At 32.2% G+C, this 72,089-nt stretch overlaps 4 protein-coding genes, 1 long non-coding RNA gene and 1 pseudogene across 6 annotated transcripts; 1 reads left to right on the top strand and 5 right to left on the bottom strand.

Annotated features, from left to right (window-relative positions):
• Positions 1–7,550: 7,550 nt before the first annotated feature.
• LOC131617991 (methyl jasmonate esterase 1-like) lies at positions 7,551–9,283 on the bottom strand. The gene is made up of 3 exons (XM_058889263.1): positions 8,817–9,283; positions 8,024–8,167; positions 7,551–7,939 (listed from the first exon to the last, which is right to left on the bottom strand). Exons 1-3 carry the CDS (start codon positions 9,174–9,176, stop codon positions 7,652–7,654), a joined length of 792 nt encoding a protein of 263 aa, XP_058745246.1. The 5' UTR covers positions 9,177–9,283; the 3' UTR covers positions 7,551–7,651.
• Positions 9,284–9,910: 627 nt separating this feature from the next.
• Positions 9,911–18,247, bottom strand: LOC131616117 (eukaryotic translation initiation factor 4G-like). Of its 2 annotated transcripts, XM_058887366.1 has the most exons (11): positions 18,008–18,247; positions 17,623–17,891; positions 16,865–17,001; positions 16,535–16,669; positions 16,288–16,355; positions 16,138–16,194; positions 14,511–15,908; positions 14,243–14,423; positions 11,597–14,027; positions 10,566–10,760; positions 9,911–10,481 (listed from the first exon to the last, which is right to left on the bottom strand). In XM_058887366.1, exons 2-11 carry the CDS (start codon positions 17,781–17,783, stop codon positions 10,148–10,150), a joined length of 5,097 nt encoding a protein of 1,698 aa, XP_058743349.1. In that variant the 5' UTR covers positions 17,784–17,891; positions 18,008–18,247; the 3' UTR covers positions 9,911–10,147. The 2 variants fall into 2 exon arrangements, with proteins under 2 accessions (XP_058743349.1, XP_058743350.1); XM_058887367.1 differs by lacking the exon at positions 16,535–16,669.
• Positions 18,248–25,471: 7,224 nt separating this feature from the next.
• LOC131619814 (uncharacterized) lies at positions 25,472–26,365 on the top strand. Its single transcript, XM_058890869.1, has one exon. The coding sequence runs from the start codon at positions 25,472–25,474 to the stop codon at positions 26,363–26,365; it is 894 nt and encodes a 297-aa protein (XP_058746852.1).
• Positions 26,366–33,406: 7,041 nt separating this feature from the next.
• LOC131617992 (uncharacterized) lies at positions 33,407–35,027 on the bottom strand. Its single transcript, XR_009288713.1, has 3 exons — positions 34,898–35,027; positions 33,756–33,893; positions 33,407–33,629 (listed from the first exon to the last, which is right to left on the bottom strand). It is a non-coding gene; the product is annotated as an uncharacterized LOC131617992 (long non-coding RNA).
• Positions 35,028–37,026: 1,999 nt separating this feature from the next.
• Positions 37,027–52,929, bottom strand: LOC131619815 (histone acetyltransferase HAC5-like; annotated as a pseudogene).
• Positions 52,930–56,419: 3,490 nt separating this feature from the next.
• On the bottom strand, positions 56,420–60,101 carry LOC131619816 (histone acetyltransferase HAC12-like). Its single transcript, XM_058890870.1, has 11 exons — positions 59,856–60,101; positions 59,367–59,651; positions 58,861–59,142; positions 58,575–58,703; positions 58,300–58,500; positions 58,056–58,198; positions 57,651–57,954; positions 57,116–57,255; positions 56,935–56,992; positions 56,661–56,845; positions 56,420–56,525 (listed from the first exon to the last, which is right to left on the bottom strand). Exons 1-11 carry the CDS (start codon positions 60,099–60,101, stop codon positions 56,420–56,422), a joined length of 2,079 nt encoding a protein of 692 aa, XP_058746853.1.
• Positions 60,102–72,089: the final 11,988 nt, after the last annotated feature.

Below are 72,089 nucleotides of genomic sequence, written 5' to 3' on the forward strand. Positions count from 1 at the left end.
TATACTTTGTGAATAGTTGTATTTTCATATACTTTTATACCATTTGATAGTTTTTCCTTTGTTTTTATAGGTATTCATGCATATTGGAGCCTTGAGGAATAAAGTGACAAAGGCACGGCTTCGATTTCGCAGTTTTGGTGCAAGCCCGCTTAGCCACCATCAAGCGGACTTCCAAAGACTCAAAATAAGGATGATAAAAATCATCATTTTGGTTTCCATTCATTCATTATTGGATAGAGCATTGAATAAGCTTTCCAACGCTTCGAACCGGGCGCAATTCGGAGTTACGGTTCTCGAGTTATGGCGAAAACAAAATCTGATTTTTAGCAGACTCCGCTAAGCGGAGGGGGGTCCGCTGAGCGGAGCTCCAGCGGAGAAAATCAGCGTCTGGAAGCAATTTTGATTCCGCTGAGCGGAGGGGGTCCGCTAAGCGGACCTGCTAAGACAGCAGCTCGTTAAAAGGGGCCAAAATCACATTTTTAGGTCATGGGTTGGGTGTTTTTGAGTCCCAACACCATCAACTTCATTCTTAGAGTAGAATTGGTTTAGAAAACATCTTCGGAGGTTGCATTTGGATGATCAGGGGTGGATTGAGCGTCAAATGGAGCTGACAAACCGGGAGATTTTCGGTTCATTTCTCTTCTTCTTTGTGTGTTTCTCTTTGGTTGGGTTTGTTTGTATATTTACTTGAATCTTATGTATATTTACCGATTATAATGTTATATTTAACTTGCTTTACGAATCTGTGTTGATGTTATCCTGGATTTTTGCTCTATGCTGGGGATTTGGGGTGCTTTAGAGATAAACTCCTCGAATCTTTATCTAGGATGATTATCTGTTGGTTCTAAACTCTAGAGATAGATTTAGAGCTAACATTCACTGTTTGTATCCGTACTTAATGCTTTCGTGTTTGAGCGGCGCGCGAGAGATCGCCGACGCGAGAATACGGATGTTCTCGTGACTTCGCGTTAGAGATAACCTTAGTTGTGAGATGATCTCGTTTGTGCTCCAGAGATGGACGCTTATGTGAGAGATACGTGATAACATAGATGAGTATCGTAGGTTGAGCATAATGGGTTGGTAAGTGTATGTTTGTGAAGAGTGGGTATATTTACATTCCTGATAAGTTATTTCTCTTCTAAGAATGTGTTTATTCTTTTCCTGTCTATATCTTTGTTTACTTTTTGCTCATTCAAACCAAAGTTCGAAACCGTAGAAACTGTTGAATGGCATCTCTCCATCTCTGTGGACGATAATTCCCGGATCAATATTTCCAAATCTTTCTTTTGTTGCTTGCCCTATACTGCATTCAACAAAATGGCGCCGTTGCCGGGGATGGTTGTGGATTGCATCGCAATAGTTTTCGTGGTTTTGAGCTTTGTATATAACGTATATATTGTATAGTTTCAAGTGTATATACTTACTTGTACATGTTTACTTGTTTATGTTCACCATATAAGTTTACTGGTATATGTTACATATAAGTATACTTTTATTGGTGAATGAATGTTGGTGAAACATGTTGATCTCGGATGAGCTCTTTAATAGCAAATCTTCACTTTTCAACTTGTGAATCCAACATTCACCAATTTTCTCTTTTTGTATGATAATAATAATTGTATTTGTTCCATACTTGTATATATGTGTTTGTTTGTGTATATAGTTGTATACTTTGGTTTTTATGTTCGTTTAATCATTGTATATATTTGTACCTGTAATGTTTGTTGAGTGCTTTGGTTAGGACACTTTCTTTAGGCTTGTGCGGTGAGACGTCACCATGGCATGATTGAAGGAAGCTACTTTCCAAACACAGAAACAATAAAGGCGTCGAGCTAACGACGTAAAACAAGCGCTTGTTGGGAGGCACCCCAACGGTTGTAAATTTTGTTTATTTTTATGTTTAAGAGGTATTTAGGTGAAGTGGAAGAAAATTAGAACATCTGTTGCTGTTATGATTTTTCTGGTTTTTCTGTCATCCGCTAAGCGAGCCTAGCTCCGCTAAGCGATGACAGTAAAATTTTGTTTTCTTGCTCTGTACCAGTGGGGTTCCCATTTCACTTGGTTTACTCATTTTTCCCACTTTCACCAAGGCTATTTAGGAGTAGATATTAGTTTTATTTTTCTAATTCTTTTATTGGTTGTTTGTACTCAAATTTTGTTCGGTGATTCGAAGATTTTTGAGGTGATTTTCCAAAGCTTGAGTGTTTCAACTTGCGGATGTATGGTAGAATATTGTTTTTGAAGTTATATCATTCAAGGTACTCATTTATCGCTTTCTATAGCATGACATGTTTAGGAAACTTTTCATTTGTACAATTACCATACAATTCATTCTTTTTCATTACTTGCTTGTTGATTGAATCACTTTAGTTCCCAAACCATAAATGTGAGGAAGCTTTCCATTGTTTACATATATGCTGGAGGCCACAATCTTTGTTTTAACTGGATTTTATTATGCTTCATCTTTTGTTTATGTTGATTTTATGAAAGCATGAAAAGGATCAAGGCATTTTGTTTCATTTTGAGCACAACTACCAAAACCAAATAGTCAATTCACCTTGTGAGTGTGTGATCATTTGTTACCCCTTTTGAGCCTTTTTGTCAATGTCCATGTTGTTTTTGCTAAATGCTTATCTTTGAGTGTTTAGTTCTCATTTTTGCATGGATGATTGATTCTTTGTTTTCTTGAACCCTCAACCATGATTTTTGGTATGATTTTTTACCTTGCCTTAGAAAGTAGGGAGTATTCATATGATGGTGTGGTTGAATTCAAGTTGGGGAGAGAAATGATTGCTACTTATGTGGTTGTTGCTATGAAGTTGAAAAGAAAGAAAAAAAAAGTGAAAAAAAAATGTGAAAAGAAAAGAAAAGAAAAAGGAAAAAAAAAGGAGAAAAAGTTTTGAAAAAGAAAAAGAAAAGAGAAGCGAAGCGAATAATTGTGCTAATAAGTATTGTGATTGGTTTGAGATACTTGTGGTTATGGAAGAAGTTTGATCGAGATTTTGTTTTTTGAATCTTTGGTGGATTGATCACTCCCTTAGGTTTAGGCAAGTTTTTGTTTCGATTAGCCTTAGGATATATCCCTTGTTTGTTAACCAAGCCACATTACAACCTTGAAAAGTCCTTGTGATTCTTGCTTTTGTATCTTCAATGTGATTTTTGGATGAATGCATAATTTAATCTTTTGTTTGCAAGATTGTTGGATGAGTGTTAAAAGTCCCTCACCTCTGTGTGTTCTTCATCCATTGATGAATTTTTGCTAGGTGTGATTCATGATGTGAGCATGTATTGCTTTAGAATGTTTAGTATGCTTTTTGCACTTAGGATTCGTTTCGTTTATATGTTGTCGTTGTAGGATAGTGGTAAGTATTTACTTTGTTTATACGTTTTTGTATTGAGCCATACATTTGTTTTTGGTTTTCAAAACTTGTTGATTCACAATTCTTTGGTTTATTACTTTCAATTCTTTGATTTATTTGACATTGTTTGAGGACAAACAAAGTTTCAAGTTGGGGAGAGTTTGATAAGTGCCAAAATGTACTTATTTTGTGTATGTAAATAGTGGCACTTATCGATACTTTTGTTAATACCGTTTGAATAATTCCTCGTTTTGTGTATAAATACGTATACTTTGTGAATAGTTGTATTTTCATATACTTTTATACCATTTGATAGTTTTTCCTTTGTTTTTATAGGTATTCATGCATATTGGAGCCTTGAGGAATAAAGTGACAAAGGCACGGCTTCGATTTCGCAGTTTTGGTGCAAGCCCGCTTAGCCACCATCAAGCGGACTTCCAAAGACTCAAAATAAGGATGATAAAAATCATCATTTTGGTTTCCATTCATTCATTATTGGATAGAGCATTGAATAAGCTTTCCAACGCTTCGAACCGGGCGCAATTCGGAGTTACGGTTCTCGAGTTATGGCGAAAACAAAATCTGATTTTTAGCAGACTCCGCTAAGCGGAGGGGGGTCCGCTGAGCGGAGCTCCAGCGGAGAAAATCAGCGTCTGGAAGCAATTTTGATTCTGCTGAGCGGAGGGGGTCCGCTAAGCGGACCTGCTAAGACAGCAGCTCGTTAAAAGGGGCCAAAATCACATTTTTAGGTCATGGGTTGGGTGTTTTTGAGTCCCAACACCATCAACTTCATTCTTAGAGTAGAATTGGTTTAGAAAACATCTTCGGAGGTTGCATTTGGATGATCAGGGGTGGATTGAGCGTCAAATGGAGCTGACAAACCGGGAGATTTTCGGTTCATTTCTCTTCTTCTTTGTGTGTTTCTCTTTGGTTGGGTTTGTTTGTATATTTACTTGAATCTTATGTATATTTACCGATTATAATGTTATATTTAACTTGCTTTACGAATCTGTGTTGATGTTATCCTGGATTTTTGCTCTATGCTGGGGATTTGGGGTGCTTTAGAGATAAACTCCTCGAATCTTTATCTAGGATGATTATCTGTTGGTTCTAAACTCTAGAGATAGATTTAGAGCTAACATTCACTGTTTGTATCCGTACTTAATGCTTTTGTGTTTGAGCGGCGCGCGAGAGATCGCCGACGCGAGAATACGGATGTTCTCGTGACTTCGCGTTAGAGATAACCTTAGTTGTGAGATGATCTCGTTTGTGCTCCAGAGATGGACGCTTATGTGAGAGATACGTGATAACATAGATGAGTATCGTAGGTTGAGCATAATGGGTTGGTAAGTGTATGTTTGTGAAGAGTGGGTATATTTACATTCCTGATAAGTTATTTCTCTTCTAAGAATGTGTTTATTCTTTTCCTGTCTATATCTTTGTTTACTTTTTGCTCATTCAAACCAAAGTTCGAAACCGTAGAAACTGTTGAATGGCATCTCTCCATCTCTGTGGACGATAATTCCCGGATCAATATTTCCAAATCTTTCTTTTGTTGCTTGCCCTATACTGCATTCAACAGCGACGCATGAAGAAAATCTTGCACACAAAGAAGGTGTCGATCAAAGAATTGAAGAAGAAGAAGAAGACATGGAATAACTCTGCCACACAATTCTGCAGTTCCATTATGCTGTGAAGTGTAGGGTGGCACCACCTCATGAACAACCCCTTCCTTCTCACATAGCATGTCGAAGTCTTTCAAAACATATTCTCCACCACCATCAATCCTCGGAACCTTGGGCTTTCCTCCACTTTGTCTTTCGACCATAGATTTGAACTTGGAAAATACCTCGATCACTTCACTTTTCTTCTTGTTCAAGTAAGTCCAGAGTTTTCGAATGAAATCATCTATGAATGTAACAAAGTATTTGTTACCTCTGTTCGAATCCACATGGATTAGACCATATACATCAGAGTATATGACTTTAAGGATTGCCTTCGACTTACTTTCTGTATCCTTCCTGAAGTTGTTCTTGTGCTGCTTCATCTGCACATATTCCTCACACATTTCTCTTGGAATGCCAATCTCGGGTAACCCTGAAACCATTTTCTTCTTTTCAATTCTTTGATGTCATTGAAGTTGAGATGGTCTGTTCGATAGTTCCATAACCATTCGTATCTGCTAGCTTCAGTTGCAAGTCACTTATGCTCTATCACATTTAGTTCAATCTTGAAGGTTGTAATCTGGGACATATGAGCCTTCAATATTAGCCTCCAACTTACATCGACAACTCTCATTATCTTGTATTTGATCGACACCTTGTAGTTCTTTTCAACTAATTGCCCAATGATGAGCAAATTGCTCTTCATGCTTGGTATGTACAACACATTGGAAATTACTGACCTCTTGCCATCTTTCCTCATAATCAAAACATCTCTAATACCTTCAGCTGCTAAAGTATTGTCATTTGCGAATTTTTACCATGTTCTTCATTGAGGACTTTATGTTAACAAATCAATCTTTCCTTCCAGACATGTGTGATGAGCATTCTGAGTCCAAGTACGATTAGTCCTTGAATTTATCTTCATCTCTTGTTGTGACCATCAACAACATCTCTTCTTCTTCATGTTTTGCAAACTTTGCATCACTTTCTTGATTCTTATGCTTTTCTGGACAACCACTAGTGACCATACTTGTGACAATTGAAACATTGTATGTGATTTTTGTCAGGCTATCGACCACCATCTTTTTCTCTACCTGCACCACCACCTCTTCGGTTGCCTTGGTATGAGGGATTTCTCTGATTCGACCAGCTTTCTTCTTGCTGATTTCGACCAGTCGAATTGTTGTAGTCACCTTTACCTTTATTTTCATTCTAACTTCCTTTTCTTTTCTTTTCTTTTGTTGACTAAGCCTACAAAGTCACATTGCTCTTCCACTTTCCTGCACCTCTTTCAGTCATTCTTTGTTCATGAGATTCAACCGTCCTTTGAAGCTCTTTTTTTTGTCAATTTCGACAAATATTTTGATTCTTCTATGGCTACCACTATGTGGTCGAACTTAGGAACCAATGACCTCAAGATCTTTGCAACAACTGATCTTGATGTCACAACTTCTCCACATATCTTGATTTGATTCCCTAAATTCGTAACCCTAGTGAAGAAATCAGTTATGTTTTCACTTTCTTCCATCTGAAGTCATTCATACGTTCTTTTGTGAGTTTGTAACCTCACCTCTTTCACCTTTTATGCACCTCCAAAAGACTTTTCAAGAATCTCCCAAGATTTTTTTTGTAGATTCTACATCACTATCCTTTTCAAAATTATCTGGACTCAGACATTGATGAATTATAAAGAGAGATTTATAATTCTTCTTCTTCAATCATTTATGTGCAGCCTTTTATTCATCTGTCGCGTCTTCTGCAGGCGGTTCTATCCCTTCTTTGACAAGATCCCAAAGATCTTGACAACATAACACAACATTCATCTATTTGCACCAATTCTCATAGTTATCTCCTTTCAGTATTGTAAGATTTGCTGGAAAATATCCATTTGAATGATTCATTAACATTGTCATTCTCTTCTCTAGCCTTGATTCGTTTAACCGGAGCTCTAGATACCAGATGTTGAAATTAAACTCAAACCTTGAGTAATTCTTATCACTTACACAATGACAATGAAAGAAAGGGAGTTTGGGGAGAAAAGTGAATTAGGGTTTGCGAAAAATAAAAGAAAGAAGATGATTTATGTAGAGTTTCTCTTTGCCCACAAACTGTGGAAATTTCTTATTCACTTGCAACTGCAAATTCTGTGAATACAAGTTGTTATTCAAAATAAGGGTTACTCCCTCTATTTATAGTTTTAAGTTTGCTTTCTCCCTAAGTCAAAAACCCAAAACATAAGAGTCCAAAATACATATTTTAGACCCAAGTCGAAATAATGTGTGAAGCTAACCACTTCGATAGCTAACATACAATTCGAGAGACTAACTAACTTTTCGACACGTCTTGTGTCAAGCAACATCCTGCTTCGACACAAGGAATTACAATTTAACAATTCTTACCAAACAATTTAATGTGCTCAAGCTTCTGAAGTTTTTTTTTAGAATCAATTTCATCAATGTTCAACCAAAAAATTTTCCTATGTGATTGTAATCGCAATTCTATCACCTTCTACACAAGATTTTAAGAGTTGGTTCAAATAGAATATTGCAAATTTGAACTCCCATTTATGGATGATAATATTATCTTTTTCGAATAAAAAAGTTAAAACTACACACAAAAATATAAAAATTAATATTTGTCTGCAATCTGTTGTAACAGAGAGCTAAGTTCTTTTGGTTTGGAAAACATGGCCATATGATCCGAATCATTTATCACACTCACTTCAACATATGGACCACTTCTCTCAATCATCCACATTTGTAAATCATCTATCAATGATATGTCTTCTTTGGTGATAATGAACACTTTAGCCACACTTCCATTTTTGTCCTTGCTAACTTTTGATTCTTTCGCAAATAATTCTTCATTGTTGAAGAGAGGAAAAGGTCTTACCAACGATAATGAAAGCGTCAAATCCTACATGTTAGTTGAATTTTTTAACTATGTTTGGTAAAATATAATATTTTCAAACAACTAAAATTCAATTGAAATTGGTTTTACCTCAAGTGGTGATAATTGGAACATTTGAGATTCCATATATTTGGGTCCAAATAGTAAAGCTGTTGGAGGGTTATTATTTCCATTAAAGAACAAACGTTTTGTGTCCATCGACCAATCCTTTTTTCCATCTCTTCTTCTCACAAGCTGCATATAGAGGACCATAAATTCATTTTAAATGAATCCATACTATTAAAAAAACTTAAAATTAACCAATTTAGTTGGTAACTGTAAAGACATTCGAATACAATTACAACGGATAACTCGTGACATCTCACTTATTTATTTTAACAAAAATAAAATTATACCCTCATTATTAAGAATGGTAAAATGGATCCGGTCCATCAGACATGTCTGTTTTATCTGCATTTTTTGGGAATAGATCAAAGTTTTAGACTCATACATTCAATTTTGTCTACTCCGCACAACTCCGATTTTCTTCAGGTTTTTACAGATACAAACATTTAGATGAACTTTACAATTTTTATGCTTTAGAGGACTGGTCGGACTTGCCTTATCCCTCCCTCATTTACTATGCCCATTCCGTCCCACCTCATATGCGGGCTTTTCCGAGGCTAAGGTTAAACGGGCCAACATACATTTTGTCACTTTTACTCTTAATTTCTTATTATAAGTCAATTTTGATTTTTAGGATTCAGTATATACATAAATTATTCAAACAACTTTAAAAATTATAATAAAAAACAGAGGAATTAATCCAACTAAACCAAAAAAAACTTAAAATAGCAAAGAAAATAAAACATGAGAAAAAGGGAAATAAAAGAAAATAAAGTACCTCTTGAACAATATGGGGGTAAGTGAGATCTTCACTTATAACAAAAGCAGCAACAAAAACTGCAACAGAGATTTTGTGAGGGAACCTTTCCATGGCCATGGAAATGTTGATTCCACCAAAACTGTGACCAACAAGAATCACTTTTTCATCTGAAGGAAGAGACTCCATGAATGTCATCAAAGGTTCATTGTAATCCAATATTGAAGAAATATCTTGGACTTGCTTTGTGTTGATGCCAGAAGCAGCCAAGTCCAAAGATGTAACATCATGACCAACTGATTTTAGAAGAGTTGAAACTTTGTACCAACACCATGCACCATAGCCAGCTCCATGAATCAACACAAAGTGATTCTTCACCATATCTAAATTTTGGAGTTTTATCTTTCCGTTGTTTGAGAAATTGGAATTTTACCAATTTTTGTATAAATGATTTTGCATAGAACTTTGGCTATATCATTCTAGGCTGGCTTTTAACATATATGTTTATTCTAAGATTATTATATAAAAAGAAACGCACACGGCTCTTATTATAGTAAGTTGACTTTTAGTATTTATTCCATTCAATCTTTAATACAATACTTTAAAAAAGGGGTTGAAAATCAACAAGTTGAAATATTGTTTTTGACTAATATATTGCAACACACAATAACATCATCATCTAATAAAAAAATATGATATTAATTTAAGGAAAAAAAATGACACTTTTTTTGACCAAAATGTTCAAATCTTACTGATTTTTCTCTTCCTCTTTTATATAGTCATAAAACTATGAAGGGAGAAAATTTCAAGAGATGGGAGTATAAACTTGATACATTTATCTTCTATAAAGAAAATTAAATACAGAATATGATTGGTATAAAATTCATTTGAAATATTTGTTTTAGGAATATATATTCGTTAAAATACCGACATTTGTAATATTGGTTTACTTTGTTTGAAGACTATCAAGAAAGACACAATGTCACATAATTTTTAATAATACAAATAGAACCGTTTTTTCACTCGAGGTCCTATTCAAAAGCATTGCAACATATTCATAAAATTTCTCTTCAAAAATATTTATGGAAAAATAAATATAAGGCTATAACCAAATAGATTTAGTAACTTCAGCCTTAAAATTCAGATGATCAATTAAACCTTTTACAATTGCAATGAAGATGTAGGAGAAATAAGATTAAGTCAAAAGAAATCCCATAATATATAACATTCCATCCCACTCAAATCTCAATGAGAAAATCATCTCAGCAAGTTGAGTAACCCACAAAAGCACTGGACAAAATCATTTCCCACTGTATGTATGTAACAAACATACATTGAGCAATCACTAATTTCTAAATAAATTTCTCCAACTTCCTTGATGTACTAGAATTATTAGGTGGTCGGAAAGACTCCAACTGCAAATTTGATTTTGTTTGAATCTCGCTTAGAACAACGTCCCCTTTCTCGTGTTTTATAGCCTCCAATGTGCTTCCAAGAACATCAGCTGCAAGTCCAAATTTTAAGAGACTGCCTGGCTCCTCTCCACCATCATGTATTAACTTCCCAATCTCATTCAAACCGACTAAACTCTCTGTTATAAGTTCTGCAAAAATACGCCCTAGAAACTCTGGCGCCTTGGGGGCATCATTAACGGCATCCTCCAAGTTACTGAGAACCGTCTCGAACCTAGCCAAACATAGCATGGAAAAAATATCATGAGAGGCGGAATATTCTCTCTACTACTCAATATATGGTGAAAAAAAAGCTTACCCTTCGATAAACTGAGTTTGAGTCAAAAGGCCATCCTGAGATTTCCCAAGTTTGACAAGCAGTTTGGCCAAAAGATCTCTTTCAGTGTTCTTTCTCTCAAACGAGTCTATCACCCAGAGAGAAACCATGGAAGGATGAAAGTTTGGAGAGTTCAAATCTTTGATACATTGAGCAACCTCATTTACATCTCTAGCACTGAAAATTGTATAAATTTCAGTCAAATCTTTGATACATACAAGGTAAATGGAAGATAAGTTCCCCATGCAAAAGTACATAAATAAAAAACAAAAGAACCTAAAAATTTAACAAAGAAACAGACCCTTATGTACGAATCAGCATAATATGGAACTATACTCAGTTCTCATCAATAACCAGTTTCATGAAGCACAGTGTATGTCTATTTCTTGGGGTATCAGAGTGTCAAACAGTTTTCCAATTCCAATACCATCAGCATCAGACTTGTGTTAGACATTATTAGACACTTCACATCAGGAGTTATACTACAACTATTTTTTATTGGCATGGACATACACTAGACAGGTTTGGGCACTTATTTTGTGACAAATTCCAAGCATCTACAGTACACAACATCCCAACAACAACAAAACTGAATTCAATCTAGCAAAGCAAACAATTCCATGTATATCTCCATTCTCTTTTCAAAATGTGTGTAGGACACTTTGCGGCGGCCAACCAACCATTACAGACTATTACAAAAAGAAATAAGGTGGCAAATTTGTTCTCCCCTTAAATCAAACAACTAATTAAAACTTGTAGTTCAAAAACACAAGCGAGTAAAAGAAAATATTGATAAAAGAATGAAACATTATAATTGGCACCAGTACATTTACTGATGAGACAGTATAAATAAAGTTATATCAACATAGTGATAGAAACCTAATCCTAAATGAAATAAAATAGATAGCTAAACTGTAATAAACATTTGTATGTTTTAACTTTCATAAGATAAACTGAGATAAACAAAAGCTGTAACCGAAACGATATTAACATCACAAAGACAAAAACAGTACCTGTAGTATTCTCTGATTGCTGACAAGGACATGTCCCGTAGTTGTTCCTCGGACAAAACCTTCTCTGAGGAAGCATTTTGGGAGACAATCGGCCCTTGCAACTGAGGATGAGGTGAAGTTGCAACAGGTCTGCCAAGATTCCGATCATCATTCCTTAAGTCTCTGTTACCATAGTTTATATTATGTTCTGGAGCATTTGAATGATCATATCCAGCTAGACTTGAAGATCTGTCTGAAATATATCTTGATGAAGGATCCTCCCTTGAGCCATATGGCATGCGCTCAGATGAATTGTTATAACCATTAATACCGCTCTGCATTCTGTGAGAATCACCATGGCCAGAATGCACATCTGGCATTGACAAATTTGAAACTGCTGTTGATCCTCTGCTGGACATTCCCCTAGCAAGACCACCTTGGGGTCCCAATGTTATAGATTCATTGCCCAAAGGTCTTTGAGGTAAATTAACTGCCAAAGTCCTAGGCTCATAAGATTGCCTTTCTTCATAACGAGCATCCTGTAAACCACCATATCCACGGGCTGGAGAAGAGAGCCCACGCGGTCCACCCATCTGAGCAGGAGGAGACAACATAGATGATCCTCTAGGACCAAAATCCATAGGGTTCCTTCTTGCAGATTGATTGTTTCCCATACCACGACCCATCCTGCCAGCTTGAGCTTGAGCCTGCCTCTCTTGCACGGCATCTCTGTGTACTTCTTCAATCTTCTTTGGACCATCAACTTTCCTCCTTTGTTGCCATCTATTCCTTCTCAAATCAATTACATCCTTCAACATAAACCTCACCCTAGAAGACAAATTCATGTTGTTTGATAAGATTTTCAACCTTTCAAAATATACATCCATATGTTCCTTGGCTTTGGGATGGTCAATCATCTCCCCAATAGTACTCATCAGCTTGCACAAAGCTTCAACATCTTCCTCATCAGGATCCTGACACTGACCAAGTAACTTTTTGATACACTCGTGCATTATCCTCTCTGTCAACATTTTCTTCTTATATAGTTCTCCAATCAATCTGATATTTCCTAACATGCGTCTTCTTGCCTTTGTTCTTCTCTGCTCCCTTTCTTCATTTGACAGTTTGACCTCCCCCTCATCAACCTTATTTGCCTCTTCTTGTTCTCTTTCACCCCTCTCAAATTCCTCTTGGCATTTGTTTAATAATAACCTTTTAAAAGTTATCTTTTCATTGTCCTCGCTCAAATCAGGCAATTCAGAAGCCAGATGTGAGCAGAAGTTGGCATACATTTCACAGAAGGTAGGCTCCATCAGAGCCTTCTCGAAGATTTGAGAGATGACACCAGTGAGAGTGACTGCATTGTCAATATTAACTGCTTTAACTTGTTCAAAAAGTCTATCGAAATTCTGAGGAGTTAGCTTGTTCAAGATAGCCTTCAGTTGTCTCTGCTTTGCCTCTTCCTCATCTGAGACTTTACCTACTTCATACTTCTTCTCGGCCCTGTGCATCATCTGTAAGGGAGACTGAGGAGAAGGAATTAAGCCCCTCTGCTGGAAGCTAGGAGAACGCTGCCACCTCTCCCCATCAGGGCTATTTCTTCCACCCTGATTTCCCATAGATTGCATTGGTCCAGAAAGGATTCCCCCGGCGGCATATTGGAGGGGTGCCGGTCCATGAGGATTCCTTAAAACACCATAATTACCTCCTTGGCCATGTCGAGGTCTGCCATTACTACCATTGCCATCCATAGCACGCCCAGAATGAAAAGAATTGGATCCTTTATTCCATCTGTCTTCCTCAGCCACGACATTACCACGGCGTTCCATCCTTGACCTGTCTCCAGTTCTTCCAGGACTAGGATGTGAATCACGAGAATTACTAATATTCGCACTAATCAAAGAATCAGATATGTCTGCCGTAATTTCAAAACCTTCAGGAAGACTAATGCAATGCTCTGCAAATTTCAAAAGAAAATCACGTGAATACTTTTTCGCTGTACTTCCACTTCCATCAATAACCTGTTGAGATTTATCATCAACTTCAATTTTTGTAGACATGTCAGCTGCATCCTCCCAGTCATCAGGTTCGACTTTAGAGTGACCACTTTTGTCACTTATGGTAGCATCTAACTGAGCAGAATCTGCAGATAACTGCTTTAACCCTTCAGATGCAGATTCATTTTCTGTGCTCTCTGAAATTGAAACAGCTTCTTTCTTTTCCTCAGGTCCTTTGTATGCATTATAAAGATCAGAAGTTGACCCGGCAGCATCTGCTTTCTGGAGAATCTCTTTTAGTTTCTTCTTCCCTTTAGATGTAGTTTTCACCTTATTTGTTTCTAAATTTGGTGTATCCTTGGTACCCAAAACTGACATTGTGTCGCTGCAAGCATTCTCAGCACCATCATTGATTTCCTTTGCTGCTGTTTCAGGCGAATCAGCAGACTGCAGATCTGATTCAAAATTTCAATAAAAATATCCATTAGAAACTATACTATCATTTCTACCTAAAGAGACGTCACGTTACGTCACTCTGTATTGTTTAAGAGGTTAAGACCTCGGTGCTTAAATTTGCAGCATATTTTCAGTTTTTTTAAATTTTTAGTCACATTTAATGTTTTTTTGGAATTTATCCAGAGGAAGTTCATCATTTTATAATAATTCTCACCTTCAGATGATTCATCTATCAGATCATGCTTATGATTACTCAAACTATCAGCCACTTGAACAGTAACTGCAGGAGAATGGTTTGTTTCACTTCCTACGGGTGTGGAAACCCCAGATTCAGATATATCACTGTCAACAGCTCGAGACGGTGTAATAGCCACAGTAGGAGATTGCAAAGAAACCTGCAAGGAAAAGTTGAAAAGTACATACACTATATATTCAGTTATACCAAGACCCAAATAATGTGTGAAAATATATCAACTGTATACCTGATCTTTAGATGATTGGCCTTTTTTCCCAGGTTTCTTCTGGCTATCCTTCAAAGAGTTGGACCGACTAATAGGTTCCCTCGTGCTGGCTTCATTATTTGTCACAACAGAAACAGAATCCTCAGCCACAGCTGAGGTAGGTAGCACAGTAACCTTATCAGCAGTGACAACAACAGATGCAGCAGATTGTTTAGGCAAAATTTCCTCAATAGATTTAGATTGTTGCGTAGAGATTTCTGAGAAAGTTTCAGACCCTTTTTTGGGTAAAGCAGAACTAGTATCGCAAGATGCTGCTGAACTACGAGCCTCGGGATTTTGAACACCGCAAATACTAGAATCGATCAACGACGAGTCCTTAACAGCAGACACGCCATTTGGTTTAATAGTCACAGAAGCAACCCCTGTTGAAGCTGATGCCGTCACATTAGGCACCTGACGAGAACGTTCCACAATGGGGGGTTCAGCAATGCTAGGAATAGGAGGGCTAATTTGATTAACAGGCAGAGAACTAAGAGACGGTGAATTCATGAAAGCCACATTTTGTGGACCATTAGGCACAGGATAATTAAATATTGGGGGCTGAGCATTGGGAGTTATCTGGCTACTTGTTAATGGAAGAGAGCTAGAAGGTTGATAATAGGGAGGACTGGAACTATAAGGATGATGATTTGTAGGCTGAGAAACGGCAACGGATTTAACAGGTTGGGATTGGGAAGGTACATTAGGATGTGACCTAGCACCAGATGACCCACCATCTGAATACCCACCTGCCCTTTTATCAAGCCTGAGCTCTTCGTGCGTTTCAGGATGAGTTATCTTGACGGCAGTAGTTTTCCGAGGAGGAGCAGCATATTTTCCACCCTGATGCTGGGGATATTGAGGGCTGATGCCAATGCCCATGTTGCCCATTTGATGGGGCAACTGATGATGGCCCATTTGATGAGTGAAACCTAAGTTATGGCCTGGATGCATGATCCCGTGAGGGTGCATTGGATGAGGCTGAAGACCAGGAACAAAAACCGGCTGTTGCACTTGTGGAACATTCCCAACTTGCATAGGCATTGGTATAGGAAGATGGAGGGGTGTTGAGGACATCCCCTGAGATTGAATCTGTGGATTAGGACCACCAAATTGTAAAGACATCTGAGACTGATGAAATGGTGTTGACATTGAAATCCCAGTTACAGGAGCAACAGAAGGCTTCAGCATCTGGCTTGCCGGGATCAAAGCTGGAACTTGAGGTTCCTTTTTAGCCTTAGCCCCCAGATTAGTCTCTCTGGCATTAGATTTCTCAGCTACACCTGAATCATTCCTAGGTGGTGGTGGTTGTTGCTGCTGCTGCTTCGGAACAGGAGGTATTGGCACTGAAGGCACAGATCTAACTGAGTCATGATGAGCCTGAAAGTTTAAGAAAATATAATCAGGCAAAAACTTGCTATGAAAAGTGTAAACACATTAAGCAAGCTAACTTCGTGTAGACAACTTGCTATGAGCTCCTCTTTCAGATTCATTTCCAAAAACAGTATATATTCATATCTTTCCTTTAGGCAATTGGGAAGTGGCACTAACTCCACCCAAAGCTATATAAAAGTATGGACATAAGGGAGAAAATGATAAAAGTGAATACCTGATCACGCTTCTGCTCATCTAAATTAGGAGGAGCTGAGCTTGTACGAGCGGGAATCTGCATATTATAATAACATGATCAGCTACTCACCCTAAAATTTAATTGAACACATATAAACCAAACATTTAACAATAATATAGCAGAACTTACAGCCACTCCATTCATAAAGCCAGGAACAATTGATCCAAACTGAAAAGGGAATGCCTTTGATGGATCTCCTGGAAAAGACAAATATTCATATTACTTAAAAATTACAACCAAAGCAAACATAAAACAACTAACGACAAACAAATCAAACTGCCAGCAAACATCCAAGTGATCCAATCTACAAGTAACAAACAACAGGATTTAATCCACATCTGATGTACCACAACATCAACCTACAAGACTAACATACCCTTAGCAGGGCCTGCAGGAGCGATTGTATTAGAGCTCGCGGGGGGTGGTTGAGAAGTTGGATTTGGAACAACTCTAGGGCTCCTCTGTGCAGCGGTTGATTCAGATGCCTTTGCAACCGGCCCATCAGATGCTCCTATCCTACCACGTAAACTAATGAATTACATATACAAACACAACCATAATTTACCAAACACAAACAAAAACATTATTTGCATATTCTTCTGCTGCAGTAACCTTTTACTGAACACCATAACCAGACACCAAATACCAATGACAAGAAGAATGAGACATTTTTAAAAAATTAATAAAAACTCATGGTAAAGCTTACCATGCAATTGTGGTGGTACATGAGTACCATTAGGTACGGTTCGAGCAGCAGAAGCATTGTTTGACTCTGTTGAATTCACCTGGGAAGGGTTCACCCTATATTGCCCACCTTGTGCATTATTAGACTTCTTGTTAAAACTGAAACACGCAACACAAATAATCAATAAAATAGGAACAGAGTGGAGATATGCCACACTCCTCAGTATGAGGTGAATAAAAAATAACTGTTAAAACAGATTAAAAAATCATCAAATTACATGGAACAAAATAAGGATCTTTATAACTTTGTTAAAAAAGCAAAATCAAAATAGTAAGCTTACACAAATTAATATTGTTATATAGTAAGTTGTCTTAGGGAAATGCTAGCATGTGTCCTAAGGAAGCTTGACAGATGCTAATAAACTAAATATAGAAACGTCTTATTGAAAAATGTTTATTCAGTATATTGAAAAGTAAAAAAAAAAATGTTTTTTTTCAAGATATAATTTATATTTGTTGATTCCTTAACATGTACCCTGTTAGCATGACCCTTTGTACTAATATGGATGGTGAACTTCATCTGATTCCATAAACAAAAGAAAGACTAAAAAAGTGATTTTTTTACCCTAAAAACCACATACAAATTCTAAAAAACAACCCCAGTTTCCCAATCCACACCAACCAACACTATTCCATAAATAAAAACCACCCAAATAATGGCAAATTAATTAAAAACAACCAAAAACACAAAAAAAGGAAAATCAGTAAACCCTAACTGACCTCCTATTAGAGGAGAGTGGCGTAGATGGCGCGGGACCGCCGCTGCCGCTGCCCCTTCCATATGCGGCTGAAGGACCTCTCTGCTGATTGAAGCTAGACGATCGCCCGGACTTTCGATAAGCGGCGTCGTTCTTTTCCGGTTTTGATTGATTGAAGGACATATATACCAATTCTATAATCCCTCAAAACACTATTTTTCCCAAATACAACAACTCGAAAGAAGAAAAATTATAAAAAATTCTTCCTCTTCAAACTTTCCTCAAACTTTCCTGCAAATCAAAATACAACACAGATCCACAAAACCGTTAAAAACATAAAATCAAAAACAACAACAACGTTAATTGAAAAACCGAAGATGAATTAGAGAATAGAGTGAAGTACGTACCTGAAGAGTGAAATTAGGGTTTTGATGAAAGCAGTGTGATGTGAAGGAAGAGAGAGATAGAGGAAGAAGGGGGAGGGAGAAGAAGAGAAGAATGGGAGCGAGAGTGAAAGAGAGAGACCAGAATAGGGAGATTGTGGAGGAGAGAGAAAATTGAAGAGAGAGAAAGTAGAAGAGAAGAGAGTGAGATGAGAGAGAGGTTAATGTGAAGAGGTTAAAGGTTAAGGTTGGTCAAAACAGAAAAGAAGGAGTAGGTTTTTGTGGAGAACTTGCGGTTTTTGTGACACCTATTCACTTCACACTCAACACATACTCCTAATTTTTATTATCTTTTACCATGCTAATTTTTTAAAAATTATTGTTATTGTTGTTACTTTATTTATTTGTTAAAAAACTTATAAAAATATGTTGAAAACAATTTTAAAATATATTTAAAATATTTTCGTTTTTTTTTTCAAACAGTTACGTACCCAAATTTGTGTCTTTTGTTTAGATATTCAGTTCATTAAATCTAGCAAAAATAAGTTTCACTAAGTAATAATGTTTGGGTATACTATCATATGTCAGTTTACTAAGTTTTTTTTTTTTTAAATAAGATTAGATTAATGAAAAAGAAACAGAACAACAAAGAGGGGGACCAAACCAAAACCCTCACAATTAAGAAAAGAACCTAAAGAAAGGCAGACCAAGCCTATTCTTTACAAAATTTGCCCTCAAGAATAAAGGAATAGAGCTATAATGAGCCGAGTCAGTGATAGTAAGACCTAAGTTAGCAAGGGAGTCTGCACAGCTATTCCCTTCTTTATAAATGTGCGAAACTACAAAAGACATATTTCTAGTAATATGGACACAGTTAAGCCACCTATTACGAATAATCCAGGGCACCGCAAAAGGTGGATTGAAAGCAAGGGCCACCGCCATAGAATCTGTTTCCAACCAGAGATGGTGCCAACCCTTCTCATTGGCGAACTCAATTGCACACATAGCACCTGTAAGTTCGGCAATGAGAGAATTTGATAAACCCAAAAAATTAAGCGAAAGCGCCCAAAAAATTACCCTCGTGATTATATTGTCTTTTTTGTCTTACTTAAGTTATTTTGTTTTGTCTTTTTTTTTAAAAATTTTAACACTTTAATTTTAGTAAAAAAATTATGAATTCTTAGATTTTTAATTTATCTTAACATTTAAAAATGGATTTTGATAATTTGATGTTCAACCATAAAGTAGATAAAATTTGGCCAAAAATTATTGAATAAGGGTTTGAATTTGGAAATCTCTTATCTCATTTCATGGATCTCTTATACATCATACGTTGTTAAAAATGTTTTTTTTATTTGTGTTGATATATTTCTGGAAACACCATTTTTTTTAAAAATTTGGCTTTTTTTTGGATATGCATCTACGGAAACATTAAAAACATAGTGAATCTTTTGAAAATTCAAATTAATTCATTTCATGAAATCTTTCGTAGCTACTTTTATATAAGGTATTGAAAATAGAGTGTTTCGTAGATGTACCTCAAAAACTTAATTTTTATAACAAAAATGAAACATCAAATTATAGTAAATCAAAACACTCTATTTTCATTACCTTATGTAAAAGTAGCTACGGAAGATTTTATTAACTGAATTAATTTCAATTTTTTAAAGGTTCACTATGTTTATAACGATTTCGTAGATGCACCTCCGAAAAAAACCTAATTTAAAAAAATAATATTTCTGGAATACATCTACGAAAGCAGGAGGCAAAAATAAAATTTTGTTAGATGACTAAGAGATTGAAGGAGTAAATTGAAATGTTCTCTTGAATTTAATTCAATATTTATTGAATACATAAGTACAATTAATCAATTTTGAAAATATTTTTTAATTTATATTATATTATAATTATATTATCCTCACACTTTAATCTGACACTCCACGTATTTTTATAATATTCATATTATTTTTATTAAAATTTTGTCAAAAATATCCGAACAAAAATTTTGATAGAATAAGTAAAAAATTTGGTATAAATTGATAATTTTTGTAACGAATTTAAATAAAATTGGGTATTTTTTTTAAAATTCAATATTTATTTTAAAAATTCAAAAATATTTAATAAAGACATAAAGGTAAAAATACATCCTCATATGAGGGAGTCAGGTCAAACTGTGAGGGTTGTAGAATAAATTCTCTTATGACAGGTATAATGAAGGGTAACAATGTGTGTATGTGATATCAATTGACCCCAATGTGTTAAACTTAGTAGCAGGATACTTCAGATAACTCTTTACCGCATGTTCGTATAACAAAATTCATAGTTGAATTGAAAGTAATTATCATATAGATTATGTCTATAAAATTTAGCATCAATCAGGAATCATTTAAGATATCAATGAGATGCATGCAGTTTAATCTCTTACAAAACTTCATGAAAACCGTTAATTTTGATTTTTCTCTTTAACATATCAAATTATTTTTTATTAATGTTAAATTTTATAGACATGATCTATATGATAATGGTTATGTTTGACAAAAAATAGTGGTTGTCTGATAAGTTAGTCGATAGATTATACTTTATGACATATGGCTGATGATTGATAGCTTATAGTTTATAGTTGATGTTTGATGACTTATAACTGATAAGCTAATTGAATTGTTTATTAAAATTAGCAACTCAATTAATTGATCAATTAAAATAGCATAAAAGATATTTAATATATAATTATTTTATTTTAAATTAAAATAAATCATGAAGGATAGTAATGGATTTTAATTAAAATAATAAAGGTATAAATGAAACAAAAGATGATAAGCTATAAGTTAAAATGCTATTTGAAATAGCATCTGGAAAATAAGTTAAAAGCTAGTAAAATAAGTTTTAAGCTCGTTATGAAAAGACTGTTACCAAATAGGTCTTTTATTGTCATATGAGCTTATAAGTTATAAGATATAAACTATAAGCTCAATTCAACGGTTTATTATGTTATACAAAGAAGCCGTAAAGAGTTATCAGATGGGTCATGTTACTAAGTTTGATACCTTGAAGATCAAATGATACCAATTTGTCAAACTTAGTAACATGACACCTCCAGTGACTTTTTACCGCATATCGATATAACAAAATAAATTGTTGGATTATAAGCTATTATTGTATAGATCATGTCTATAAAAATTACCATTAATCGGAAACCATTTGACTTGTTAATGACATGCATAAAAGTTAACGTCTTACAAAAGTTCATCAAAACGGCTAACTTTGATCCATCTCTCTAATCAAATGATTTCCGTTTAATGTTAAATTTTATAGATATGATTTATATAGCTTTTAATGCAACAGTTGATTTTATGATACAGACAAACCAACACATAGCAGAGAATGAAAACTAATTTGAAGAAAATGGGAAAACTCTAAAGTAGCAAAATAAATGTGTGAGATAGAAGTGTATGATATTCTTTAATACATATTTTGGACTGATAGTATTATACTATCATGTATGGTAATAGGTCAATACTTTTTTGTTGGTCTTAGTTGGATGAATATTTTTATTACTTAACCATATTACAAAAACAGGTTAGTAATACTTTATCACATAACATTAAGCATATGTAGAAATTTTCTCTTTGATAATAATTTCCCTTTTCAATCCTCTGAAATACAAAAGTTCAAACTTTGTTGGAACCCTTGCAATGGTTATTACCAAAGTATGATTATTACAAATAAGCTCATAAACAAATACCTCAAATATAAATATTAGAGAGAGTATACTCACTGCCAATTTCAAGGATTTGTTTTCCATACAACAATAAAGAAGAAAACATGTTTATGTTAAACCTGATTTTGATTTTCTTTTATATCAGAAGCCTTGACTTAAGGCAAATGAATATATCCATTTAAGTAACTATTTATTTCTGCAGGTAAATGGATATCTCCATGATGCATCCTTAAAAACAAAGATTGATAAATTGATAAGTATTATTTCCATCTTAGGCCATTGTATCAAGTTCACATGTCGATAAATCTCAATTCATGACATTAGCTGGTAAAATATTTTACATTAATTCATATTCTAATGAGCACCACATGAGGTTTGGAAATAAATTTCTACCAATGTTTAGAAATTGAGATTTTTAACAATAGGTTCAACCCTAACCCAAAATAGCTGCATCAAATTCTGAGAAAAGAGTGGGTCTATGTTTACAAGACACTCAACATGATATTCCAAGTGTTCGATGATTGGCTGAATGATTTTGTTTGGTAACATTCCAATAAAGATGAACATAAAAACAAATTGCGTGTAAAAGAAAACAAATGTGAGGTAATAGAAAGGATTTACTGACCTCATTCACAACCAGATCTCTATCTTAATATTTGCTTGAAATCGAAACCACAACCCATCAATCGAAACCCTCTATATTTGTGAACTTAAAATTACAACTCAAGACGGTTATCAATTATCCGCTTTTGTAATACAAAGATAAAGCAAAGAGAATCCAAACAAAATACAAAGAGTAATAGAAAGAGAAAGAAAAATAGAAAAGTGAATAACAACAAAATTGAGCAACTATATCTTAACAACTTAGAAGTCAAAGTTAAGGCAAATGAAATGAACATTTAAAAAATATTTTGGGGGATGTCAAAGAACCATAATAACTCAGATGAAATGGCAAGAAGCTGGATTTGGAAGAAGGAAATGGTGTTGTAGTTGGAGCTTGAGAAGCTGATGGGAGAGATGTTGAACGAAATAGAAGAGGGGGAGAAGTAATATATGTTGGAGTAAGCCCTAATAGCCAATCATTATTGGCTTAATATGTTATTGTATCATGACATTGTATATATTGTTTGTTAATATGTATACTTATTAGGCATTATATTTATCATGTTATTTGTATATGACATAATAAAGTCCTTAAAATGATTAGTCTATTACTGACCTATTAAATGTGACTTAATCGTGAGACCTCATTAAACGTAATGACGTTATTCTTAAAGTATTCTTAGTCAAACTTTATTGTCAAATAGGACAACAATAATGCATAGAGACTATTATGTGAGTAGATCACTAATGACCGTATCTCACGGCTCATGGATATGAGATATCAAGTCTTCACATAGGTATAAATATTAGGAGTAATATTTATACTGGATTGACCCACCATGAGAATACTACATAGTTTGTCATGTAAGTGTCATAAGTTATTCTCATAGTGATAGTGGTACATACCACCCTTCGACCTGAAACCTCTATGAACCCTAAATGTGGAGTCAAGTACTTTATTGCCAATCATACGTTGTGCATAACAGGATAACCATAAAGATGGTTGATAGGTACTTTACAAATCATGACGAGAGACACAAGTACGCTATATGAGATTTGCCCATCCTACATATACGGGAGTAATATATCTGTGACCACCTTGATAGAGTATGACTGAAAAATGCATGGTCGTGCTCAAATAAGTCGATATCAGATATTGGGCTTATTTGTTGTTATCAAGTATACTCGGGGATCAAGAAATAAAATATTGGACTATACAAGGGTGACACACTATATGCCTTGTGTTCAATATAGATATAAGGGCAAAAGGGTAATCATACACATGATCATTATCATAGAAAAGTTATGTCAAATCACAGGACATTCTCGTCACTTGGGTAGCAATGATGTGATGCTAGATACCGCTCACTGTTTATAATATTAAATATATTAAATATTATTGTCAATGTTACGAGAACCTAAAAGGTCATACGCATAGGGTGCTTATAGTGAAATAGATGATTAAATTAAATATGATTTGATATAATTATGTGTTCATAGTATTTAAATTATTCAATATATTAACACATATAATTTAATTAAGTATAATTTAATTAAATAAATGGGAATTGACATGTGATTAAATTAAATATGATTTAATTTAATTAATATTTATTTTATTTAATTAAAATAGTTTTGATTAAATATAAATAATATTTATTTAATTAAATAATTTAATTAACTTAGATTGGACTTATTTTTGGAAAAGTCCAAAATAAGGGCATTATGGTTTTGAAAGCTCTCTATAAATAGAGTAGCTCTTTCTCCTACTAAAGTTAATTGTCAATTTTCTCAGAGCAAGAACGGCTAGCACCACCTTCCATTTTGCATTTGCGTGGACTACGTAGAGACGCTGGTATCTTCCGCCGTTCGTGATCAAAAAATAAAGCATGTTTCAAGAGGTAATTCTTGAATTCTTATTTGGTTTGTGATTAATAGTTTAATTAAGATCCGTTCATCCGATTAGATCCGTTCATCTAGTGGCGGAACCAGGCTATAAAGTTTGAGGTAGCCACCAAATTAAACTATAATTTATAAATAAAATATTCATATACCATAACGTATATAAAATATCTAAATTGTAATAAACACAAAGTTAAACATGAAATAGTTAAAGAGTTACATAAAAACACCTTAAAGTAATGCTCTATGATTTTTGAGTAGTTTGAAATCATCAATAATAGTCTTAGAGTCAATACTTGCAGCAATTTCTCTTTCAATTTTTTAGTAGCTTGAAATCATCAATAATAGTCTCAGAATCAACAATACTCTAAATTTACAATACAATATTGCACAACTTATTAAGTTAGTAATAAAACAAATCAAATCAATATGAGTTTATCACAAATCATAAGACACACCTAGATGATAAATTTATTTTTTTTCAAAAACATAACAAACAAATAAATTAATCTTACTCAATCAAGTGGTAGCAAGTTGTTAGATGAAGAAGAGCTATTATTGAAGCAAATAGTGGAATGAAAAAAGGTAGGTGGTGGTTGGATGAGTTCACCGTAAAAAAACTTGAAAAAGGAGAGTATTTTGATTGTTGGGAAAATATTAGGGTTGTTGGTAAGTAAAGAGTAAAAGGATTTGATGGCAAAGTTGTTAATATTTATTTTAAATAGGGGTAGTTTAGTATTTTCACATTATAAAAAAAATTATAAAAAAAAGCTTGGGGTGGTCGGGGCACCCCCTAGTCCCAACTATGTTCGCTTGGGGTGGTCGTGGCACCCAACTTGAAAAAGGCTATTAGTGTAAATTAATAAGGAATTAAAGGGTAATATGAGGTGTTAATGGGCATGTTCCATTATTAGTTAGGTAGTTGATAAATAGTTAATATCATTACTATAAATAGGGTTAAATATGTTTTTCGTCCATATAAATATCTAAAATTACATTGTCCCTATAAAAAAATGACATATTTTAGTCCATACAAAATGTTTATGAATTCAGTTTTAGTCCCTGCTATTTTCTAAAATTTTAAAAATTGTTTAATTACCCTTAAACTTTTAAATTCTTAAATAATTTTTTCCTACGTGTTTAGAATACTATAAAATGTTTATTTACCAAATTATAGAATTTTTTAAAAATGAGAAGAATTAAATTTAATTTTTTAAAATTACAAAAGATAATGATAAAATTAATAAAAAAACGAAGTACACGAAATGAAGAGTGGAACGCGCGGGAAACGAGGACGAGGGAGGCCGCCAAAAGCGGCGCCACCGTCACCAGTGAGCCAACCAACACCACTCTCATCGGAGAACAAACAATCAACTTCGGAGATGGAGAATCCAGATTTTCTATCATCTGATACTTCACGAACTAGGAAGGAGGAGGAACAAGAAACGGTTCTTGTTGAGGATAAGGATGAAGACTCGGAAACCCTAATTGAAGGAAAATCAAAGAAGGCACCACAAACGGAACCAAAGAAGATTGAAGAACGTAAACTGTGGGTTGATGTGCTTGCGGAGAATCGCAATCTAGCAAAAGGCCTCTCGATGCAATATGTAGCGCCAACTGTGACAAGCGAAGGAATTGAAATCGAGATTGAAGAAGATGACATTGCATCTGAAGTGCAATACTGGGAAACAACGTTAATCTTGTACGCGATGGGGGAGGAATTAAGCATGAACATGGTGAAAAACTTCATGGAGAAGACTTGGAGCTTTGTCAAGCTTCCTGATATGTTTTACCATGATGAAGGTTACTTCATTCTTCAGTTCAAATCTCACGAGGACATGGATGCGGTACTGATGCGAGGACCTTACACACTTAGAAACATCTCTCTGATGCTGAGGGAATGGAAGGCTGACTTTAACCTAAAGAGGGATATGCTGAGAACTCTCCCACTGTGGGTAAAACTCCCAAAATTGCCTCTACATCTATGGGGAGCGAAGAGTTTGAGTAAGATTGGTAGTGCAATAGGAGTCCCTCTCGTCACTGACGAATGTACAACCACTAAATTGAGGGTATCTTATGCTCGACTCTTGATTGAAGTTGACATCACCAAGGAGATGGTGAAAGAGATTGCAATTAAGGATTGTGAAGGGGGAAACTGATGCAACCGGTTGAATACGAATGGAAACCTCTCTATTGTGAGAGATGCCAATGAATAGGACACAAGTGCAAAGATTATGTGAAGAAGCAGTGGAAACCTCGAACCAAACCCCCTGATACAACTGTCAGCATTCCTGCTCCAACCCCTAATGTTGCAGTAAAACATAGGACACGAGAGGAAGAATCAGAAATTGCAAGGCAACCTGAGGAAAATGCTTGGATAACTGTGAGCTCTTCAACCAAAGAAAGAGGTAAAAAAATTCTATCTGAAAATAGTCCTGATATTAGTTGTATGAATGGATTTGAGGCACTGGAGGTTTTGAATGACCTAACAGTGACCTTGGATAGGGGACCATGCTAGCTTCATGGAATGTTAGGGGACTTAACAAATCAGGCAAGCTCAAAAAGATTAGTTCCCGTCTCAATTCTATTAAGCCTGATATATTGATCTTAATTGAAACTAGAGTAAAGTCTACTAAAGCTAGCAAGATTAGAGGAAAGCTCAACCTTTATGACAAGTACCTGGACAACTATCATTATCATGATAATGGTAGAATCTGGATCACTTGGAATGATAGAAAATTTGATGTGCAATATGTCCATAGCTCTGACCAGTACATTCATTGTAGAGTCTTTGACATGAAGGGTGACTTATATTCTGGCTGACTTCAATATATGGTAACAATCATATTGAGCAAAGGAAGAGATTATGGAAGGATACCACTAATATGACTCCTAGTTCTCCAGAACCTTGGTGCTTAGTAGGGGATTATAACAATGTTACTAGTGCCCAAGATAGGATTGGAGGTAGAATGGTCATGGAATCTGAATATAGTGATCTACAGGACATGATGTTGCAAGCAGGGCTCAGTGAGATGGATAGTTGTGGAGACTACTTCACATGGTGTAATAGACATACTATGGATCCTATCCATTCTAGGATTGACAGGCTTATTGGCAATGTGGACTGGTTCACTAAATACAGTGATTTAACTCTGAACATTCTACCCCCGAGTGTTTTAGATCATGCCCTGTTACTGCTGACAGCTAGGAACCAGATCAAAAGAGTAAGCAGATTCAAGTTCTATAATTTTGTCACTGATTTACCTGGTTATGAGGATGCTGTTAGAAATAGCTGGAATAAACCTCTTGATGGTAGTCATATGTTTAAAATGTTGAAAAAATTACAAAGACTGAAACCTGAGCTAAAGCATTTTAGCAAGGGACTGATCAACATGAAGCAACAATTGGATCAGGCTAGAAAAGATTTAGAGCAAGCCCAGATTGACCTCGGGTTAAACAATATGGATGGGAGTAGGGTCAGTAAGGTGAAAAAGTGTACAGAGGAAGTTATTAGACTTCATGACCTTGAGGAACAAATGCTGATCCAGAGGTCTAAAATAGATTGGCTAAGATTAAGTGATGATAACAACTCTTACTTTCATGCTTCTATCAAGGCCAAGCACAAGAGCAAGAGTATGAATATGCTGAAGAAATCTGATGGTAGTATGGTGTCTGAGCAGTCTAGCATCATGAGGGAAGTCATGCAATTCTATCAGCAACTTATGGGATCCAAGGATAATACTTTGCAGCATGTGGATATTGAGGCCATGAGAAGAGGTAAACAAGTCAGCCCTAGTCAAAGAGAATACCTCACTAGTGATGTTACTGAGAAGGAGATTTGGGATGCTTTGAAGGGCATAGGAGACCTTAAAGCCCCAGGCATCGATGGCTATGGCTCAAAAATTTTCAAGGCTAGCTGGAATATAGTCAAGCAGGATGTGATAGCAGCAGTCCAAGAATTTTTTGTCAAAGGAAAATTGTACAAAGCTTTTAATAGCGCAATTGTCACACTTATCCCTAAGCATGAACATGCTAATGAAGTGAAAGATTTCAGACCTATTGCTGGTTGTACAAGATTCTTCAAGATCATCTCTAAAGTCCTAACAAACAGATTAGGCAATGTGCTTCCAGACATAATTCATCAGAGTCAGGCAGCTTTTATGAAGGGCCAAGTTATTCAGAATCACATTTTGTTAGCTTTTGAGCTTATGAGAGGATATAACAGGAAAGGTGGAACACCCAGATGCATGCTTCAGATTGATCTTCAAAAAGCATACAACATGGTGGACTGGTCAGCTTTGGAAACTATACTGAGTGAGATAGGTTTGCCAAGTAAATTCATTAAGTGGATTATGTTGGGCACCACTACAGTCAGTTATAGATTCAATATTAATGGTGAATACTCAGAGATCTTGAAAGCAAGGAGAGGCATCAGACAGGGAGACTTAATCTCCCCACTTTTATTTGTTATTATGATGGAATATATGAATAGAGTGATGGCCAAGATGATCAACAAGTTAGATTTCAAATTTCATAGCAAATATGCAAAGCTGAATCTTACTCACCTTACATTTGCGGATGATATTCTGTTGTTTAGCAGGGGGGACAACAAATCCATTGAGATGCTCCTTGAAGCCTTCTCATCATTTTCTAAGTCTACTAGACTCATTGTCAACCCAAAGAAGTGTAAGGCCTTTTTTGGAGGTATGGATGATGCTGCCAAGACTGAGGTGATGAATTCTACAGGATACATGGAAGGGCATCTACCTATCAGGTATTTAGGCATTCCATTATCAAGTAAAAGACTGAATATGAGCCATTACCTACCTTTAATTGATAGAATTATCAGTAGGATAAAACACTGGACTACCAAATTACTGAGCATTGCTGGCAGGATCCAATTGGTAAAGAGTGTGGTTGCATCCATAGCTCAGTACTGGATGTTCAGCCTCCCATTGCCTGATTGTGTCATCAAGAAGCTTGACTCTATCTGTAGGACATTCATATGGTCTGGAAAATGTACCCCTAGCAAGAAAAGCCCTGTGGCTTGGCAGAAAGTTTGTAGACCACTCAAGCATGGAGGACTGAACATTCTTGACTTGAAAACATGGAACACTGTGGCTCTCCTAAAATGCCTTTGGAACATCAGTATGGAAGGTGATAGCCTATGGGTAAAATGGATTCACACATACTACCTAAAGGGTAGAGATATTATGCATGACAATCATGGCAAGAATTGTACTTGGATCCTAAAGAACATCATGGCTAAAAGAGAAGAGCTAGGTAACATTGAGAATGTCCGGCACAGTATGATTGCACAAGGTAAATTCAAAATGATGAAGGTTTATGAAGTACTGAAGCAAGAAAGTAATACTGTAGACTGGTATCACATGATGTCCCATAATTTTGCTAGACCTAGAGCCAAAGAAATCCTTTGGCTGGCCTGTCAAGATAGATTACCAACAAAAACAAGATTGAAAAAGTTTGGTATGTTGCATCAGTCCTATTGTGAGCTATGCAAAGATGCTGAAGAAGACCGCGACCATGTATTGTTTGACTGTAAGGAAACTAGATGCATCTGGACCTCTGTTCTTGAATGGATGAATGTGCAGAAGGCTAGCAGAATGGATTTCAACTGGATAAAGAGCAAAACTAAAGGCAAAGGCTGGAAAATGGGAGTGCTCAAGGGTGTTATAACTGAAACATGTTATGGCATTTGGATGTATAGAAACTCTAAGATTTTTGGTGATGAGGGGATAGCTAGAGACATTCATTTTGTAACTAGAAATATTATAGATTCTATTGTCTATAGAGGGTGGATGAAACTCAAATATAGGACCCATTATAGTTAATAATCTCATGTAATTAGGCTCAATTTATGGCTTTTAGCCCTGTTTTGTAATTGTTCTTTGAAATAAATAAAAGCTTTTATTTCAAAATGATAAAATTAATACAAATTTTGACATAGAAATCAAATTTTGAATATTTTTTTCAAGGAACTTTTTATAATGTTATAAACATGTCAGTAAAATGATCATTTAAAAATACACATCGGTTTAACAACAGGGACTAAAACTGCGTGCATAATAATTTTGTGGGAACCATGTCATTTTTTTTTTTTGAATCAATAAAATATGTAGATTAATTCAAAAGCAAGAAAGTACAAGAATCCTAAACAAAACCTAGACTACACTGTTACATCATCAATTGGGCAGTGTAATCCCTATATTTTTTCTTTTGCCATCATCCCTATGTTACCATGTCATTTTTTTAATAGGGACTAAAAACAATTTTTTTTAATTTTATAGGGACCAAAAACTTATTTATTGAAATATATATCCCCATGTAATATCATTATTATAAATAGGGTTAATATGTTTTTCGTCCATATAAATATCTCAAATTACATTTTTAGTCCCTATAAAAAAATGACATATTTTAGTCCCTACAAAATGTTTGTGAATTCAATTTTAGTCCCTGTTATTTTCTAAAATTTTAAAAACTGTTTAACTACCCTTAAACTTTTAAATTTTTAAATAATTTTTTCCTACGTGTTTAGAATACTATAAAATGTTTATTTACCAAATTATAGAATTTTTTTAAAATGAGAAGAATTAAATATAATTTTTTAAAATTTCAAAAGATAATGATAAAATTAATGCAAATTTTGACATAGAAATCAAATTTTGAATTCTTTTTTTTCGAGGAACTTTTTATAATGTTATAAACATGTCAGTAAAATGATCATTTAAAATTGCACATCAGTTAAACAACAGGGACTAAAACTACGTGCATAATAATTCTGTGGGAACCAAAACATGTCATTTTTTTAATAGGGACCAAAAACAATTTTTTAAAATTTTATAGGGACCAAAAACTTATTTATTGATGTATATATATATATATATATATATATATATATATATATATATATGTATATATATATATATAATAATTAAAGAGTTAAGTATGTTTTTAGTCTCTCTAAATATTAACTATTTCACTTTTAGTCCTAAAAAAATTTTCTTCAAAGAATCGTCCTCTTAATATTTATTGTCCACACTTTTGGTACCTGACGTTAAATCTGTCTAACAGAATATGACATGACAGGACAATTGACAAATTTTATGTAATGTTCCCAGTTTAAGTGATGACTAGGGTAGAGAGGGGCGGAGCCAATGCCCGGCTAGCTTGGGCATCTGCCTGGGCTCTTTCTCGATTCGACCTCACAATAGTAATAATTTCTTGGACTCATTTAGATTCACGTATAGTTTTAGTTTAGTCGTGATTTCTTTCTAGCAAGTATCGGTTCAGCTTTGGTGTTAACTAGGTTCGCTTATTTTGAGGTTTTGCGAAACAAGGTTTTGTATTGGTTCGTGTTTGCATTTTGGTTCTGTTAAAACAACGAGGAGAAGATTATACAGATTTTGATCGTGCTCACGAAGTGTTCGACGAAATGCCTCCACCGATTTCTTCCCTTTTCTTCTACTTTTATTTTGATTTTTTGTGATGGGATGTTGAATTGTTATACTATTGATGATGCAGCTCGTGAATTGATCATTGTGTTGCTGTTATTGCTGTTTTGAAACTCACACGCCACATGTTCGATGAAATGCATAGGTTGGTTTCTCGCTTCTTTCTCTTGTTTTGGTTATGCTTATTGGTTCTAGTCATTTATGTATTTATATTAAAGCTTCAAAGCTAAGTCGGTATCAGGATTGAACTGTGTCGCTCTCCCAAACACAACATAGATCTGGTACAAATCTAATTCCTTCTATTTATACAAACTTAACAGCAATGTCTCATTTTTATTTCCTAACATTCTAATAATAATGTATCTCTATTTTCAATTTTCATTCAAAACAATGGGGAAGTAAAAGCAGAAGAAGAAACACTAGAATGCTATCTCTACTATGCATTGTTCTTGTATTAGTAATTGTCTCTTTGGTACAAGCAGAAGATGATTATAAATTCTACACATGGATAGTGACTTTTGGAACTCTTTCTCCTCTTGGTACTCTCCACCAAGTGAGTAACCAAATTGCTTTTTATTAGATTTAGTAACTTTTATAGAAAATATTCTTATTCTAACTTTTTTTTGTGATTACGTTTTGTAGGTTATTCTGACTAATGGTCAATTTCCTGCTCCTAGACTTGATTTGGTAACTAATAATGTGTTTCTCAACCTTGTCTATAAGCTAGATGAACCATTTTTACTCACATGGTGAGGTTTTATTATATATGCTTATTTTTTGTTTTCCATTTGTTCACATTATCTGTTTGTGAAATTTCCTATGAGAATAATGTTGGGAATATGATAAATTAGGAACGACATTAAACAAAGGAAGAATTCATGGCAAGATGGAGTTTTGGGAACCAACTGTCTTATTCCTCCAAACTCAAACTATACTTACAAGTTTCAAACTAAGGATCGGATTAGAACTTATATTTATTTTCCATCAACTAAAATGCATTAAGCCGCCAGATGATTTGGAGGACTCAATGTTTATCGTAGATCTGTTATCCCGATTCCTTATCCAAATTTGATATAGAAAAGATCCAATTTGATATAGAAAAGACCACTCCTGAACCAAATATGGGAATCCAAGTGAATCCCTCAAACAATTATCAGGTAACATTAATGTATCCTATTTTAATGTATAATGTAGTGTTTTTCTTGAATTAAAGTGTCTATAGTTTATAAACCTGCAGTTATATGATGGATTCACTACAAAAAAAGCGCCTTATTTGCGGAGGTTTTTAACCCATTCTGCGGGGGTTTTTAACCTCCTCAGATTGTTTTGCGGGAGTTATTACAACTGCCGCATATACGATTCCCATAGTTTGTTTGCGGGAGTTTTCGTCACCCGCTGGTATTCGTTGTACTAAACTGGGGCGGTTTGGTTTTGGAGGTTTCAAACCCCCGCTAATAATAAAAAATATATTAAAAAATAATAAATATAAGTACACAGACTTTCATTATTTTTTTTAAAAGGTACGGGGAGTAATAATATTAATAAAACCTATAAAAACATAATAAGTATTCATTTCATACAAAAATCTTCCTACTTTAGAACTTGCTGCATTACGATAATAGTATAAACAATAAAATATTATCTTAAGTTCATACCAAATTATCAACATTAAAAGCAGTAGTTCATTGAGTATCAAATATCAGGACAACTCTAAAACACAAACAATTGTTACTCACTGAGTACCATCAAAATGTATAGAAAGTAAATATACATTGTTAGAACAACATTGATGTAGCATCAAAACAATGTTGTAGCATCTAAACAACATTGTTAGAACATCCACTAAAACATGTAATCAAAGACAAAATTAAAAAATGTATCGCTAAATATAACCACAGTATCCTAATATGCAGAACTTCTTTGGCAGAACCTAGGAAATGATTACAACCTGTGATCAAATAAAAATCTTAAACTTCAATACCAATGTTTAGTAACATGACTTGCACCAATGTGTTACTTTTCTCAAGAAGATAAAAATAGTAGTTCATTTAGTAACACAACTTTCTCAAAATACCTGGAGCAAACTGATGTAGATGTAGTAGTAGAAGCATAACAATCCATAATTATATCATGTAGTTGATCCCAATTTCATTTCAAACAGTGAGAATAATTCTAGCCACCAACTCCTTTCAAACAAAATAATCCCCAATACCTATATTAGTCTTTAACTTTGTTAACCTATGCACAATCCATCTATGGTTATACCTAAAGGAAATAAAAAAATAACATAAATTAAAATTCTGTTCCACTATAACAACTAATGAACTTTATGGTTTTCATTCAAGTTTTACTAATCAGTTTGTCATCTATTCAAACTATTGTTATTTCCATTTGTTCAAGGGTATTTTTTTTTATTAAAACAAATAAGAACATTCAAAAATCAAACATTTAAAAAAAACAAATATGAATTAATATGATGTGATAAGAACTCATATGTTGAATTAATTTCTCTTAAAAACTCAATTGATAGAAAAACAAGATCGATTTAAAGAGCTATTATATTATATCATGTTAAGATTAACAAATTTCAATGGCTTGTAATAAAAGCTTCCATGTTGCAACTATGCACAAAAATGACCAATTATAAAATAACTTAAAGATTTTAAATAACTAATTTCTCAAGAGAAGGATTCAGTAGTGATCAAACATCTTCACCATTACACATAATTCAAGCCAAATTTCTTTTAAATAACAAACCAAACTAAAGTAGCATGATTAACAACATTTACACTAAATTATAATATCCAAAAGTATAATCAACGAAACTTCTAAGTCACAACAATAAAACTCAATCACTTAATGAAAATATAATAGCAACTAAATCAAACAAAAAAAAGCTAAAATTAGCTTTGGGTATAGCATATTATATATTTACGGGTAACGCTAAAAAACACACATGTGATGCTAAAGTTACCCACAAATATGCATATAAAGTATGGCCTTACAACAAACAACCAATAAACCATATTACCCTTATAACATATTATCCTATATAATTTAAATTTCATGATAGAGATTTCTAAATCCAAATACACATTTAAAGTGAGTTACTTGCAGCACAACAATTTACTAATTTCTAGATGCAAATGCAAATTTGCATACATGTTCAGAATTTATAATTTACTAATTTCTAGATGCAAATGAAAATTTGCATACCTGTTCAAAATTTGTAACAAGAGGAATGAATTTGTCATCGTCCCTAAGAAACTTCATATCTGCAACCTCTAGTCTTTCAGTAAGAATTAACTGCCACAACTCTTCAGCCCATTTTAGAGAGAAAATCCAAAGTTAGTGATTTACGTTCACACAAAGCTAGTAGGAAAAATAAAGTTAAACAAAAGAACTAATAATTATCATATCTAAGGAATAGTCATGATCATAAACAAAATGAACACAACCTTATGTAAAATATAAAATTGCAAGAAATGAAAGGGTAAAATGGCTTTGAGCATAAACCTTATTATTTCTAAAGATGTTCATGCCAAACTAGCAAATAGGATGAAATTTGAAGATTTTAACCTACAAGTTTCAAGATTCATATCACAATAAAGAACCCCTCAATTTCTGACACAAAATACCCCTATTTTTTTTACTCACTAACTCAAACCATCCATTTGTCTCAGTGGGTATTAGTTTCATTGAAGTTTCAGATTGAAAATAAGATAGAAAAAAATTAGGTTTACCAATTTTCTCTGTTGGTGGAGAGATACTAAAACGAGAGAGAATGAGATCCAGAGATTTTATGGTGCAAGAGAGATATTTGGGGAAGACTAATTCAACAATGGAAGTGTGAAGGGGAGATTTGTTACAGCCGCGAAGGATTGAAGGGGAGACGGCTTCGATGGAGGTGGTGGATTTAGTTAGCGGCGATGGTTTCTATTAGGGTTCCAATTGAATGAGAGAAATGGGAAGAAGAAAGGGGTTGGAACTTCAAAAGGGTTTGTGATTTGGTTTGTGACTATCTAAATTTTCTTCCTCGCGAATGTAAGTTGAGAGGGTAATGAAAGTTGGAAGCAGTAAAAAAATATATGTTTTTTTAATTTTCTTTGGGTTTTTGTATGGCTATTTGAGGGGATTTTCGGAACCCCTTGAGTTTAGACAAATATTTTTGACACTTAATGTCTCTTAGTTCATTTTACGGGAGTTTTAAATAATCCCCTGTAAATAGTCTCCGCTATTTAGTATATTTTTTGTAGTGATTCATCAAGGAAAAATATGTTATTGTTTCAGTTGTTGGATTCACTATCTTTAATTTTAATTGATGACTATTTATATATTATATACAATGTAAATTTACGGTCTTTAAATTTTTGCCCAGACTTCATAATTTTTCTGGCTCCGCCACTGAGGATAGATTTAATTGGATGAAATAAATTTACACCATGAAATATGTTTATTAAAACTTATTTTGTTTTTCTTTGGAATAATTATTAAAACATATGTGTCATCTTCCCCAATCTATTTACCTTAAGTCTCTATCTTCTCTAAATTTTCTTTCACTTTGCACGCAGAAACCTCCAACAATGTAAAGCAAACCTCCGGAAATATTGTTTACAGAATATGAATGCGCTTAAACCACGTGAAATTAGTCTACATGTATATTATTTCATCATGTTGCTATAAATATTAGTCAAAATATGTGGACTTTGTTTTTTTATTTCGTACACTATTAAAAAGAAACGAGGATAGCCTTTAAACTATAAAAAAGCTTTTAATGTGGCGTTAGCGGTGCAAGCTTTGAATTATATCAACGAGGAGTTGAGAGAGAAATATATGGTGGTATTTTGCATTTAACATTTCAGAAAAAGACAATTAGAAATTAGGAATAAAATTTAAGTGAAGTTTATGATGCAATAAAAAATAGTTTAAGGCAGTAAATTCCACTCCGGCCGTTATTGTAACTGCAAAATTTTAAAATTAAGTCAATTGTCTTGCCCTTTATATTCCGTTAGACAAAATTAAAATTAGGGATCAAAAGTATGTGTGGACAGTCAATATTAAGAGGACGATTCTTTGAAATTTTTTTTTTTGAAGACTAAAGGTTAAATAGCCAATATTTAGAGGGATTAAAAACATATTTAACCCATAATTAAAAAACATATTTTTAACCCATAATTATTAAAATATATAATTAGAAAACATATTAAACCCATAATTATTAAAATATATTGCACAAGTATGATACATATTTCAAAAATTTCTTCTGTTTCAATATTTGTGTGGAAAGTATGATCAATAATATAGAACAAACAAGTAATAAAAACAATAAATCCAAAGAATTAAGTTCATACCATTTTCCCATTAGATTCTTGATACACAGATTGTGGTGTTGAATTATTTTCAACTAACTTGTCTTCAATTTGAGTTGATTTGTGTTCATTTTGAGTCAATTTGTGTTCATGGCAATCGTCACCTCTATCTTTATAGCATGCATCGCAAATGGTACAATCTGGACAAACCTCACATTTCCACCACTTTTGGAACACATTGTGTGCCCAACAAATACTACAACATTTTCCAAAATTTATAGGACTAGGATTGCTTAGATAGTAGAGGATCATCATTGAGGAATACTTGGCATGTCGGAGTGTGTCAAACTGGAGCTGATACTTCTGGCAGAAGCTCAAAAAGTTGTTTCTATCTTTAAATACTTCATTCTCATTGATAGTATCATTATGCTTAGTGTTGGAAGGGATAACATCAACAGCGGCCTAAAAACGACAAATAAGTAAAAAATTTGCATGATCATACTAATGGTGACAAAATTATATTGAAGCTTTAGGTTTAGTTAGGTTGTTACCTCACAAAGTCGATGCACTTCGCCGTTCTTTAAGGTGTGTTCATTTGAACTATGACATCTGTAATATATTGATATTAAATTCAAAGACAAAACTCTTTTTTATTGAATTCAATACAAAACTAATTCATTCATTTTAAAATAGAAGGGGGGAGAAATTGAAATATGTATTTAAGTTATCATACCTTTCACACTCCTGAAAGTTCTTGCATTTAGTGCAAAACCACCGTTTCCCAGACATTATCACTTCAAAGCAGTGGGTGCATGAATATTGTAAATGAGCTATAATGAAGTTTTTTTCTAGTGTGCAATATATCTTGCCCTAGCTAATGAAAATTGGATGGAAAAAAGGAATAAGATAAAATAAAATTACACATATTATATGAATAACTTAAGCTGAACTATAAAATAAGAATATTGCAACTTTTTGTTCAATCTATTACAAAAAATATAAGATTAATTTTGATGTAATGCTAGTACAAAAGATTTTAGACTATTAACCAATCAAAATTAATCAATTATATTACTTTTAAGCTGGATATGATCTAAGTGAAATATTTTTAATAATTCAACAATTGTAATTGATTGATAGAGTAAGAAATTTAAACACTATCAATTAAATTTGGAAAATATAATCCACATAATGATATTTTATACTTTTTCTAAATGTAGACTACCAAACAAATAAATCAAAGGAAGAAAGTAAAAGAAAAGGGAGACATACTTTTTGCATGACTAGAATTTCTTTAGCATCATCATTTGAAGGATTAACATGTCCCATAGTCTTCAAAACTCTAGTTGACACTTCTTTTTTCAACATATTTTCATAATCTCCTTCACTCTCTTTTTCAATAGTCCTCGCTTTTTCCATAGCAGAACCACACCAAAAATCTCCATCAAAGTACGGCAAACGAGAAATCGTCACTCTGGAGCCTCCCTTTTCGGTAGGAACAAAGAAATGATCATATATATTAGTTAAACTAACAACAATTTTTTCTTCGGTAGCCTTTTTTAGCATTGAAAGATACCTGCATAAACAAGCAATATAAATATTCTATGGTGATGACATGACACTACTTTCAAATTCTCATAAAAACTCAACATATACTCATAAGTAAAAAAGAAAGACTGACCAAGAGCGTAGCTTATAATTGCTTGGAGTCTTTTGCTCTTTAGGATGACGATATAGTATATAATCATCTCCTTTTGAAGGAGGACATGACCATATGTAGCAAGTTGAAAAACCCCTTTTCTTACAAATATCAAGATATCCAATCTGATAATAGAGAAAAAAAACAAACAAAAAAGGGGAAGGATTTAGTATTCAACTTTATAATTTTTATTGGCTTGGAAGTAAAGTTTAAAATAAAAAATACCAATATCTCATGGTAAACGAAGGTCCGAAGTGCTCCTCCTTCCACAATCACTCTTTTGGGCCTAAAATACTTGACAGAATCAAGATATGAAATGTACACACAACGCTGATTCGGATTGCCACATTTAGAGCCATACTCTTGGACGTATAGTCCAAAAATGCATATATCTGCTCCATTAATCTTCTGAAACAAAAATATTACCTGAAACCAATGAAACTTTTATTAAATCTCTTAGACGTATATTTATTTCTTCATATATAAATAAATGAACTTACTCTTGATCTATAAGAGAATTCAGTTGGATAATTCTTTTCTGGGATGATGTCAAGAAACGACTTCTCCACTTTCAATTGTTTGTTGAAAGATAACACTTCTCTAATAGAAATGCTTTCTGTTGCTAAAACCTACAGTTTTGCAGTAACTCATCACAAATAAGAAAACATTATGTAGTTTTTAAATCAACATACATTTGCTTTAAAAGATCAATAATATAAATAACATGAAAAAAAAATATTTTAGTACTATTTTCAATTTACTAGCTTGTATAAGAATATGAAAATGTTATGATATTTTAATTTTATGTGCATACATGTTGATTTCTCTGTGTTACCTTATCAAAATTCCCACTTCCTTCAACTTTTTCTTCATCTACTCTCACTTCCATGAGACGCTTAAAAAGTCTTTTCTCTAAGTGGTCACTAAGCATGGTACTTGGTAAGTCCTTAGCACCATAAACAATAGCCTCTTGTAAGGGAACATGCACTCCATTTTCAATTTCTTTTAAGCGGCATATAGCACATATATAATTAGCACTACTATCCACATCTTTTTTGTTGTTGTAGAGTGCACATACTTGATGCTGCCATCTTTTGCATTTATTGCACTCAACCCACTAGAAGAAATAATCATTATTAAAAGTTAGTGTATGGTTTTCAATATAAAGATGAATTATATACTAATATTATAAATAAATTTCAGTTTTTTAATTCATTCAATAATTAATGTACCTAATTTATATATAAATTAGATTCATTAATTATGGAATGAATATGAAAAGTGAAATTTACTTATAATATTAAACAGAGAGAATAATTATTATTATTACAACATACCGGTTCTGCAAGTATATCATCATTTGTCTGTTTTTTAAGATTTGTCTTAGAAACAAATGTCTCGTTGAATGTGATGCACCCGCCTTTAGATGTATTATAACAAAAGGAGCAAAAGCAACGCTCTGCATCAAATTCCTCATCTTTTCTACAGAAATATGTTTTTCTTCTGCCGATGGAGTGGCCACAACATATACAAAAAATTGGTATAGGTGCAAAGTAAAGATTTTTTACTTTCACATAATTGGCACGTGTTTGCATCAATTCTCGTTTCATCTTCTTTTGTAATCTGCGTTAAACAAATTTAAAACCAAATAGAATCATGCACACAAGTATATAAGTTACAAAAATAAAAATTTAAATTTAAATAAATATATGGCTAGAAGGTGGTGTACTAACCTGAAGAGGTTCCTTTCTGAGACTATTAATATGTTGTATTATTTGATCATGTGTGAAAAAATCAATTAAGGAAACAGTATCAACGGTTGTATTTGAGGATTTTAATTGTTTCTCTTGATCATCAAGTTTTGGCTTACTGAATTTCCTTTTAATAGATTGATTGCATAATTCATCAAAGCCTCTCTTTCGCATATTGTCCGACAAAAAAGATGAATGATGATTTCTTGCATTCCATTTTTTCTATTCTTTCGCATATATAGCTTGTTTACTCTCATTTATATTCTTTCGTACGTTTTTGATTTCTTGTGTGAAAACCCCTTTCTTTATTTGTCTTCTTCTTCAATTAGTATTATTATAATAATAATAATAAAATTGGGTTCCACAAAATTCTATAATAAAATTTAGAAAGTTAATAACTTTTGGACGAAAATAAATATAATTCCTACTCAAAATTTAAATTTGTTTTGACTTTTTTAATTGAATTAATTATTTATTTATCAATTTTTTTTTTACTTATTATAAATTTTGTATTAATTTTCTTTTTACAACTATTAGGTTTAAAAAGAAAACTATTATTTTATCATAAAGAATATACCAATGTTAATAAAATTAAAAAGGTTTAAAAGGAAATCTATTCAAAAGGAAAATTATATTTTAAAATGAATTAATTATTTATTCATCAAAATAATTTTACTTATTATAGATTTTTTATTGGATTTTTTACAAGTATTATGTTTAAAAACAAAAAAGTTTAAATGGAAAATAATTTTTTATCATAAAGTATAAAGCAATGTTAATAAAAAGGAAAAAGATTTAAAAGGAAATGATTAGAATTGAATTAATTATTTATTCAACAAAATAATTGTAGTTATTATAGATATTTTATTGAATTTTTTTCAACTATTTGGTACTAAACGAAAAAGGTTTAAAAGGAAAGAGAAAAGGGGATGTGCAGTGACAGTGTAAATTAGTTTTACACTGTCAATCAATGACAACCATGTATCTTACCAAGTCAGTCTTTAAATTTTAAAATACTAAAATGATTTGGCATTTTAAAATAATCTGATTGGATATCTGTGTAATACTGAAATGATTTGGCACTTTAAATTATTCAATATATTAGCACATATAATTTAATTAAGTATGATTTAATTAAATAAATGGGAATTGACATGTGATTAAATTAAATATGGTTTAATTTAATTAATATTTATTTAATTTAATTAAAAGAGTTTTGATTAAATACAAATAATACTTATTTAATTAAATAATTTAATTAACTTAGATTGGGCTTATTTTGGAAAAACCCAAAATAAGGGCATTATGTTACGCTCTGATTATTTAATTATTTATTTAATTAAATATTAGTATTTTATTTTCGAAAATTATCGGTTGAGAAGTATATTTTGGTGAATAAGTGGTTATGTCGGCAAATGGATTATTATATCGATGGAATATTATTAAAAATGATGTATGGGTTATTTTGGGTTATTTAACTTATTGGGGCTAAATTGGTTTGTGAAGAATAGTAAAGAGGATGTGTTAAAGACTAACCCCAATTGGAATATTAAAAATAGGGTTTTAGAGAATGAGAAGAGTAGTGCTATCATTTGGGAGAAAACAAGATTTGAAGAGAAGGAGGCAAGTCTTGGAGAATAGGAACAAGCTTAGAGATTTCCATCCATGGTGCCAAATCGGAAGTGCAATCGGAGACCCATCAAGTTGCTTCAAGTTGAATAAGGTAAGGGTGAGATTCTTTTCCTATAATGGGGCTCATGAACAATTGTATGTGGGGGATTGGATGTGTAGATTTATTGCTTTTGCTTGTGTTAATCGTTGTTGGAAAATAGAGAATCTACCATGAATAGCATGAAGTTGAATGCTGCCTTCTTTAATTGATGTTGTTGTTGTTCGATTGAAGGAAATTAGGTAAGCGTAATATCTGGAACTGTTAGTTTTGTTGCTGTGTGTGTTAATGGATGCATGGTGGAGGCGTTGGCCTCCTGTAGGTATGAGGAATGTGAGGAGTTGGCCTCAGGGTTGGGAGATGACCGCCCCCTTTGCTTTCCTGTGGCATATATATTGAGGCTGGGGCCTCCTGCCCATGAGATGACCGCCTCCAGTCCCATTTATACTCGTGAGGCGTGGGCATCCAGAGATGCAATGAAGAGGGCGCATGCCTTACCCACAAGGACGACCGCCCCTGGTAATTTGAAATCACTTTTTTTAGTTTTGTTGCTTGCCTGACTTTATGTAACCGTTAGTAGGTATATATATATATAAGGGAGATTAAAAATGGATCTTTCTATATAACTTAATTTTAGTTTAATTTAAGTGTAAGGGAAGGCATGTAATAGTAAGAGAGGTATACATCAGTAACAGATAAGGTTTTCATATGGCAACAATAATGAAGGGTAAAGCAACAATATAATGTTTTATAACTCAGTAAGGGCCTCATGGAAACCAGGAACAATAGTAGTAGCAAGTTATATCCCTAGCAGTTTCGAGATTTTAGTGAATAAAAGGGGATTATTCTATGACAGTAGATAGTGAATTAATCGGATAAATCGGATAACCGATAAAGAATTGAATTGTGTCTGAGTTAACCTGTTTGGATTGTGTTTTTAGTGACTTGGGAATATAACCCGAGGACTTATAAAGTCATGATATTAAGGATATACCCGAACATTAGATAACCGGTAGCGACGTGAAATATACTCATTTAATTAAAGAATACTTGTGAATAATTTTGAATGAATGATAGTGATTTAGTGAGTTAAATAAAAGACTAATTTATAGAGAATTACGAGACTAATTTGAATTGACTTAATGTGTCGATTTGTTGTGATATACCAATACATGATGATGTTGTGATGATTTTGTTAATATGTGAAGTTGTATATTGGCGATGATGTGTCGAGACGTGATGATATCGTGATGATTTTGTTATTATGTGAAGATGAAAGATTATTTGTAACGTTGATTTACCTCTAATAATTGATAATTATCAGTGATGTAGGCGTATGCCTCGCGATGATGTGTGATTGTGATAAGTATGTTGTGTATGTCTTGTTTGTCGAGTCACATTTCATATGTGTACTCTGTGATGCCCTGGATTGGCAAACTAGTGACGAAGGCTTATGCCTTGATGCCTCTATTAATTTGCAATTGGTGATGAGGGCTGAAGCCCTGTTGGTACCACATGCATATGCACAAGTCGTGTCTCATGTTGTCTGGTGTGACTTATATGTGATGTTTTGTGACTAGATGTGTGACTTATATGTGATGTTTTGTGGCTAGATATGTGACTTATATGTGATGTTTTGTGACTAGATGTATGACTTATATGTGATGTTTTGTTGCTAGATGTGTGACTTATATGTTGTGATATTCTGGGACTAGAATTTTGATTTATACTTGTGATGTATCGTGACTTGGCTTGCAAAGTAAATGAATGAGATATATATAAATGATGTGAATATGAAGTGTTGTGACTTGTTGTGCAATGAAAAGTGTGTGAGATTTGTGAGTTGGTGAAAGTATGAAGTGTATGGCAATATTAATACTTGTGATGTGATAAACATATATGTCTGAATCCTAATATACAATTTATCATGCACTCACTTATATGATTTGATATCTCACCCTTATCTCTTGTTCGTCGTTGCCTTTATATTGGTAACGTGCAGGTGTTCGAGTATGAAGATTTAGTTGTTGTTAATCGAGTCGGTTGTCGCTCTGATACGTAGCACTCGGGGGGGATGATTTATGATGTTTATGATGTTGTTGTTTATTATTTTATCTTAGCCGAATAAGATGGTATTGACTCCAAGATTGAGAACTATGATTCCGCCATGTTTTAATAAAAGAAGTTATTCTATTTTGAAAAGTATTATATGCTGAGTATTTGTTTGATTGATCAAAGAAAGTGCTATGTATCCGCTAAATGCAATGAAGTGATTTATTGCGATATGAATATGTGACGCCTCATTTGTTTATCGAGAAATTTTTGAGACTCTGATTCTTGAATAATTGCCGGGTAGAAATGGGGTGTTACACATTACGGTTTTGAAAGCTCTCTATAAATAGAGTAGCTTTTTCCCCTGCGAAAGTTAATTGTCAATTTTCTCATAGCAAGAACGGCTAGCACCGCCTTCTATTTTGCACTCGCGTGGACTACGTAGAGACGTCGGTATCTTCTGCTGTTTGTGATCAAAAGATAAAGCACGCTTCAAGAGGTAGTTCTTGAATCCTTATTTGGTTTGTGATTAATAATTTAATCAAGATCCGTTCATCGGGATTATTCCGCTAAGAAGAATTTTTTTGTTGAAAAACCTTCTTAAAATTCCAACAATATATAGAATCCAATGGTTTAAAACATTAGAGCTTTTTGTTACCCGGATAAAAGCATCTTACACACTTGAATGAAAAAAACAATAATGTACTGCCACTTGGCAAATGGGGTGGGTTTGATTGGTCAATAAAAATTATTTAGTCAATTACATAAAACGGCTCCAATTAGAGTAAATTAATAAGGAGTTAAAGGGTAATATGAGGTGTTAATGGGCATGTTCCATTATTAGTTAGGTAGTTGATAAATAGCTAATATCATTAATATAGATAGAGTTAAATATGTTTTTCGTCCCTATAAATATCTCGAATTTCATTTTTAGTCACTATAAAAAAATGACATATTTTAGTCCCTACAAAATTTTTATGAATTCAATTTTAGTCTCCGCTATTTTTTTAAATTTTAAAAACTGTTTAATTACCCTTAAACTTTTAAATTTTTAAATAATTTTTTTTCTACATGTTTAGAATACTATAAAATGTTTTTATACCAAATTATAGAATTTTTTAAAATGAGAAGAATTAAATTTTAATTTTTAAATTTCAAAAGATAATGATAAAATTAATGCAAATTTTGACATAGAAATCAAATTTTGAATTTTTTTGGAGGAACTTTTTATAATGTTATAAACATGTCAGTAAAATAATCATTTAAAAATACATATCGGTTTAACAACAGGGATTAAAACTACGTGTATAATAATTTTGTGGAGACCAAAATACATCTTTTTTTAATAAGGACCAAAAACAAAATTCGGTAATTTTATAGATACCAAAAACATATTTATTGAAATATATATGCCTATGTAATAATTATTGAAATATAATAATTAAAGAGTTAAATATGTTGTTAGTCTCTCTAAATATTAACTATTTCACTTTTAGTCCTAAAAAAAAATTCTTCAAAGAATCGTTCTCCTATTACTTATTATCCACACTTTTGGTACTTGGCGTTAAATCTGTCTAACGGAATATGACATGATTATAGGACAATTGACAAATTTTATGCAATGTTCCCAGTTTAAGTTATGACTAGGGTAGATTTAATTGGATGAAATAAATTTACACCATGGAATATGTTTATTAAAACTTATTTTGTTCTTCTTTGAAATAAGTATTAAAACATATGTGTCATCTTCCCCAATCTGTTTACCCTAAGTCTCTATCTTCTTTAAATTTTCTTTCACTTTGCACGCAGAAACCTCCAACAATGTAAAGCAAACCTCCGAAAATATTGTTTACTGAATATGAATGCGCTTAAACCACGTGAAATTAGTCTACATTGTATTTATAAGAAAAGAAACGAGGATAACCTTTAAACTATAAAAAAAAGCTTTTAATGTGACGTTATCAATGCAAGCTTTGAATTATATCAGCGAGGAGTTGAGAGAGAAATTTATGGTGGTATTTTGCATTTTAACATTTCAGAAAAAGATAATTAGAAATTAGGAATAAAATTTAAGTGAAGTTTATAATGCAATAAAAAATAGTTTAACCTAGTAAATTCCACTCTGGCCATTATTGTAACTGCAAAATTTCAAAATTAAGCAAATTGTCTCGCCTCTTCATATTCCGTTAGACAAATTTAACATCAGGGATAAAAAATGTGGACAGTCAATATTAGGAGGACGATTCTTTGAAAAAAAAATTTTGAAGACTAAAAGTTAAATAGCCAATATTTAGAGGGATTAAAAACATAACTAACCCATAATTAAAAAACACATTTAACCCATAATTATTAAAATATATTGCACTAAGTATAATACATATTTCAAAAATTTCTTCTGTTTCAATATTTGTGTGGAAAGTATGATCAATAATATAGAACAAACAAGTAATAAAAACAATAAATCCAAAGAATTAAGTTCATACCATTTTCCCATTAGACTCTTGACACAGATTGTGGTGTTGAATTATTTTCAGCTAACTTGTCTTCAATTTGAGTTGATTTGTGTTCATTTTGAGTCAACTTATGTTCATGGCAATCGTCACCTCTATCCTTATAGCATGCAGAGCAAATGGTACAATCTGGACAAACCTCACATTTCCACCACTTTTGGAACACATTGTGTGCCCAACAAATACTACAACATTTTCCAAAAGTTATAGGACTAGGATTGCTTAGATAGTAGAGGATCATCATTGAGGAATACTTGGCATGTCGAAGTGTGTCAAACTGAAGCTGATACTTCTGGCAGAAGCTCAAAAAGTTGTTTCTATCTTTAAATACTTCATTCTCATTGATAGTATCATCATGCTTAGTGTTGGAAGGGATAACATCAACAACGGCCTAAAAACGAAAGATAAATAAGAAATTTGCATGATCATACTAATGGTGACAAAATTAAATTGAAGCTTTAGGTTTAGTTAGGTTGTTACCTCACAAAGTCGATGCACTTCGCCGTTCTTTAAGGTGTGTTCATTTGAACTATGACATCTGTAATATATTGATATTAAATTCAAAGACAAAACTCTTTTTTATTGAATTCAATACAAAACTAATTCATTCATTTTAAAATAGAAGGGGGGAGAAATTGAAATATGTATTTAAGTTATCATACCTTTCACACTCCTGAAAGTTCTTGCATTTAGTGCAAAACCACCGTTTCCCAGACATTATCACTTCAAAGCAGTGCGTGCATGAATATTGTAAATGAGCTATAATGAAATTTTTTCTGGTGTGCAATATATCTTGCCCTAGCTAATGAAAATTGGATGAAAAAAAGGAATAAAGATAAGATAAAATAAAATTACACATATTATATGAATAATTTAAGCTAAACTATAAAATAAGAATATTGCAACTTTTTGTTCAATCTATTATAAAAGAATATGAGAATAATTTTGATGTAATGCTAGTGCAAAAGATTTTAGACTATTAACCAATCAAAATTAATTATTTATATTACTTTTAAGCTAGATATTATCTAAGTAAAATATTTTTAATAATTCTACAATTGTAATTGATTAATAGAGTAAGAAATTTAAACACTATCAATTAAATCTTGAGAATATAATCCACATAATGACATTTTATACTTTATCTAAATGTAGAATACCAAACAAATAAATCAAAGGAAGAAAGTAAAAGAGAAGGGAGACATACTTTTTGCATGACTAGAATTTCTTTAGCATCATCATTTGAAGGATTAACATGTCCCATAGTCTTCAAAACTCTAGTTGACACTTCTTTTTTCAACATATTTTCATAATCTCCTTCACTCTCTTTTTCAATAGTCCTCGCTTTTTCCATAGCAGAACCACACCAAAAATCTCCATCAAAGTACGGCAAACGAGAAATCGTCACTCTGGAGCCTCCCTTTTCGGTAGGAACAAAGAAATGATCATATATATTAGTTAAACTAACAACAATTTTTTCTTCGGTAGCCTTTTTTAGCATTGAAAGATACCTGCATAAACAAGCAATATAAATATTCTATGGTGACATGACACTACTTTCAAATTCTCATAAAAACTCAACATATACTCATAAGTAAAAAAGAAAGACTGACCAAGAGCGTAACTTATAATTGCTTGGAGTCTTTTGCTCTTTAGGATGACGATATAGTATATAATCATCTCCTTTTGAAGGAGGACATGACCATATGTAGCAAGTTGAAAAACCCTTTTTCTTACAAATATCAAGATATCCAATCTGATAATAGAGAAAAAAACAAACAAAAAAGGGGAAGGATTTAGTATTCAACTTTATAATTTTTATTGGCTTGGAAGTAAAGTTTAAAATAAAAAATACCAATATCTCATGGTAAACGAAGGTCCGAAGTGCTCCTCCTTCCACAATCACTCTTTCGGGCCTAAAATACTTGACAGAATCAAGATATGAAATGTACACACAATGCTGATTCGGATTGCCACATTTAGAGCCATACTCCTGGACGTATAGTCCAAAAATGCATATATCCGCTCCATTAATCTTCTGAAACAAAAATATTACCTGAAACCAATGAAACTTTTTATTAAATCTCTTAGACGTATATTTATTTCTTCATATATAAATAAATGAACTTACTCTTGATCTATAAGAGAATTCAGTCGGATAATTCTTTTCTGGGATGATGTCAAGAAACGACTTCTCCACTTTCAATTATTTATTGAAAGATAACACTTCTCTAATAGAAATGCTTTTTGTTGCTAAAACCTACAGTTTTGCAGTAAATCACCACAAATAAGAAAATATTCTTTAGTTTTTAAATCAACTTACATTTGCTTTAAAAGATCAATAATATAAATAACATGAAAAGAAACTATTTTAGTACTATTTTCAATTTACTAGCTTGTATAAGAATTATGAAAATGTTATGATATTTTAATTTTATGTGCATACATGTTGATTTCTCTGTGTTACCTTATCAAGATTCCCACTTCCTTCAACTTTTTCTCCATCTACTCTCACTTCCATGAGACGCTTAAAAAGTCTTTTCTCTAAGTGGTCACTAAGCATGGTACTTGGTAAGTCCTTAGCACCATAAACAATAGCTTCTTGTAAGGGAACATGCACTCCATTTTCAATTTCTTTTAAACGGCATATAGCACATATATAATTAGCACTACTATCCAGATCTTTTTTGTTGTTGTAGAGTGCACATACTTGATGCTGCCATCTTTTGCATTTATTGCATTCAACCCACTAGAAGAAATAATCATTATTAAAAGTTAGTTTATGGTTTTCAATATAAAGATGAATTATATACTAATATTATAAATAAATTTCAGTTTTTTAATTCATTCAATAATTAATATACCTAATTTATATATAAATTAGATTTATTAATTATGGAATGAATATAAAAAGTGAAATTTGCTTATAATATTAAACAGAGAGAATAATAATTATTACAACATACCGGTTCAGTAAGTATATCATCATTTGTCTGTTTTTTAAGATTTGTCTTAGAAACAAATGTCCCGTTGAATGTGATGCACTCGCCTTTAGATGTATTATAACAAAAGGAGCAAAAGCAACGCTCTGCATCAAATTCCTCATCTTTTCTACAAAAATATGTTTTTCTTCTGCCGATAGAGTGGCCACAACATATACAAAAAATTGGTAGCAAAGTAAAGATTTTTACTTTCACATAATTGGCATGTGTTTGCATCAATTCTCGTTTCATCTTTTGTTGTAATCTGCGTTAAACAAATTTAAAAGCAAATAGAATCATGCACACAAGTATATAAGTTACAAAAATAAAAATAAAAATAAAAATTTAAATAAATATATGGCTAGAAGGTGGTGTACTAACCTGAAGAGGTTCCTTTCTGAGACTATTAATATGTTGTATTATTTGATCATGTGTGAAAAAATCAATTAAAGAAACAGAATCAACGGTTGTATTTGAGGATTTTAATTGTTTCTCTTGATCAACTTTTGGCTTACTGAATTTCCTTTTAATAGATTGATTGCATAATTCATCAAAGTCTCTCTTTCGCATATTGTCCGACAAAAGTGATGAATGATGATTTCTTGAAGTATCATAAGCATTTCTTTCGTCTGCCACATGAATCCTTTCTAATCACCGTGCCAAAAGTTGTTAGAGAAAATTCAATATAGCTTGTTTACTCTCATTTATATTCTTTCGTACGTTTTTTTATTTCTTGTGTGAAAACCTCTCTTAAATCCCTTTCTTTATTTGTCTTCTTCTTCAATTAGTATTATTATAATAATAAAATTGGGTTCCACAAAATTCTATAATAAAATTTAGAAAGTTAATAACTTTTGGACGAAAATAAATACAATTCCTACTCAAAATTTAAATTTGTTTTGACTTTTTTAATTGAATTAATTATTTATTTATCAATTTTTTTTACTTATTATAAATTTTGTATTAATTTTCTTTTTACAACTATTAGGTTTAAAAAGAAAACTATTATTTTATCATAAAGAATATACCAATGTTAATAAAATTAAAAAGGTTTAAAAGGAAATCTATTCAAAAGGAAAATTATTTTTTAAAATGAATTAATTATTTATTCATCAAAATAATTTTACTTATTATAGATTTTTTATTGGATTTTTTACAAGTATTAGGTTTAAAAACAAAAAAGTTTAAATGGAAAATAATTTTCTATCATAAAGTATAAAGCAATGTTAATAAAAAGGAAAAAGATTTAAAAGGAAATGATTAGAATTGAATTAATTATTTATTCAACAAAATAGTTGTAGTTATGATAGATATTTTATTGAATTTTTTTCAACTATTAGGTACTAAACGAAAAAGGTTTAAAAGGAAAGAGAAAAGGGGATGTGCAGTGACAGTGTAAATTATTTTTACACTGTCAATCAATGACAACCATGTATCTTACCAAGTCAGTCTTTAAATTTTAAAATACTAAAATGATTTGGCATTTTAAAATAATCTGATTGGATGTCTGTGTAATACTGAAATGATTTGCCACTTTCAATTATTCAATATATTAGCACATATAATTTAATTAAGTATGATTTAATTAAATAAATGGGAATTGACATGTGATTAAATTAAATATGATTTAATTTAACTAAAATTTATTTAATTTAATTAAAAGAGTTTTGATTAAATACAAATAATACTTATTTAATTAAATAATTTAATTAACTTAGATTGGGCTTATTTTGGAAAAACCCAAAATAAGGGCATTATGTTACGCTCTGATTATTTAATTATTTATTTAATTAAATATTAGTATTTTATTTTCGGAAATTATCGGTTGAGAAGTATATTTTGGTGAATAAGCTAAGTGGTTATGTCGGCAAATGGATTATTATATCGATGGAATATTATTAAAAATGATGTATGGGTTATTTTGGGTTATTTAACTTATTGGGGCTAAATTGGTTTGTGAAGAATAGTAAAGAGGAGGTGTTAAAGACTAACCCCAATTGGAATGTTAAAAATAGGGTTTTAGAGAATGAGAAGAGTAGTGCTATCATTTGGGAGAAAACAAGATTTGAAGAGAAGGAGGCAAGTCTTGGAGAATAGGAACAAGCTTAGAGATTTCCATCCATGGTGCCAAATCGGAAGTGCAATCGGAGACCCATCAAGTTGCTTCAAGTTGAATAAGGTAAGGGTGAGATTCTTTTCCTATAATGGGGCTCATGAACAATTGTACGTGGGGGATTGGATGTGTAGATTTATTGCTTTTGCTTGTGTTAATCGTTGTTGGAAAATAGAGAATCTACCATGAATAGCATGAAGTTGAATGCTGCCTTCTTTAATTGATGTTGTTGTTGTTCGATTGAAGGAAATTAGGTAAGCGTAATATCTGAAACTGTTAATTTTGTTGCTGTGTGTGTTAATGGCTACTGGGATTCCTAGAATGAATGTTATAGGATATATATATATATATATATATATATATATATATATATATATATATATATATATATATATATATAAGTAAATGCATGGTGGAGGCGTTGGCCTCCTGTAGGTATGAGGAATGTGAGGAGTTGGCCTCAGGGTTGGGAGATGACCGCCCCCTTTGCTTTCCTGTGGCGTATATATTGAGGCTGAGGCCTCCTGCCCATGAGATGACCGCCTCCAGTCCCATTTATACTTGTGAGGCGTGGGCATCCAGAGATGCAATGAAGAGGGCGCATGCCTTACCCACAAGGACGACCGCCCCTGGTAATTTGAAATCACTTTTTTTAGTTTTGTTGCTTGCCTGACTTTATGTAACCATTAGTAGGTATATATATATATATATATATATATATAAAAGGGAGATTAAAAATGGATCTTTCTATATAACTTAATTTTAGTTTAATTTAAGTGTAAGGGAAGGCATGTAATAGTAAGAGAGGTATACATCAGTAACAGATAAGGTTTTCATATGGCAACAATAATGAAGGGTAAAGCAACAATATAATGTTTTATAACTCAGTAAGGGCCTCATGGAAACCAGGAACAATAGTAGTAGCAAGTTATATCCCTAGCAGTTTCGAGATTTTAGTGAATAAAAGGGGATTATTCAATGACAGTAGATAGTGAATTAATCGGATAAATCGGATAACCGATAAAGAATTGAATTGTGTCTGAGTTAACCTATTTGGATTGTGTTTTTAGTGACTTGGGAATATAACCCGAGGACTTGTAAAGTCATGATATTAAGGATATACCTGAACATTAGATAACCGGTAGCGACGTGAAATATACTCATTTAATTAAAGAATACTTGTGAATAATTTTGAATGAATGATAGTGATTTAGTGAGTTAAATAAAAGACTAATTTATAGAGAATTACGAGACTAATTTGAATTGACTTAATGTGTCGATTTGTTGTGATATACCAATACATGATGATATTGTGATGATTTTGTTAATATGTGAAGTTGTATATTGGCGATGATGTGTCGAGACGTGATGATATCGTGATGATTTTGTTATTATGTGAAGATGAAAGATTATTTGTAACGTTGATTTACCTCTAATAATTGATAATTATCAGTGATGTAGGCGTATGCCTCGCGACGATGTGTGATTGTGATAAGTATGTTGTGTATGTCTTGTTTGTCGAGTCACATTTCATATGCACACTCTGTGATGCCCTGGAATGGCAAACTAGTGACGAAGGCTTATGCCTTGATGCCTCTATTAATTTGCAATTGGTGATGAGGGCTGAAGCCCTGTTGGTACCACATGCATATGCACAAGTCGTGTCTCATGTTGTCTGGTGTGACTTATATGTGATGTTTTGTGACTAGATGTGTGACTTATATGTGATGTTTTGTGTCTAGATGTGTGACTTATATGTGATGTTTTGTGACTAGATGTATGACTTATATGTGATGTTTTGTTGCTAGATGTGTGACTTATATGTTGTGATATTCTGGGACTAGAATTTTGATTTATACTTGTGATGTATCGTGACTTGGCTTGCAAAGTAAATGAATGAGATATATATAAATGATGTGAATATGAAGTGTTGTGACTTGTTGTGCAATGAAAAGTGTGTGAGATTTATGAGTTGGTGAAAGTATGAAGTGTATGGCAATATTAATACTTGTGATGTGATAAACATATATGTCTGAATCCTAATATACAATTCATCATGCACTCACTTATATGATTTGATATCTCACCCTTATCTCTTGTTCGTCGTTGCCTTTATATTGGTAACGTGCAGGTGTTCGAGTATGAAGATTTAGTTGTTGTTAATCGAGTCGGTTGTCGCTCTGATACGTAGCACTCGGGGGGGATGATTTATGATGTTTATGATGTTGTTGTTTATTATTTTATCTTAGCCGAATAAGATGGTATTGACTCCAAGATTGAGAACTATGATTCCGCCATGTTTTAATAAAAGAAGTTATTCTGTTTTGAAAAGTATTATATGCTGAGTATTTGTTTGATTGATCAAAGAAAGTGCTATGTATCCGCTAAATGCAATGAAGTGATTTATTGCGATATGAATATGTGACGCCTCATTTGTTTATCGAGAAATTTTTGAGACTCTGATTCTTGAATAATTGCCGTGTAGAAATGGGGTGTTACACATTACGGTTTCGAAAGCTCTCTATAAATAGAGTAGCTTTTTCCCCTGCGAAAGTTAATTGTCAATTTTCTCATAGCAAGAACGGCTAGCACCGCCTTCTATTTTGCACTCGCGTGGACTACATAGAGACGTCGGTATCTTCTGCTGTTTGTGATCAAAAGATAAAGCACGCTTCAAGAGGTAGTTCTTGAATCCTTATTTGGTTTGTGATTAATAATTTAATCAAGATCCGTTCATCGGGATTATTCCGCTAAGAAGAATTTTTTTGTTGAAAAACCTTCTTAAAATTCCAACAATATATAGAATCCAATGGTTTAAAACATTAGAGCTTTTTGTTACCCGGATAAAAGCATCTTACACACTTGAATGAAAAAAACAATAATGTACAGCCACTTGGCAAATGGGGTGGGTTTGATTGGTCAATAAAAATTATTTAGTCAATTACATAAAATGGCTCCAATTAGAATAAATTAATAAGGAGTTAAAGGGTAATATGAGGTGTTAATGGGCATGTTCCATTATTAGTTAGGTAGTTGATAAATAGCTAATATCATTAATATAAATAGAGTTAAATATGTTTTTCGTCCCTATAAATATCTCGAATTTCATTTTTAGTCACTATAAAAAAATGACATATTTTAGTCCCTACAAAATTTTTATGAATTCAGTTTTAGTCTCCGCTATTTTTTTAAATTTTAAAAACTGTTTAATTACCCTTAAACTTTTAAATTTTTAAATATTTTTTTTTCTACATGTTTAGAATACTATAAAATGTTTTTTTTACCAAATTATAGAATTTTTTAAAATGAGAAGAATTACATTTTAATTTTTAAATTTCAAAAGATAATGATAAAATTAATGCAAATTTTGACATAGAAATCAAATTTTGATTTTTTTGGAGGAACTTTTTATAATGTTATAAACATGTCAGTAAAATAATCATTTAAAAATACACATCGGTTTAACAACAGGGACTAAAACTACGTGTATAATAATTTTGTGGAGACCAAAATACGTCTTTTTTTTAATAAGGACCAAAAACAAAATTCGGTAATTTTATAGATACCAAAAACATATTTATTGAAATATATATGCCTATGTAATAATTATTGAAATATAATAATTAAAGAGTTAAATATGTTGTTAGTCTCTCTAAATATTAACTATTTCACTTTTAGTCCTAAAAAAAATTCTTCAAAGTATCGTTCTCCTATTATTTATTATCCACACTTTTGGTACTTGGCGTTAAATCTGTCTAACGGAATATGACATGATTAGGACAATTGACAAATTGTATGCAATGTTCCCAGTTTAAGTTATGACTAGGGTAGATTTAATTGGATGAAATAAATTTACACTGGAATATGTTTTTTAAAACTTATTTTGTTCTTCTTTGGAATAATTATTAAAACATATGTGTCATTTTCCCCGATCTGTTTACCCTAAGTCTCTATCTTCTTTAAATTTTCTTTCACTTTGCACGCAGAAACCTCCAACAATGTAAAGCAAACCTCCGAAAATATTGTTTACTGAATATGAATGCGCTTAAACCACATGAAATTAGTCTACATTGTATTTATAAGAAGAGAAACGAAGATAACCTTTAAACTATAAAAAAAAGCTTTTAATGTGACGTTATCAATGCAAGCTTTGAATTATATCAGCGAGGAGTTGAGAGAGAAATTTATGGTGGTATTTTGCATTTTAACATTTCAGAAAAAGACAATTAGAAATTAGGAATAAAATTTAAGTGAAGTTTATAATGCAATAAAAAATAGTTTAACCTAGTAAATTCCACTCTGGCCATTATTGTAACTGCAAAATTTCAAAATTAAGCCAATTTTCTCGCATCTTCATATTCCGTTAGACAAATTTAACATCAGGGATAAAAAATGTGGACAGTCAATATTAGGAGGACGATTCTTTGAAAAAAAAATTTTGAAGACTAAAAGTTAAATAGCCAATATTTAGAGGGATTAAAAACATAACTAACCCATAATTAAAAAACACATTTAACCCATAATTATTAAAATATATTGCACTAAGTATAATACATATTTCAAAAATTTCTTCTGTTTCAATATTTGTGTGGAAAGTATGATCAATAATATAGAACAAACAAGTAATAAAAACAATAAATCCAAAGAATTAAGTTCATACCATTTTCCCATTAGACTCTTGATACACAGATTGTGGTGTTGAATTATTTTCAGCTAGCTTGTCTTCAATTTGAGTTGATTTGTGTTCATTTTGAGTCAACTTATGTTCATGGCAATCGTCACCTCTATCCTTATAGCATGCAGAGCAAATGGTACAATCTGGACAAACCTCACATTTCCACCACTTTTGGAACACATTGTGTGCCCAACAAATACTACAACATTTTCCAAAAGTTATAGGACTAGGATTGCTTAGATAGTAGAGGATCATCATTGAGGAATACTTGGCATGTCGGAGTGTGTCAAACTGAAGCTGATACTTCTGGCAGAAGCTCAAAAAGTTGTTTCTATCTTTAAATACTTCATTCTCATTGATAGTATCATCATGCTTAGTGTTGGAAGGGATAACATCAACAACGGCCTAAAAACGACAGATAAATAAGAAATTTGCATGATCATACTAATGGTGACAAAATTAAATTGAAGCTTTAGGTTTAGTTAGGTTGTTACCTCACAAAGTCGATGCACTTCGCCGTTCTTTAAGGTGTGTTCATTTGAACTATGACATCTGTAATATATTGATATTAAATTCAAAGACAAAACTCTTTTTTATTGAATTCAACACAAAGCCAATACATTCATTTTAAAATAGAAGGGGGAACAATTGAAATATGTATTTAAGTTATCATACCTTTCACACTCCTGAAAGTTCTTGCATTTAGTGCAAAACCACCGTTTCCCAGACATTATCACTTCAAAGCAGTGCGTGCATGAATTTTGTAAATGAGCTATAATGAAATTTTTTCTGGTGTGTAATATATCTTGCCCTAGCTAATGAAAAAAAGGAATAAAGATAAGATAAAATAAAATTACACATATTATATGAATAATTTAAGCTGAACTATAAAATAAGAATATTGCAACTTTTTGTTCAATCTATTATAAAAGAATATGAGAATAATTTTGATGTAATGCTAGTGCAAAAGATTTTAGACTATTAACCAATCAAAATTAATTATTTATATTACTTTTAAGCTAGATATGTCTAAGTAAAATATTTTTAATAATTCAACAATTGTAATTGATTGATAGAGTAAGAAATTTAAACACTATCAATTAAATTTGGAGAATATAATCCACATAATGACATTTTATACTTTTTCTAAATGTAGAATACCAAACAAATAAATCAAACGAGAAGAAAGTAAAAGAGAAGGGAGACATACTTTTTGCATCACTAGAATGTCTTTAGCAGCATCTTTCGAAGGATTAACATGTCCCATAGTCTTCAAAACTCTTGTTGACACTTCTTTTTTCAACATATTTTCATAGTCTCCTCCACTCTCTTTTTCAATAGTCCTCGCTTTTTCCATAGCAGAACCACACCAAAAATCTCCATCAAAGTATGGCAAACGAGAAATTGTTACTTTGGAGCCTCCCTTTTCAGTAGGAACAAAGAAATGATCATATATATTAGTTAAACTGACAACAATTTTTTCTTCAGTAGCCTTTTTTAGCATTGAAAGATACCTGCATAAACAAGCAATATAAATATTCTATGGTGACATGACACTACTTTCAAATTCTCATAAAAACTCAACATATACTCATAAGTAAAAAGAAAGACTGACCAAGAGCGTAACTTATAATTGCTTGGAGTCTTTTGCTCTTTAGGATGACGATATAATATATAATCATTTCCTTTTGAAGGAGGACATGACCATATGTAGCAAGTTGAAAAACCCCTTTTCTTACAATTATCAAGATATCCAATCTGATAATAGAAAAAAAAACACAAACAAAAAATGGGAAGGATTTAGTATTCAACTTTATAATTTTTATTGGCCTGGAAGTAAAGTTTAAAATAAAAAATACCAATATCTCATGGTAAATGAAGGTCCGAAGTGCTCCTCCTTCCACAATCACTCTTTCGGGCCTAAAATACTTGACAGAATCAAGATATGAAATGTACACACAATGCTGATTCGGATTGCCACATTTAGAGCCATACTCCTGGACGTATAGTCCAAAAATGCATATATCTGCTCCATTAATCTTCTGAAACAGAAATATTACCTGAAACCAATGAAACTTTTATTAAATCTCTTAGACGTATATTTATTTCTTCATATATAAATAAATGAACTTACTCTTGATCTATACGAGAATTCAGTCGGATAATTCTTTTCTGGTATGATGTCAAGAAACGACTTCTCCACTTTCAATTGTTTGTTGAAAGATAACACTTCTCTAATAGAAATGCTTTCTGTTGCTAAAACCTACAGTTTTGCAGTAACTCATCACAAATAAGAAAATATTCTTTAGTTTTAAATCAACTTACATTTGCTTTAAAAGATCAATAATATAAATAACATGAAAAAAAAAACTATTTTACTACTATTTTCAATTTACTTTCAATTGATTTCTCTGTATTACCTTATCAAGACTTCCATTTCCTTCAACTTTTTCTCCATCTACTCTCACTTCCATGAGACGCTTAAAAAGTCTTTTCTCTAAGTGGTCACTAAGCATGGTACTTGGTAAGTCCTTAGCACCATAAACAATAGCCTCTTGTAAGGGAACATGCACTCCATTTTCAATTTCTTTTAAGCGGCATATAGCACATATATAATTAGCACTACTATCCAGATCTTTTTTGTTGTTGTAGAGTGCACATACTTGATGCTGCCATCTTTTGCATTTATTGCATTCAACCCACTAGAAGAAATAATCATTATTAAAAGTTAGTTTATGTTTTTCAATATAAAGATGAATTATAGTATACTATATTATAAGTAAATTTCAGTTTTTTTTTAGATTCATTCAATAATTAATGTATCTAATTTATATATAAACTAGATTCATTAATTATGGAATGAATATAAAAAGGTGAAATTTGCTTATAATATTAAACAGAGAGAATAATAGTTATTACAGCATACCGGTTCTTCAAGTATATCATCATTTGTCTGTTTTTTAAGATTTGTCTTAAAAACAAATGTCATGTTGAATGTGATGCACTCGCCTTTAGATGTATTATAACAAAAGGAGCAAAAGCAACGCTCTGCATCAAATTCCTCATCTTTTCTACAGAAATATGTTTTTCTCCTGCCGATGGAGTGGCCACAACATATACAAAAAATAGGTACAGGTGCAAAGTAAAGATTTTTGCTTTCACATAATTGGCATGTGTTTGCATCAATTCTCGTTTCATCTTCCATTGTAATCTGTGTTAAACGAATTTTTGACTTTTATATGGCTAGTAAAAAATTAATAAAAATTGAAGAAATTGACAAATGTAAATAGAATTTCATGATAAAAAGAATTATTGTTCTCATGAGCTTTTACAAAATAGCTTAACCTTTTAGGATAGTCAATTCATGACATAACATATAACAAGAATTGAAAACACTAGAAGGTGGTGTACTAACCTGAAGAGGTTCCTTTCTGAGACTATTAATATGTTGTATTATTTGATCATGTGTGAAAAAATCAATTAAAGAAACAGAATCAACGGTTGTATTTGAGGATTTTAATTGTTTCTCTTGATCAACTTTTGGCTTACTGAATTTCCTTTTAATAGATTGATTGCATAATTCATCAAAGCCTCTCTTTCTTGAAGTATCATAAGCATTTCTTTCGTCAGCTGCCACATGAATCCAACTCTTGCATTCCATTTTTTCTATTCACTCAGCCAAAAGTTGTTAGAGAAATTTCAATTAGTGTTCATGATTATTGTTTACTCTCATTTATATTCTTTCGTACGTTTTTTATTTCTTGTGTGAAAACCTCTCTTAAATCCCTTTCTTTATTTGTCTTCTTCTTCAATTAGTATTATTATAATAATAAAATTGGGTTCCACAAAATTCTATAATAAAATTTAGAAAGTTAATAACTTTTGGACGAAAATAAATATAATTCCTACTCAAAATTTAAAATTGTTTTGACTTTTTTAATTGAATTAATTATTTATTCATCAATTTTTTTTACTTATTATAAATTTTTTATTAATTTTCTTTTTACAACTATTAGGTTTAAAAGGAAAACTATTATTTTATCATAAAGAATATACAAATTTTAATAAAATTAAAAAGGTTTAAAAGGAAATCTATTCAAAAGGAAAATTATGTTTTAAAATGAATTAATTATTTATTCATCAAAATAATTTTACTTATTATAGGTTTTTTATTGGATTTTTTTTACAAGTATTAGGTTTAAAAACAAAAAAGTTTAAATGGAAAATCATTTTTTATCATAAAGTATAAAAAAATGTTAGTAAAAAGGAAAAATATTTAAAAGAAAATGATTCTTTGAATTGAATTAATTATTTATTCAACAAAATAATTGTACTTATTATAGATTTTTTATTGAATTTTTTTCCAACTATTAGGTATTAAACGAAAAAGGTTTAAAAGGAAAAGTATTTTTTTTAATCATAAATGTATAAACCAACGTTAGTAAAATGAAAAAGGTTTAAAAAGAAAATTATTTTTTAATTGAATTGATTATTTATTCATTAAAATAATTGTACTTATCATTGTTTTTATATTGGATTTTTTTCAACTATTAGGTTTAAAAAGAAGAAGCTTTAAGAGGAAATTTTTTTTTTTATCATAAAATATAAACCACTTGTAATAAAAAGATAAAGGTTTAAAAAGGATCCATTTATGTTTTTAAATCTATAATGCGGTCTATTTATATAAATATTAATAATATTTTGTATTAAACTATATTTTATATTAGAATAAAATTAGACGTGAAAGGATGACACTGGTTGGACGGAAAAAAAAAACGGTATTGATTGGTTGGACAGTGGAATTGTTGAAGTGAGGTATGGAGTATAGAAGAAGTTTGAATATGAAATGACCAATAAAATTTGTATAGAATATAAAGGAGACTAATTTTCTAGTTTTTTAGAAGATGAAAAGATATAATATAATAAACTAATAATATTTAAATACTTTTTATAATTTATTAACGGATACGGATATCCGCGGGTATGGATACCATTAAACTCGTATTCATATCCATTAATAAACGTGTATTTAAATATCTATTTATTTTATTAGCGGATATCTTTTAAATTATCCGTCCCGTACCCGTGACGGATTTTATCTGCGGATATCTGCGGGTATGGATATTTTTGCCATCCCTACTGCAAACATCCTCTGATGATGGTATTCAATTAGATTAAATCTCAAGCCTCAACTCCAAGAAGATTCAAGAAAGTGTCTATATGATTGGCTTACTCGATAATTCTTGAAGCTTCAAAATGTGAAAGAGAGGAAGTGTGAAAGTTCGCTCTGTCGCGTCTAAGTGAACATTATTTGTAAAAACACAAAGGCTTTTTTTGTAAAGTTTTACGAATAAATCATAGATACACACAAACACACATACTAAATCAAGTTTTTAAGTATGTATTTCTTAAGAAAATATTCCTACAAAAATTTTGGAGTCGTGCTAGTTGAGTCAGGAACTATCTGAATGATTTTGGACAAAAATTGTATTGTCTAATTGATTGACACTCATACACAATTAAATAGGTTAGTGCAAAATTCGTCTTAACATTTTTGGGAAAGAGTATTAATCAACGAAAACGTATGTGTATCTTTTCTTTCTTTTTAAACTTTCATAATCGTTTATCTTTATCATGTCCAATAGATTGGAGTAAGGTGCCACTCGATTGGCACATTAATTTTGGCCTATGGAAAATTTCATTTTTGTGCCAACCTCTAACCTATCAATTTAGGCTCTTCTCTTCACAATTTCCCATCCATAAATGTGAGTATTCTATCCGACTCCTCTCTCTAAAAATATTTTCAACTTTATCTCACATTATTTTAGTCGTATCGCTTTAAGAAAGTCCTTTTGTTTAGTGAGGCATTTTTGTATTATGGAAAGAGAATTATTGTAAATTCACCAAGGAATATTTTTATCTGGGTTGACTAATTTATCTATATTGGAGTGTCTGTTTGAGTTAAAAGCTAAACCCTTTAAAAGATTTGGTTTGAGGATTTATATTCTAAGTTATTGTTTCGGTTCATAAGCTCGTCTTGGTTCACTACTAGAAAATTCGCTTTTAGTGACCGAATTAGAGACCGAAAATGCTTAAAAATCGGTCACTAAAACGTTTAGTGACCGATTTAGTGACCATTATTTTTCGGTTGGAAAAGTGCTAGTCGCTAAGCATTTGTGACGAATTTAGTGACCGAAATTTAGAGACCGAATTTGTGACCGATTTAGAGACCGAATTCAGTGACCGATTTAGAGACCGATTTTAGTGTTTTTTTTCATAAAATAAAATCAAAAGTTGTGATACCTAGGGATCGAACTTGTGAGCTCCACATATTTTAAGAAGAACTTACCACTACACCACTTTACATCTATTGTTATATTTTATATTTAAACATATATACATATAGTTTTGACAAATATATTATATGTTAAAACAATAAAAAATATGAAAATTTTATTAAAAATTAAAAATTGAAAGGGAATTAAAATCTTTAAAAAAATGGAAAGGAAATAATAATATAATAAACAGGATTAAAAATAAATAAAAAACAATAAATATTAGTGACCGAAATTTCGGTCTCTAATTTTTATATATAAATTAAATTGTATAAAAAAATATTTTTTGTGACCGATTTAGTGACCTCTTATAATTTGCTCATGAATATCAAATTTTGGTGGCTAATTCGGTCACTACAGTGACTGAAATTTCGGTCACTAAATTTTGGTCTCTAAATCGGTGGCTAATGTATTTTAGTGACCGATTTAGTGACCTATTAAAATTGTCTCATGAATATCATATTTCGGTGGCTAATTCGGTCACTACAGTGACCAAAATTTTTTGGTCACTAAATCGGTCACTAAAAGCGAATTTTCTAGTAGTGGTTTAAAAGCTTGCTTTAGTTTGAGATCAGCCTAGTTCAAAATCTCAGTAATGTCTGTGAGTTAAGCCCAATTTAAAAGCTCACTATGATTCGAGATAAGCCTGGTTCAATATCCCATCTTGGTTCGTGGTCATCTAGGTTAAAACCTTGGTACACTTCGTGAGTTCATCCCGACTCAAAAACTCAGCTTAGTTTAAGATAAGTCAGTATAATATATTGGTATAACATGGAGACTAACCACTTCAAGTTATTGTTTGGAAATAAGATTATTAATTTCTTCAATCCGGTGTTTGGAAAGAAGACTAACAACTTCAATCCGCCATTTGGGGGGAAGACTAACAACTTCTCTCCGATGTTCGTTGTTTGATTGGAAGTTAGTCTGAAACTTCATTATTTTTTGTATAAGGGAGTTTGAGAGTTTAACCTACTAAAATATCTTAAGTATTATTGGATACTCTCAAAATAAAATCTTAGGGGCATGACTTAGTCTTCTTAAGTGAACCTGTAAAAATAATTGATATCTTTTATCTTTCCCTTAACTTTTATTTTTTGTACTTTTAATTTGTGCTGCTAATTTGTAAAATGTTTTAAAAATATTTTAAAACTCTGAAAATAATCACAAAAGCATTTGAAACCATAGTATTTATGAAACCCATAATTCACCCCTCTCTTATATGTGGGGTCACATGTTCAACAGACTTCTCCCTATGGGGGGTGTTTATTCTTTGGTGACTTTTTTATTTCGTCTACCTTTCTTATCATCTCATATGTATTCAACCAGCCTCCCTTTCTTGATAAGTCATTCTATTTCATTTCTTAATTGGATGCAATTGTTCGTATTATGTTTGTGACTCTTATGGAAACGATGTTACTTGTATTTGTCTGTTCAGGACAATTCTTTACACGGGTAGGGATTCCTAATCCTGACCTCCTTGATTTAAATATTTGCGAACTCCTTCCAAAGTTATCCCTCAAAGTATTCAAAGGAGTGGAAGCGTTGAATCTAAATCAGGGGCCATGTTCTCAATCTTTTCTATGACGACCACCGTCTCTTTCTGATGCCTGGTTAAGTATGAAATTCTCCACTCCCCGACCTCCTCCCTCGACCAGGAGTTTTTCTTCAAAATTTTAAGCTACGGGCTTCCTCAATCTCTAGCTTATTCCAAATCATGCAATCTAATTCAATCCTCTCTCGAATATTCAACATTTCAACCCGTCATTAGTACCCCCCACAGTCACGACTACTTTTATGAAGTGGTCATTGTAATCGTGTATGATTGATTTCTTATTCTAAGTGATCCTAGTGAGTACACCCATTGTCACGGGTTTTCGCTTTTGGGAACTGAAATTGGCGGTGAAGACTTCATAGAGGTATTTCCAAGAATATATGCCATCATCTAGGAGGGTCTTGAACCAATTTATTGCATAACCGATAAAATTTAATAAAAATATCTTACAATTGAATCCCCCTAGTCGTGATAATAGTCTAATTGATTGTGTACATGCTCGACATGTTCGTTTGGGTCCTCGGTCCCATCATAAATTTGAAGCTTTAGAGGTTTCTCTAGTGACCTCGGAATCATGCTAATAAGGATGCGAGCTGATAGAGGGTTTCTTTTTTGTTCTATGGTTAGAGGGTCTTTGTCATACCTCTTCCTTTTTCGAGGACATAGGACCTCTACTCCAGGCGCTGCTTCCTTGGTGGAGGTCAAATTAAGAACACCGACTTTATTTTTTGCGAGGTTGCCTCCTATGTAGTAATATCCTTTGGATTGACATGCTATAGGCTCACTTAAATCTTTAATATCATTTCTTTTTAGAAGTGTGAATTTTTTTGTTACACTATATTGTAAATATTATTCAACAGACCAGTAGCTCCTTGAACCTCGGGGTTAACCTGTAACATCTGAAGGTCGGGGGAGCATTTCTTGTCAAGGTATCATCGATAGTGGTGGAGTTTGATGCTAAGGTTCACCTTGAATAAATTATTGCGTGGATCCAAAGATCATAAGAGTTTTAAATATTCCTTGGCCGACCTCGGTGGAGCAGAATCTTGTTGTAAAGTATTGGAAGAAGACATTAATAAGACTAGATCGTACTCTATTTGGGGAAGATGAGGGGGATCTTTGATAGCTTTAGCAACAACAATGACTTGTAATTAAATGGTAGATTGAGTGGCTTTGAATGCCACCATGATTAATAAATACGAGGGAAAAAAAGATCTGTTGGAAAAGAAAGTTGAGATTTGAGGAAGACGATTGAGAAACAGAGATCTCAACTTCTAAGAGAGGAGATTTTAATTACCATAAAATGTGCCATTGTTCAATAATGGAGCCATAATCGTTTAGTGAATGATGTAGTTGTGCTTGCTATGGTGGACTCGAGCTTCCAGTGAGGTGGATAGGGGGTTGACATGAAAGGTTAGCACTCTAGCGTCAAATTCATTAAGTGAATCAAAAGTGATATGAGAGTGAGGATGGATTTGAATACCTGAAAATAATGCCTTTTTTCTCTCTTAAATTGTGGGAACAATTTAAAATAGAAAGCACATAGTGATACGTGGGACGCCGTTACCTTTATGATTTATCTAGATGGCTAATAGTAATCTTGAAGGAGAAATTACTTGCTTCAGGTAGAATAGAGGAAAACATGCTCTTCAAGCATGCCGCCTTTGCCTTGCCATTGGACCTTTAGTTTTTGGCCTAATAAGCAGCATATAACACAAATTATGCGTAACATGTGGACATTAACAAAATTCATTGGGTTTTGTATATACATTGTTTGGAGCAATTATTTTGATGAAAGGAAAATCAATAACTGGGAGTCATGTCATCTATTACTCAAGTGCAAGGTTGTTAGACTCGCGAGTTTACTCAGATTCGTAAGGGGTCCTAGACTCGACTCGCAGACTCGACTCGTAAACTCGTATGAGTCTATGAAAAATTAAAAATAACTTTCAAAAACCTGTCACTGAGACATATAAACACACACACACACACACACATATGTTCATAAATTTGGAAATACCTCATATATGAAACAAATATCTATAATAGAATATCAATAAACATAAAAGTTTAAATTTCATACTCCATATAAAACTTCTTAACAAATAAACTCGATAATAAAACAAACAAAACAAAAAAGTAAGTAGTTAAAGACTTAAAGTATTAATTCCTTCTTAATTTGATACCACATAAAGCAAAAAAAAACATAAAACAAATACGCTAATGGCTTCATGGAGGTTCTTTATAATTATTATTAATAAATAATTGATTAATTACTAAAACCGGTAAAAATATATATATTCTTGTGAGCATGCATTATTTCAAGACAAACAAAATTTTGTTCTGCTATAAATCATAAATCTTCTACACCATTTTGTCATGTGCAAATTAATACACGAGGATTGGCGATTAGTGAATTTGATTGAAATAAAATGCATCGTATTTATACAAGAGAAGTATCCATGTGAAATATATAAGAGAACACTTATCCAATGAATGATTAATTTACTGCAGCAAACACAAACACAACAAGAGATGAGCAAACATGACCACGTTGTTGATTAAGGGAGGAATAAACTTTATCATAAGAAGAGACTAAGAGATAGATGTTTCTAATTCTCATATAAGCAATAAAATAAGGGTTTTTCTTTTTTAAAAAATAATAATATCTTTTGGGAATTTGGTCCTTTTTTGTGGTTTTATAAAAAATATGGAAAATTTAGAAAAATTTATAAACTCGTAAACTCGCCATAGAATTGCGAGTCTATACGAGTTTGTGCGAGTCTACTTGAATCTACTCGAGTCTATCAAAAAAAGATTTTATGCGCGAGTCTACTCGTTTTTGCTTCCTAGACTCGTAAACTCGTACGAGTTTATGAGTTTACTCGCGAGTTTGACAACCATGCTCAAGTGGAATATACTTCCCTTGTTGAAGGGGTAAAGGAAGCCTTATATTTGAGTGGCGTGATTGGAGAGTTAGGAATCACTCAGGAATGTGTGAAAATGCATAGTGATAGTTAAATTGTCATTAACTTGTCCAATTATCAAGTGTATCGTGAAATAAGAAAGCACGTTGACATTCACTTGCACTTAATATGGGACATGTTTGATTCAAAGGAGATTGCAGTTAAGAAGGTGACATGGAAATAAAGTTTGCGGATGTGTTTGATTTAATCAATTTCTTTGAAAAGTGTTTTAACTTTTGGAGAGAGCATCAAGGTGGTTGATGGAAAACTGGGTATCACCATCGGTTTCATACTCAAGGTGAAGAATTAGGGAGATTGTCTAAAGAAATAACCGCTTTTGATTTGCCATAATGCAATGCATTTACAAGGAAAGTAATATGTGTTTGAAAAGACGTATTACGTCCTACAATTTGTAGGAAACATTGTAAACACAATGATATTTTTGAAATACTTGTAAAAGGTGCTCTTCACCCCTTTTTTAGGAGACGAGAAAAAATTAGGGTTTTTAGAGAGAAATTTATAGAGAAAAAACTAGAGATTGTTTAAATTCATTGTTCTAATTGAGGATAATTTAAGGTGATATGGAAACACTTCTAAACAATTTTGAGTTTGTGTGATTCATATATTGAGAGAAGGAGAGATTGGAAAACACTTTGATAGAAAATAGAATATGTTATTATGAACTTGAAAAATGATTTTCTTGTAACTTATTTTGTAATATCTTGTAACAACTCTTGAGGTATAGTGCATCGAAGAGTTGCTCTCTCTCGTCTATAATAGAATATTTGATCAAATCGGATTAACACATTACATTTACTCTCCATTTATTTTATGTTTGTTCTTGTGATGTGCTTAAACTATTTGACAAATTAATTTTTAATTAAGGCCATTTATTTTGATTTTCACAGTTCTTTATCCCATGGGTTTGAACCTTTTAATTTCAGGTTAAATTACTCCCAAGGTCCTTTAAGTTATTTAATTGTAACAGTTTGGTCCTTCATGTTATTTTTGCTACAACTAGGTTCTTTATGTTATCAAATGTGTGCACCATTATCCTTTTTTAACCGAGAAAATGTGCTAATCATGGATGGAATTATTTTGAGGGATGTAAAAATGATGAAGTGCTTCCAAAAACACAACAATCAACATTTATAAATGATTAAAACGAGATAAAAAGGAGGCAAATATCACCCAAAAGGATCAAGTTGTTACAAAAAAAACTTGAAGGACTAAACTGTTACAATTAAATAACTTAAAGGATCTTGGGAGTAATTTAACCTTTAATTTCACGTTGCTACAGAGTAAATAATTCGTGTTAAATGATAATGGTCAATAATTTTAATTTACGGTTGTAGTCGTCGATGCGGTTGTAGTTGCTATAGTATTGCAATTGCTTAATTGCGACAACATTGTGACCCTTGCAACATGAGTTTTGGTTGGGGCTATTGAAATATACAATTGAGAAATACTTAAGTTATAATCCATTGCAAACCAGTTTGATAAAAGTCACAATAATTAGTAGATACTTGAGTTATAGTTGGAACCAATAGTAATTTTTATGAAAGTGTTATGTACCTTTGCATTTGTAATTTCCTATATTAGTAGTTATAAATTTTATCGTTCAATTTCTCTCTATTATCTTTTGCATGTAGTCTATCCAACTCTATGATGGAATTCAACACCATGCAGAGCTGACTAGAGCTATTTTAGCCATTGAGATTGCCAATTCCAAAACCGGTCCAATTTCTGGCTTGAGTCTGATTCAAAATTTTTGGTGCCTTGGAGAATAAGAAACATAGATCAATGCTTTGCATCTCACTAAGTCCAAGTCATTTATGACCACTCACATTTTTAGAAAAAGAAATCACTGTACAAATAGACTTGCAAACATTGGATTTAAAGTTAAAGACTTTACTTGATGGGATATAGTCCTGTGAGAATATTAATATGGAATTTGCTGGAATTTTGATTTTTATCCCTCTTAGTCTTCTCGGTCCTCTTTGTAACTTGTTTTTTCTTCTCTAAGATTTTATGGTGACATATTGCCTTATTTTTCGTCAATAATAATAATAATAATAATAATAATAATAATAATAATAATAATAATAATAATAATAATAATAATAATAATAATAATAATAATAATAATAATAATAATAATAATAAGGCGTAAATACATTTTTGAAATTAGAGAGTTTTTGATTTTCGTTTTCATACAGATTTTGATTTTAGGGACTAAAACGAATGTGAAAGTGAGATGTAAGGACTCAAACCCAAATTTTTTTTTTATCGAAAATAAAAAACTTGCTAACTTACCAGGACCAAAAGTGCATTTAAGCATAATAATAATAATAATAATAATAATAATAATAATAATAATAATAATAATAGTTACATCCAAAATACACCCATTAATAATATTACCAACTTTTCTCTTAAAAATAATTGGTTAATCGATTATAGGCAAAATACTCATTTTAGTCCCTTAACTATATACCCTTGGATTCAGATTGGTTCTTTAATTTTTTTTCATGTCGCCTTGATCCCTTAATTTTCAAAACATTTAATTTTAGTCTTTTTTGTCTAATTAATGATAGAAAAAACTTTGAAATCGATCGCTAAATCCGCCTCTAATTAGACAAATAAGACTAAAATTAAACGTTTTAAAAGTTAAAGGACCAGAACCGTCTTTGAGAATGTGCAAAATAGATTATTGTACAGCCTCAAAAAAAAAACTTAAGAGACTCTTTAAAGGATCAAGTGGACCAAAAAAAATTAAAAAATCAATCTATATCTAAGAATATAGTTAAGAAACCAAAATTCCTATTATAAATTTGGAGAAAAACTTGCATGGATACGCACATAAATCATTAGTGTTAGGAACAACCAATAAGAAAAAAGAAATTTTTAAATTTATTTAAAATTTAATTTCTTTTTTAATTGGATTCATGGGGTGATTGTAATTGAGTAGGAGAGAGAAAAAAATATTTTTGTTTTTTAATTAATAAATTTTTTTGATTGGTTGTTTGTAAAGCCACTTGTTATGTTTGTGTTCATGCAAGTATTTTTCATAAATTTGTTTTTGACATTTGAATATATGTTCAACGGTTAGGATCAAACTCACTTGTGGAGTAGTATTAAGGCTCTATTTGGTAAAATTAGCTGATAGTTGGTAGCTTTTAGCTTGTAGCAGATAGTTTTTAGCTGGTAGCTGGTAGCTGATAGCTGGTAGCGGATAGCTGGTAAGCTAATGTGAGTGTTTGGTAAATTAGTTGTTTCATTAGCTGATAAATACAAAATGACATTAATGACATTTTAATTAATGAGGGTAATAATATATTTTAGTTAAAATAATAAGGGTATTAATGGAAGAAAAACTCACAAGCTAAAAGCTACAAGCTCAAAAGCTACTTCAATTAGCTTTTGAAAAAAAAGCTAAAAGCTAGTAAAAAAGCTACAAGCTAAAAGCTAAAATAGAGTTACCAAACAGAATTTTTTTATTAATACGAGCTGAAAAGCTAAAAGTTAAAAGCTAAAAGCTCTTTTTTTGTCTTACCAAAGAGACTCTAATTATTGTTTTAAAATGGTTCTATTGTCGGTGTATCAAAAAAATAAGAGTTGTTGAGTTGTGATCCATTTGGTCAAACCTACCACTTTAAAACCTAATAATAGGATTACGTACTTGGCTTCCCCTAATCCAAACACGGCTTCTTGTTTGACCACTATATCCAATGAATATATGCTAACTTGTTAAATATTCTTTTAATCACACTAACAAAATTGTTAATAATTTATATAAGAAATATTAAATCATTTTAATAATAAAACTAATATTATTAAATATTTTTATTAATTGTAGTTTTAGTTAGTAAAGTGTAGAATAAATGATAATAAATCAATTTATAATAATAATAAAAATAATAAATATTATATCAATACTTTTAAAACATAATTTTTGTTTTGAATAAATCAAAATTGATTAATCAAAATATCGTGGAATACACAGCGATTGCATGGATCCAACCATCAAGAGGACAAACACGGAGAGACAACAAACAAACAAAAGTCTTCTCATATCCCATCACCATTCTAGCTATATGAGGTCTAAGTTTTCTATTACATCATCCCATATATACAATGTTCTCAATGATATAATTTCTAACTTTGACTCTATCACAATCATTCTCAAAACAAGTATCATTGTGAAACTTCCATGCACCATATATTGTTTCTACTGCAGCAAATTTAAGCATATCCACCTTCCATCATTTACCTTTGATGTGTTGAATGAACCATTATAGTTCTTCCTTCCAAGGCTTTGGTTGATGAATTATGTGTATCCACTGTAAGACATGAGCCCAAATCTCTTTCACAATATCACATTAAAAAATTATGTGATCAATACTTTCCTATTTGTTGCAAAAACTACAAAAGGTGACAATCACCATACCAAATTTCAATAACCTATCCTTTGTGACAAGTATTCTGTGACAAGCCATCCATAAGGTGATCACTGCTCTAGGTCTGTCTGCATTGTTGTATATCAGTCTATGCCATGGTACCTCAGGTTCTATCTCCCTCATCTTAATGTATAAGGTTTTTATATGGAATTTTCTGTTGCTGCACATTTGATCCCAGCTGGTCTGTATGGTACTAAGATGCTCCCTTTGGTGCATGATCTGTTTGAAGATCCAGCCATCCAGGTGCTCCCATTGCTCACTTTTGCCTATATCATATTGCTACCTTTGATGTAATATGCATGAACCCATTTCACCCAAAGGCTTCCAGTCTTATTG

This window comes from Vicia villosa, linkage group LG7 (assembly GCF_029867415.1).
Source record: "Vicia villosa cultivar HV-30 ecotype Madison, WI linkage group LG7, Vvil1.0, whole genome shotgun sequence".
In the NCBI taxonomy this organism is placed as follows: Eukaryota; Viridiplantae; Streptophyta; class Magnoliopsida; order Fabales; family Fabaceae; genus Vicia; species Vicia villosa.

Bases quoted from the DNA above. Each gene is read 5' to 3' on its own strand.
- LOC131619816 (XM_058890870.1), bottom strand. From the start codon at position 60,101: ATGGAATGCAAGAGTTGGATTCATGTGGCAGCTGACGAAAGAAATGCT. The intron at 58,704-58,860 runs GTAATACAGAGA...GCAAAACTGTAG, and splicing joins GAAATGGAAGTCTTGATAAG to GTTTTAGCAACAGAAAGCAT. The intron at 57,256-57,650 runs GTATGTCTCCCT...TTTTTTCATTAG, and splicing joins ACATTCTAGTGATGCAAAAA to CTAGGGCAAGATATATTACA.
- LOC131616117 (XM_058887366.1), bottom strand. From the start codon at position 17,783: ATGTCCTTCAATCAATCAAAACCGGAAAAGAACGACGCCGCTTATCGA. The intron at 14,424-14,510 runs GTATACAGTTGA...TTTTCCTTGCAG, and splicing joins GCCAATCATCTAAAGATCAG to GTTTCTTTGCAATCTCCTAC. The intron at 10,482-10,565 runs GTAAGCTTTTTT...ATGTTTGGCTAG, and splicing joins CAAACTCAGTTTATCGAAGG to GTTCGAGACGGTTCTCAGTA.
- LOC131619814 (XM_058890869.1), top strand. From the start codon at position 25,472: ATGAAGAGTGGAACGCGCGGGAAACGAGGACGAGGGAGGCCGCCAAAA.
- LOC131617991 (XM_058889263.1), bottom strand. From the start codon at position 9,176: ATGGTGAAGAATCACTTTGTGTTGATTCATGGAGCTGGCTATGGTGCA. The intron at 8,168-8,816 runs GTACTTTATTTT...CTCTATATGCAG, and splicing joins ACCCCCATATTGTTCAAGAG to CTTGTGAGAAGAAGAGATGG. The intron at 7,940-8,023 runs GTAAAACCAATT...ACTAACATGTAG, and splicing joins TCCAATTATCACCACTTGAG to GATTTGACGCTTTCATTATC.